We start from the raw sequence: 72,089 nt of genomic DNA, 5'->3' as shown, positions 1-72,089 counted from the left end.
AATGGTCAGGGGTCCCTTTAACTTTACCTTAATCACAACAGCAATAAAAATCAGCAATAAAGAACACGATGGCATGTGAATGATGCAACAGCAAACCAATTCAGCAAACAGTTGTTTGCTGTGTCCAGTTTGGGGCACCACAATTTAAGAAGGATGTTGACAAGCCGGAACATGTGTGGAGGAGGGCAACCAAGATGATCAAGGGTCTGGAAACCAGGATTTGTGAGGAGACTGAGAGGAGATAGCTATCTTCAAATATCTCAAGGGCTGTCACATGGAAGAGGGGAAAAGCTTGTTTTCTCCTGCTCTGGAGGGTAGGACTTGAACTGATAGCTTCAAGTTACAAGGAAGGAGATTCCAACGAAGCATCAGAAAAAGCTTTCTGGTGATAAGAGATGTTTGACAGTGGAACAGTCTCCCTTGGGAGGTTGTGGACTCCTTCCTTGGAAGTTTTTAAGCAGACATTGGATAGCCATCTGTCATGGATGCTTGAGGAGATCCCTGCATTGCAGGGAATTGGACTAGATGACACTCAAGGTCCCTTCCAACTCCACAATTTTATAATTATATGATAATTTAATACATTTCAATGCATATTTGTAACGGTTCAAAAATAGCAGAAATAGCGGCTGAACTATTTCAGCTTGACATAGGTAAAAAAAAGGAGCTCAATCCCTCGTGGGGATTCGAACTGCCGACCTTCCAATTTGCAAGCCCTTCCAACTGCCGACCTTCCAATTTGCAAGAGGATCAGTGGTTTAGACCACAGCACCACCCAAATACCTTCTCTGAAAGGGGCTTTTTTCACCCTGTGCAGCAGCACAATCCCAGGCTGCAAGTTTTTCCATTGTTTTGATTCCCAACTTCTTTCTTGCCCTCAAAAATGTTGATATATTCTAAACTGTTTTCAGAGGGGCAAGGCAACAATTTTCTTAAAAAGAACCAGATTGCCCATGATGTCATTTCTCCACATGGCATATTTAAGATGGCTCCTCTTCATAGTTCCTTTGGAGGGGTGTACTGAGCTCTTTCTCTGCTCATGGGCACAAGGGCTCCAGGTTGAGAGTTTTTCGCCAGTGTCTCACACCTCTGGCAAGGTGCCCAGCTTGAAAAGATATGCCCACACATTTCCCTTAGAAAACACAAAGAGGGCTGTGGACTCTAACTTTATTCAGGTTTAGTAACTGCAAAGCCAGCATAATAGGATATCAACTCACACCTTATTTTTGCTGCAGTTTCACAATGATGCAAGGGCCTAGTCACGTACAATCCTAAGGCATAAATTTACAAAATGCTGAACTGCACTAGTTAGCCATTAGTGCACTGACCACATGCTTGAACTGAAGCACTGAATTAACTGCACAGCAAAATTAGATCCAACTCAGAGACAGTGAGGCCTGACGGGGATCAAAAGGTATCTGTGAAGGAATCCTGGCTTTGTACTGGACTGTAATGGATCACCCAGACTATTAAAGAGTGATGTCACTATGGTTGCAATCTTATACACACTTACTTGACAATAAGTGTGACAGTATTGAGGCATCAGGCATAAGCCTGCATTTTATTAATGTTTGATCAGGGCTTGTATATTAAAGAGGGCTTAGATTTTTAAAAGTTTCATGCCAGGCAAGAAGGCTAGCTGCTTAAGAAAACACTGACAGTGTTTTCTTCCTAGACAAGGGGCCCCTTGATTGATAGCAGAAAACAATTCTCAAAGTCGTAAAAGCTGAAATTACAGACTGAGTAAGGACACTGACCCTACATGTTATAGAAGATAAAAAAGGCAGAGATAAACATAATTAATAGTTGGTAAATAGTAAAATAATGCCAATGTGCCTCCCAGTAAAATGAGCCAGATCTTCTTTCTAAGGTTAAAAGGCCAAGACCAAATGGAGAAGCATCTAGCTGGCAGAAAGAGAGGCTTTTTGGGAAAGTCTTTTTAAAGCATTTTTGGGAAGTCTTTTTAAAGCTGTTTCTTTCTTAAACTGAGAGAGTTTGAGGAAGAGCAAATGAAAACAAAGCAGCTGGCTGAAACAGCTGGCTGAAGGGGGGGGATGTAAACTGAAGAGGCTTCTTTTAAAGCGGTTTTTTACTGTGTTCCTTTTCTTACTGAGTTCCCTTTTCTACTTCTACTTTACAAAGGCCTTATTCCTTTTAAGAGGCTACCTGTGTTGTGTATTAAATATATTGTCTTAAATGTAATTATGCAAAGGATTTAACAAATGCTAGAAGAGTTGTATTTTGTAATTAAGTCAGCCAGCAGCCTAGCCCTCCTGCCAGACAGGAAGACGCCATCCGGGCGGTCCTGATATATGGCTGTCAGACATTTGTTTGGAAACCTTCAAATGAAGGAGATCTTTCAATGTTGATGTGAAACTCAAGATCCTTGACATATGTTTAAGATAAAAATTTAAGATTAACCATTTGTTTTAGAAGGCAATAGGGCAAGGAGGGCAAGAGGTGAGCTGGTAATTAAGATTCCTTGTTGAGACACATGTAAGATATATTACTACTTATTTGTCATTTATAGATGTAACAAAATATAGCTCTTTGTCCTCCATATAAGGACAGGAGGATATGGGTGTATCTTTTTGTGATTGGTTCTAGCAATCAGCCAATAGGAAATCCAACCAGGCTGATTGGACAGAGGCAGCCACAGGAGGAGCAAAGGGGGCTGGATTAAGGGAATATAAGGGCTGGCCATAATGGCAGGAAGCCAGGCCAGAGCTTGGTAACCATATACCACTGTGCCTCTCATTTATTTGTCTGACAAATAAATAATTATTTTAATTTCTCTATTGCTGCGTTGAATATTTCATTCCAGCTAAGCGTTAACCACAAGCAGGGTGCTACATTTTATGGTGCGCCTGTGACTCGGATAAGTGGTCTGCTGGAACGCAGCCCCTTCGCCCTATTGGGCAGGGTACAAGAGAGAGGATCTCTAAACTGCTTACCCAGCGCGCACTGGTAAATTTTTCCAGGGGGAACGCAGAAGTCTCGTCTGTCTGATACCCTGCTCACTGGCGGCGACGGACCGGGGGGAAACGGAACCAACCAAGGGTAAGTGCACAAAGGGATTTTTGGCCCTCCAATTAATTGGGAGGAAGAGAAGTCTTGATCAAACTTCTGCGTCTCAGTAAGTGGGAACTGAGTACGCTAGGTGGTTGGATACATCAGATGGTGATCTGGTGGGGGAAAAGGGAAGAATGGGAGGTAGTGTGTGGTGAAGTATCTAGCGCATTGTATGTGTGAGAAAGTACAGAGCAATCTGTAGCTGACCTGAGTGTGGAGTGGGCAGTACTTCGGTTCCTAGTAAGGCGACTTCACTAGGCAAGGAAACCCACGAAGCGTGTGTGTGAGTGACTGAGTGGATACTTCACAGGGCCATACAATGGGAGTTGGGGGTTCAAAAGGGGAAAATACACCTCTTGAATGTATGTTAAATAATTTTAAGAAAGCCTTCTCAGGGGCGTATGGAGTCAAAATGACGCCAGAGCGCCTGAGAACGTTATGTGAATTAGAGTGGCCGAAGCAAAATACTGAATGGCCATCTCAAGGAACCTTTGATATAAATTTAGTAAGCAAACTTTGGTCTAACATCGCCAAAGAAACTGGAGGGTGCCCAGAACAATTTTCATATATAGATTCCTGGCTGAGCACATTAAATAAAAATCCTCCATGGATAAGGGAATGCAAAGTCCAACGATGCAAATTATTGGCTGTAAAAGCCGAAGCTAGGAAAGGAATCTTGCCAAATAAACTCAAACCCATTTTTGAGGGACCAGAGGAAGAGCTGCTTCCACCTCCACCCTATGCTCCACATCGAAGGGAGCCTAATCCAAACACTCCACCAGTTGTAACCCCAAGGCAAGAAAGTGGAATGAATAATGGGGCTGGAGTCACAGAACTTGATTCCTTGATAGATTATGAAAAATATCTTCAGGAGGCATTGGAGTCCTATAATAAAGCCCAAGCAGAAGTGGTTATTCCATCTGTGAGTCCCAGTAGAACTCCATCTACAGTCTCTTTTAGTGAAACAACTGATTGCCTACCCCAAACTCCTGTACATCCAAATCCTAGAGAATTATTACAGAAGTTACAGGGAGACCTTAATCGGTCAGCAAGCAATACAGCCAGGCGTATAAGGCTGCTAAAAGAACGCCTTGGGACAAATACCATCCCCTATGATTTGAGGCCCCTAGAGCAAAGCGAAGAGAAAGATCACGTAGTAGCCCCTCTCAGAAGAGTATTTGATGCACTTGAGGAGCCTGTGCTGGTTAACGGGCAACTCGGACCACGGCCACCTCGAACTTCGACCCTCCAGTACATTCCATTCACAACTACGGATCTGATGAATTGGAAAACACACACCCCATCTTTCGCAGAAAAACCTCAGGCTATGATGGACTTGGTGACTTCAATAATAAATACTCATAGTCCTACTTGGACAGATTGCCGCCAGCTCCTGAATACTCTGTTCACCACTGAGGAAAGGAGAGACATAATTGAAAAGGCACAGATATATTTGCGTGAGCAGGCCAGAGTGGGAAATATTTTTAATATTGACCGTCATCTCCAAGACAACTTTCCCTTGGAAGATCCTAATTGGGATCCAAACAATGTAATTCACCTGGCCAGACTTACCACCTATCGCCAGACGCTTGTGCAAGGTATCCGCAGGGCATGCCAGAAGCCCACTAATATGTCTAAAGTCTCAGAAGTAGAACAGAAACCAAATGAGAGTCCAGGAGACTTTTTAGAGAGGCTGCAAGAAGCCTATCGTATATGGACTCCTTTTGACCCTGAAGCCCCTGAAAACAGCAGAATGATTACTGCTACATTTGTGGCCCAGTGCGCTTCTGACATTCGTAAGAAAATTCAGAAATCAGAAGGATGGGAAGGGATGCTGATGAGCCAAATTATGGCCATTGCACGCCGAGTTTATCGGAATAGGGATGAGGCTGAGAAACAAGAGAAGAAGAAGTGGCAGAAGGAAAAGATGGTAATGCTAGCCACAGCAGTGAAGCAAGACTACCGCCCCTTAAATGGAGGAAGAGGGCGGGGAAGGAATCCACCACTGGGAAGGAATCAATGTGCGAATTGCAAGAAGGAGGGTCATTGGAAGCGGGAATGTCCTGAACCCCTGAGGTTGGAAGAAGTACGCCCAGGCCCAGGCCCAGGCCCAGGCTCCGGCCCAAGAAACCAGGGACGGGGACGGGGAATGATCCGAGATGGAAGATATCAGAGACCTGGACAAGGACGGAGTAGGGACAATGTCATTGGACTGGCAGAGGAGGATTTTACCCAAGACTAGGAAAGACTGGACTCCATAAAGTTAGGCTTCCAGGAGCCCACGGTCACGATTCAATTAGGAAGCCATTTAATAGACTTTATGATTGATACTGGGGCTGAATACTCAGTACTCCCAGAACTATTGCAGAAAAAGGCATCCAAAAGTGTAGTCATTAAAAGTGCCACTGGTCAGTCAGCTAAGAGGTCTTTCCTCCAACCTTTGGAATGCCAGATTGGGGGACATCATTTAACCCATCAGTTTTTGTATATACCTGAGTGTCCAATACCTCTCTTAGGTAGAGATATGCTGTCCAAATTGCAGGCCCAAATCACCTTCACTCCTCGAGGTCCAGAAATGAAACTGCCATCAAAGGCAGCAGGAATAATTTCCCTCTCAGTACCTAAGGAACAATCATGGCGCCTAATGTCAGCCCTGCAAGTCCAACCCACATTGGATACAGAGTTAAACAAGCTCCTCCGAACTCTACAGGTGCCACCAGGAGTATGGGCCGAAAATAGCCCACCAGGAATGGCCAAGAATATAGCTCCAATTGTAGTAACCTTAAAACCTATGGCTACCCCTGTATCTGTAAAGCAATATCCTTTACCCCGGCGAGCAGCAGAGGGCATCCAGAAACATTTGGACCGCCTATTAAAATATGGTCTGCTTAAGCCCTGCCAATCAGAATGGAACACACCCCTTTTGCCTGTTCGAAAACCTGGGACAGATGAATACAGGCCAGTGCAGGACTTGAGGCACGTAAACCAGGCTATCGAGACCTTGCACCCAAATGTACCAAACCCATACACCCTGCTGAGTTTGATCCCACCAGAAGCAACATTTTTTACTGTATTGGACTTGAAAGATGCATTCTTCTGTTGCCGGCTGGCACCACAGAGCCAACCTATATTTGCCTTCCAGTGGGAAGACCCTTTGACAGGAACAAAAGGCCAGCTAACCTGGACAAGATTGCCCCAGGGATTCAAAAATTCCCCAACTTTATTTGGCACTGCCTTGGCGAAGGATCTAACAAGTTACCCCTCAATACCTGGAGAAAAGGTGGTTCTGCAATATGTAGATGACCTTATACTAGCAGCAAAGGATTTTGAGACCTGTAAAGAAGGTACAGAGGAACTGCTCCACTTGCTCTGGGAAGCTGGCTACCGAGTTTCCCAGAAAAAGGCACAGTTATGTTTAGAAAAGGTCAAATATTTGGGCTTTGACATCTCACACCAACAACGAGCATTGAGGCCAGAGAGGAAAGAAGCTATTTGCCTTATCAAGGAACCTACCACAAGGAAACAACTCAGAGGATTCCTGGGAACAGCAGGGTTTTGTAGACTATGGATACCTGATTTCAGCAGTCTGGCCAAACCCTTACATGAAAGCACTCGAGGTGCAGAAAAGGACCCATTCGTATGGGGACCTGAGCAGCAACAAGCCTTTTTAGTTATCAAACAACGACTTATGGAGGCCCCAGCCCTTGGGCTGCCTAATTTGGAAAAACCCTTTCAGCTGTATGTACATGAACAGAATGGGATTGCAGCGGCAGTCCTGACCCAGAGATTAGGAAGTTGGAACCGTCCAGTAGCTTATTTGTCAAAACAATTGGACTCAGTAGCAAAAGGATGGCCTCCATGCCTAAGGGCAGTAGCGGCCACTGCAAGCCTTGTCAAAGAAGCTGATAAATTTACCTTCGGCCAGACAATGTATGTGAATGTACCTCATGCTGTTCTGACACTCATGGAATATAAGGGTAGTTATTGGCTAACGAACCCAAGGATGGCTAGGTACCAAGGCCTATTGTGTGAAAATCCCAGGATTCATCTACGAGTAGTGAATATGCTCAATCCAGCGACTTTGCTGCCCCTACCAGAGGTAGATGATGAAGAATCACATGATTGTCTCCAAATAATGGATGAAGTTTATTCCAGTAGACCCGATCTGAAAGATGAACCATTGAAAAATCCAGATGTTGTATATTATACTGATGGTAGCAGTTACCTGCATGAAGGTGCCAGACGAGCAGGATATGCTGTGGTCACCAATGAGGAAGTTGTGGAAGCTGAAGCTTTGCCTGCTGGCACCTCAGCACAAAAAGCTGAACTTATAGGTTTAACTAGAGCTCTGCAATTGGCAGCCGGATGTAAGGCAAACATCTATACTGATTCTAAATATGCCTTCTTAACCCTGCATGCACATGGTGCTCTATGGAAAGAAAGAGGTCTAATAGGAGCCCACGGGAAGGCCTTGAAATATGGACCTGAAGTAGAAATCCTGTTAGAAGCAGTATGGGCTCCAGAACAGATTGCTGTAATGCACTGCAAAGGTCATGGACGAGGAAGGGATCCAATAACCAGAGGAAATCATGCTGCTGACAAAGCAGCCCGAGAGGCAGCCCAGAAGCCTGTGGGAGGATTTATAGCAGCCCTCATACCAGAGGTAGTTCCAGAAGAAGTTAAACCTCACTATACCCCAGAAGAGAGGAAGTGGGCTGAACAGGAAGGAGCAGTTGTGAAGGACGGTTGGATGATCCTGCCAGACAATAGGATTTATGTACCTCATCATCTAGCAGGCACAATTGTAAGAAATTATCATGAATCTACTCACCTTGGCGGTACTGCAACCAGAGAGAGTCTCAGTCGGAAGTTGTATATTATTAACCTATCACAATTAGCAACTTGCATTTCACAGAAATGTGTTCTTTGTGCTAAAAACAATCCCAGGCAGGGACCGGTACAACCTCCTGGAATCCAACATGTGGGATATGTCCCCATGGAAAGCCTAATTGTGGACTTCACAGAGCTGGTCCCTTCTAAGGGATTCAAGTATCTCCTTGTGTTTGTAGATACTCTTACCGGATGGGTTGAAGCTTTTCCCACCCGAACTGAAAAGGCACGAGAGGTAACTAAGAGACTCCTCACTGAATTGATCCCGAGGTTTGGATTACCTAGATGCATTGGAAGTGATAATGGGCCAGCGTTCATTGATCAAGTAGTACAAGAAGTATGTCGAGTCCTACAAGTGAAATGGAGACTGCATGCAGCCTATAGGCCTCAGAGTTCAGGGAAAACTGAAAGAATGAATCGGACTCTGAAAACCCAATTGGCAAAATTAACCCAGGAAACGGGATTGGGATGGGTAGATGTGTTACCCATAACACTGTTTCGTGTTCGGTGTGCACCCACAAAAAGACTTAAGTTGTCACCTTTTGAGCTCCTGTATGGGAGACCGCCCTCCTTTGTTCAGGATATTCCAGCTGATCTTAAACAAATAGGAGACCATGTGACACAGGGACAAGTGCAATCTCTCTCCCGTGTTTTTGTTTCTCTTAACAGGTGGGCCCTCGAGCGCACGCCGTGCAGCATTGCCGAGCCGATTCATCAGTTCCAGGCTGGCGATAGCGTATGGGTGAAAGAGTGGAAACGTGATCCACTTGCACCTAAGTGGCGTGGACCTTACACCGTCTTGCTCTCTACTCCAACAGCGGTGAAGGTAGCTGAGGTGACCCCCTGGATTCATCACTCCCGTTTGAAGAAGTCCGAAGGCAGTTGGACGTGCAAAGGTGACCCCTCTAATCCTCTTAAACTGACTCTCTCCAAAAACCCCTGTATCTAGCCCTACCGGGAACGGGCTAGGTCACGGGCAACATTAGACGACCGGCCTGCTGCAGCCACAACCTGGAAGCTGGCTGACCTGCGCACGCCTGAAGCTTGAGGAGCATCTGAACCAGCGATTGTGAAAGGAAAGATTCCCTTATACAATTAATTGACTGCCCACCCCCCTTGTGGAACAATTATCAGAGATATTACTCATTGGGGATCCTTGGGATATATGTTTTGGTCTTGGTGGTTCCCCATTCCTGTCACTGGGGGAATTATATTGGGACTAATATTTATTTGCTATCACTATAAGGTAATCTTTTGTGGAAGGAATGCATATGCTAGACATCAACATGATTCTATTATTAATCCTGATCCCTTGGGAAGGGGAAGGGTCCTTGAATCTGGCCAAATTGACTAAATATGGATTCCGCCATGACCACAATATGTGGGTAGGTTTAGCTGAAATGGTAGCCAATGTTGCAAATAGGACCAATTGCCTTGTTTGCTCTCTTGGGCCAGATGATTCAGAGGGAGGTATGCCCTTATTACCGATACCATTAGATGCCATTGGTATGGTAAGCGAAATACCACACCAAACAGAATTACAGAATTTCCACGGATGGAACTCAACTAAACCATTACGAGTTATACCTGTACAAGGGGAATTCTGTGTACATAAATCATCAGATGCAGCTGATTCTACCATGATAGGCTCTTCTCATTGTCACTATACTTGGGATAATATTAAGAATACCTGGGCACACGATACTACCTATCGAACTCGGAATGCCTTGCCCTGTGCACCTCCTTTTATTCATGCATGGAAAGTGGTATGGAACATAACTGTGACAGAAAAAGGCAATCTAACATACTGCACTGTGAACTCTCTACCTCTTCTGATATTTCGCCTTCTGTACTCCACGTACCAAAAACCTCAGACCCGATGGTTGTGGTGGATATGTGGAGAATGGGCATACAAGAAACTCCCCTCCAAATGGAGTGGGACTTGTTTCCTGGGATGGGTATTACCACCAATGTGGATTATGCCTACTAATTTGGCCAAGCGTACACGAAGAAACGCTGATATTTCTCATATAGCAGGAGGAAGTACCCAAAGTTGGAGCGGTACTGATGATTGGCCACCAGAGCGCATTATAGCCTATTATGATCCTGCCTCCTGGAATCCTGGTGAGCTCATACAAGGGGCACGGGATCCTATTTATAATCTAAACAGAATAATTCGATTGCAAGCAGTAGTGGAACTTGTAACCAATGCAACGGCCCAGAGTTTGAGACTTATTGCAAAACAGTTGGATGAAAGTAGAGCCGCCATTTTGCAGCTGAAAATGGGAATGGATTATGTACTTGCCAAGCAGGGAGGCCTATGTGGAGTCTTGAACTTGACAGGGAATGCCTGTTGCTTTAACATTTCAGATAATGGTGAGGCAATCCGTGTGTTGGCCACAAAGATGGAGAATATAGCACATGTCCCAGTACAAACATGGGAAGGATGGGATATGGGATGGCTCACCAATTGGTTACCTAATGTCACAGGACTCAAAGGGATATTATTGTCTTGCTTGTTTTTCTTGACAGTAGTGGTAATGGTTTTATGTATGATGCCATGTATCATTTCATGTTTTAGAAGTACAATTAGCAAGATGGTTTCAAATGAAACTCTACCTCATATCATGGCCCTATACAGAGCTTTACCTCAGGAATATGATGAAGGTCAAGCTATCAAGGACACTTGGGACGAAGGTCCTTGAGCTTGAAAGGGGGGAATGAGGCATCAGGCATAAGCCTGCATTTTATTAATGTTTGATCAGGGCTTGTATATTAAAGAGGGCTTAGATTTTTAAAAGTTTCATGCCAGGCAAGAAGGCTAGCTGCTTAAGAAAACACTGACAGTGTTTTCTTCCTAGACAAGGGGCCCCTTGATTGATAGCAGAAAACAATTCTCAAAGTCGTAAAAGCTGAAATTACAGACTGAGTAAGGACACTGACCCTACATGTTATAGAAGATAAAAAAGGCAGAGATAAACATAATTAATAGTTGGTAAATAGTAAAATAATGCCAATGTGCCTCCCAGTAAAATGAGCCAGATCTTCTTTCTAAGGTTAAACGGCCAAGACCAAATGGAGAAGCATCTAGCTGGCAGAAAGAGAGGCTTTTTGGGAAAGTCTTTTTAAAGCATTTTTGGGAAGTCTTTTTAAAGCTGTTTCTTTCTTAAACTGAGAGAGTTTGAGGAAGAGCAAATGAAAACAAAGCAGCTGGCTGAAACAGCTGGCTGAAGGGGGGGGGGATGTAAACTGAAGAGGCTTCTTTTAAAGCGGTTTTTTACTGTGTTCCTTTTCTTACTGAGTTCCCTTTTCTACTTCTACTTTACAAAGGCCTTATTCCTTTTAAGAGGCTACCTGTGTTGTGTATTAAATATATTGTCTTAAATGTAATTATGCAAAGGATTTAACAAATGCTAGAAGAGTTGTATTTTGTAATTAAGTCAGCCAGCAGCCTAGCCCTCCTGCCAGACAGGAAGACGCCATCCGGGCGGTCCTGATATATGGCTGTCAGACATTTGTTTGGAAACCTTCAAATGAAGGAGATCTTTCAATGTTGATGTGAAACTCAAGATCCTTGACATATGTTTAAGATAAAAATTTAAGATTAACCATTTGTTTTAGAAGGCAATAGGGCAAGGAGGGCAAGAGGTGAGCTGGTAATTAAGATTCCTTGTTGAGACACATGTAAGATATATTACTACTTATTTGTCATTTATAGATGTAACAAAATATAGCTCTTTGTCCTCCATATAAGGACAGGAGGATATGGGTGTATCTTTTTGTGATTGGTTCTAGCAATCAGCCAATAGGAAATCCAACCAGGCTGATTGGACAGAGGCAGCCACAGGAGGAGCAAAGGGGGCTGGATTAAGGGAATATAAGGGCTGGCCATAATGGCAGGAAGCCAGGCCAGAGCTTGGTAACCATATACCACTGTGCCTCTCATTTATTTGTCTGACAAATAAATAATTATTTTAATTTCTCTATTGCTGCGTTGAATATTTCATTCCAGCTAAGCGTTAACCACAAGCAGGGTGCTACAGTATGTTTTTAATAGAATCTATCTATCAACATATATTTTTAATTCCACTAATGTATAATTTTTTTAAAAAAATGATTTCCACCCTACATTTTTAACTGTTCTAATTTTATTTGTAAGCTGCATTAAGTCCCTGTCAGGGGGGAAATATGAAGTAGAAATAAACCAAAGCAATATCCTGCCCCTGAAACTGCAAAAGGCAAAGGACCCCTGGATGGTTAAGTCCAGTCAAAGGGTTGCAGCACTCATCTCGCTTTCAGGCGGAGGGAGCCAATGTTTGTCCACAGACAGCTTCTGGCGCAACGGGACACTGTGACGGAAACCAGAGTGCACGGAAATGCCGTTTACCTTCCCGCAACAGTGGTTCCTATTTATCTACTTGCACTGGCATGCTTTTGAACTGCTAGGTTGCCAAGAGCTCGGACAGAGCATTGGGAGCTCACCCCGTCACGGGGATTTGAGCCGTCGACCTTCTGATTGGCAAGTCCAAGAGGCTCAGTGGTTTATACCACAGCTCCACCCATGTCCCAAATAAACAAGCACACAATCACTGATAGGTCCACCTGCCATTGTGAGGCTCAAAGCAATGAAGATGATGCCTCCCCAGCTATTGCCATTGGCTGTGGGTTTCTTGTGATGTCACAAAAGCACTTGGCAACCGAGTGGATATACAGGCAGGCCAAGGGGAAAGCCCTTTTCTATTTCCATCAGGACACACCTGGCAATAGATGTGACATTCAGCACTGCCCAGGTTTCTTCCACTTGCAGGAGGCAAAGTGGTGAATGGAAGGAGGCAATCCTCTGGCAGTGGATGCTAGGGAGCGATAATAAGGCAAGTTTGCTTGCTTGAAGGCTGCTGGTATCCATGGTTGGAAGCTGACGGACGTCTCATGATGGACCTAACAGTAGCTTCTGGCACAACAGAACACCATGATGGAAACCAAAGCACATGGAAATGCCGTTGACCTTCCCGCCGCAGCAATATCTATTTACAGTGGTGCCCCACAAGACGAATGCCTCGCAAGACGGAAAACTCGCTAGACGAAAGAGTTTTCCGTTTTGGAGGTGCTTCGCAAAACGAATCTCCTATGGGCTTGCTTCGCAAGACGAAAATGTCTTGCGAGTTCCTGCGGTTTTTCCCCCCTTCCCCCCTTTTTCTAAGCCGCTAAGCCGCTTATCAGCTGATCCGATAAGCCGATAAGCCGCTAAAAGCCGCTAAAAGCGCTAATCCGCAGAACGGATTCTTTTCGTCTTGCGAGGCACCACTGTATCTACTTGCACTGGTATACTTTTGAACTGCTAGGTTGACAGGAGCTGGGACAGAGCAATGGGAGCTCACTCTGTTGCAGGGATTCGAATCACCAACCCTCCGATCGACAAGCCCAAGAGGCTCAGTGTTTTAGACCACAGCGCCACCCATGTCCCTCCCTGCAACTGTAATGAAGAGTGAATGGCAAAAAGGGATCTTGCTTAAGTTTAAACAGCAAAACAAACAAAAAAACAAAAAAAAACCTTCTGGCTCAAATGGTTCAAATGGCTCATCAATGACTTCATAATCAGTTCTCAGAAAAATATTGCTTGTGTGATTATATAACCTCAATGATCATCATCTTGAATGCACTGTATTATAATAATTGAACTTTATTGCATGGTAAAATAGTGGATTATCAAAGCTTCTTGGTGGTTTTCAAAATTGAGCCCATTTTAAAAATCTACAGGTGATATAAACCCAAAGTCCAACATCAACACAAGTAGCTATAAATAGTGGCAAAGGTGGTTTTAAAAAGGAAGTTTCATCCATGCATGCTGAGAAACTAGAAACTTTCTTTGACCAGAAACACCTGTTGCCGTTCTACCCATAATTCTCTACCCATATTCTACCACTTGTTGGATACATATCCAGGTTACATTTAACAATTCAAATAATATTTTTAAACTTCATATTCGTATGGACTATTTAGGTAGAATTCAGGCAGTTTCTTGTGCATAAATATTTGCAAATTGTCCATTGAAAAGGCACATTTTTCAAAAGTGGTGTGAGGCTAATTGATGGCATTTTACATGACAGACATTCCTGCTTCTCGTTGGGATTCGGAACACACACACACACACACACACACACACACACACACACACACACCCAGTGGGGCAGTCTCCAAATCATCACACTGTTTTCTTTTTCTTTTTCTAAATTTATTTTTATTAAAGATTTTCTTGGTTTACAAAAGTACATGTCTTGTCTCTTTTTCCAGGTTCACAGCAACCTTTCCCTGCCCCTGCCTTTGGAACCTTGAGAAACTGCCAATGAAAACAATACGATAACAGACTAGTGCAAATACTATATATTAAAATTTCTGCAAACTCATTATGCAGGTTGCACAACTGGAGCACAACAAGCCTCTGAAATGCTGGATGGAGAGAGTCTGTGTTAACCAGATGATTCATCACCAAGAACAGTTTTGCAGAAAGATACTAGACATACTGTGCTAGTCCTGTAGAAAGTATAGGTGCATTTCCACCACGCAGTTTAAATTCGTTATGTGTTTCACCATAACTTTGCATAATTCAAACACTTGACTCTTTTGCTTTTATTTGTTATGAAGAATTTAAAACTTTATGTAAACTTCCAGAAATCTTATGAAGATGTATAATCTACCCTTCCTGCACACAAGTACCATGATAAGCCTATCTGAACCCCTCTGAGGGGTCACTCATGTCCAATTTGGTTGCATACAGCCAATGTACAGTGCAGGGTTATTTGAAAGCCCTTTTGCGAACCGTCCCATCTTGCTCTTTGAACCTCCAGTTTTCAGAGGTTCAAAGTCAGGCTGTTGTACTAGGCTTTCAAACTGCCCTGTACTGTTCTTCAAACCTCTGAAAACCGGAATTTCAAAGAGCGGGGCAGGTTGTTTCAAAGCAGACGTTAAAGAGCAACATGGGGTTGTTTGCAAAAAGGCTTTCAAGCAGCCATTTGCTTCTTTTTGAAGTCCCAAAAGCCAGGGTTTCAGAGCTCAGCATTACCCATTGCCACTATGAAGTCAGGTGGTTGCTGCTCACCTGGCAAATTTGGTCCTCCGGGGTGGAGAGAAATAAGGCTCCATCTTACTGGCCAGAAGAGGTTCCCTACCCCTGATACACAGTGTTAGGCTTCAGGAAGGTTAGGGGTCAGCAAACTTTTTCAGCAGGGGGCCTGTCCACAGTCCCTCAGACATTTTTTTTCATGGGGGCAGACTATATTTGGAAAAAAATATATGAATGAATTCTTATGCCCCACAAATAACCCAGAGATGAATTTTAAACTAAAGGACACATTCTACTCATGTAAAAACACGCTGATTCCCGGACCATCCACGGGCCGGATTTAGAAGGTGATTGGGCTGGATCCAGCCCCCAGGCCTTAGTTTGCCTACACATGGGAAGGTAAAGATTTAGCTGAAGCTAGAAAGGGACATCTGAGTCCCCTAAGGTCCCTCGCAAAGGACTCTGCAAAGTGGGTCCTTCTATCCAGACCAGGCAAATTGGGTTGCAGACCTGACAAGTCACTAATTTTTAGCACACACAAGAGTTGTCATGAGGATCAGCAAATAAGGATTGTGAAGCCTTCCATAAATGGAAAGGAACTAAAGAAACAAGAGTTGATTGTTAATTGGGCACCTACACCCAGTTGCAGTCCACTATGCCAGCATTTTCCTCCCTCTCTTCATATCTTTTATTAGCATTTTTACAGTTATACGTTCTTCACACCCTGGAAATATTTTAAGAAGTGCAATGAATAACCAAGGATTTAACACTCCCCCCCCCTTTTCCCATGAAGATTTTTAAAAAGCTCATTAGCACTTCATCTCTGTCTTTGCAAAGAAGGTTTAAATGGCAGAAGAGAATGCATTAGCTATTTGCAAGCACTCTAGGCATTTTAGGCTGAGTTTGTCTTGCAAATAAACAAATAACACTCTAGTGAAAAGTCTCCCCGCCCCCCTCAATTTCAGCAGCCTTTGGGTTGGGGGAGAGAACATGAGACCATTACTGACAATGTTAATCTTCTTAAAAATGGCAACTGTAATTTGCAGCACAGTCCCACCCTCCCGTAGCAAATGCTTTGGCAGTTGGGGAGGAAATATCACAACGCCTCTAGTGCTGGTGATTGCCATCTCTAACTCCAGAGCAGTCTGCAGAAATATCTGCCTGGGGCTTCTCACTTTCTCTTTGCAAAGAGTAGAGAAGATAACATTGCAGATTGCCTCCTTTAAAGGTCTGTCCAGTCACTTTAAAGGAGAAGGAGGTAGTCAAGAGTGTAATACGCAGCACAATCTTCGTGCGCAATGCCAGATACAGGATTTTGGGGGGTTTGTGTGAAGGGCTTCCACAAAATGGCAGCGGTAGCTCCCTGGGTAGCAGCAGCTGCTACAGATGGCCTGAGGGCTTGGTGATGGTGGCAGAGGGAAAGGGGGAACAGACCAGAATACAATGGAAACAATGTCTAACATCGTCACCATCATTTAATTTGTTGTTGTTGTTTAGTCGTTTAGTCACGTCCAACTCTTCGTGACCCCATGGACCAGAGCACGCCAGGCACTCCTGGAAAGCTGTCTGTGGACAAACGCCAGCTCCCTTGGCCTGAAAGTGAAATGAGCGCTGCAACGCGATAGCTGCCTTTGACTGGACTTAACCATCCAGGGATCCTTTACCTTTACCTAATATTTACCTGCCCTGTGCTTTGTTGTTGTTGTTGTTTAGTCGTTTAGTCATGACCAACTCTTCGTGACCCCATGGACCAGAGCACGCCAGGCACTCCTGTCTTCCACTGCCTCCCACAGTTTGGTCAAACTCATGCTGGTAGCTTCGAGAACACTGTCCAACCATCTCTTCCTCTGTCGTCCCCTTCTCCTTGTGCCCTTTATCTTTCCCAACATCAGGGTCTTTTCCAGGGAGTCTTCTCTTCTCATGAGGTGGCCAAAGTCTTGGAGCCTCAGCTTCACGATTTGTCCTTCCAGTGAGCTCATTTAATTTAGGAACCATATTTTACATATGTTGCAAAGACATACCATGTTACAGACATACCAAGAAAGCAGCTAAAATAGTTTTTAGAACAATACAAAACTACTGAAGATAGGTTTAAACATTCAGCTGGGGAAATTTGTCAAAACCAAAATGACTTCAGTACTTTATGAACAGTATGTCCTGGTTGTATCTCAGCAGGAGTGCTTCTCTACAAAACCAGGAGACTCAAAAACAGTGCTCAAGTGTGCAGAACCAAAGGTGAACTTTTCTGGAAGCTTTCCTGATGCCATCTCGGTAGTCAAGATACAATTACCGTAATTTGTACTTGTTGCAGCAATAAGCTCATATATGGTTATATTCACTTGCTCTGATAGAAACCAATTGGCTTGCTTTGAGGTTATCCTTATCTTTGGATTTGGGGCGCTGGGCTCTGAGCCCAGAAAAGGGAACTATCAGTAAGATTTGGGTATTTTCCACCTATGCCCTCATCAAGGTAGGTTGAGCGATGGGAACTCCTAGGCAGCATGATGCTTTGGGTATTAAGAATAGGGACAAGCCATCTGGTGGATGCGGTGTCCGTCCTGCGTCTTTGTAAGAGAAGGCTAGGAGACCTGGCACGCTGGACCTCTCTTAAGAGAGCACTAGAACTGATCCCTCTGCCGTCTTTGGCATCCTTCTTTGGTGGAGTGATCCTTCTTTGGTAGGTAAAAAAGGTAAAGGACCTGTGGATGGTTAAGGCGACTATGGGGTTGTGGTGCTCATCTCACTTTCAGACCAAGGGAGCCGACGTTTGTCCACAGACTGCTTTCCGGGTCATGTGGCTAGCATGACTAAACTGCTTCTGGCACAACGGAACACCGTGTTGGAAACCAGAGTGCACAGAAATGCCGTTTAGTTTCCTGCTGCAGTGGTACCTACTTATCTACTTGCACTGGTGTGCTTTCGGGCTGCTAGGTTGGCAGGAGCTAGGACAGAGCTCACCCCATCACAGGGATTTGAACCTTCTGATCGGCAAGCCCAAGAGGCTCAGTGGTTAGACCACGGTGCCACCTGCATCCTAACCACTCCCACTACCCCACTGTTGGGTCTATGGTTCAGAACACCAAGTTACTGTGAAGTGGGCATTTGATATTTATGGGAACTTTAAGGAGAAATTATCCTGCAGAACACAGTGACCTACTAGGTATTTAGAGGACGTTCTCTGGTATGCACCAATTTTTATCTCTCCCTCCTTCCAATCTGGTTCATACTTCCTGATCTGTCCACACTTCCTGATCTGAAAAAACACACGTCCCCATGATACCTCAAGTTATCTTCCCCTGAAGTGTGGGTGCCCAGCAAGAATGCAGGCCACTGGTGAGATTGTTTATAGAATGAAAGAAATGACACTCACAAACACCCCTTGACCACCTCCAAAACAAGGTGAGTGCAAAGCAAACACTTGAGATGTACTTTCCCCTTCGATAATTTTTGAACACCCTTTCTTTACTAATTAACTGGTGGAGAATGGATGGGAGGAAAGGGGGAGAAATTTTTGCCACAACAGCACTAGTTATAACCAGTTTGTCCACATTTGTTAATCAGCTGGCTTCACACTTCCATGCAATGAATACACCAAGTGATTATTTTGAAGACAGGGACGCAAAGTCTGATGCCATTCTCACAGTGCATCTGATAATAAGGGGCCTTTTCCACCTCTTCTAGTAGCACAGGCAAAGCACAAACAACACAAAGAATCCTAGAAACTGGAGATGATTACAGGTGCTGAGAATTGCAGTTCTGTGAAGGGTAAACTACTGTTACCAGGATTGTTGTTTTTGGTCGAAGGGGGGTTGCACTTTAAGTGTGCTTTAAATGTGGTGTCTGTATGCAGCCACTTTCTACTTTCAGATCCCTTAATTGTGGTGTCCCTTAGTTATGTACCGTAATTGCATTTCAAATTTGTGTTAATTTTGCAACAGAAGATGACTGTGATGGCAGCCCGTGTGTCAAATATTTGTCTGCTGGGAACTCAGGGCACACCGTGGTGGGATCTAGTCCACATTAGCCCAGTAATTACTAACTTGTCCCAATGATTTCAATGGGACTTAAGTTCATTTAACTTCTGTCTGGATCTATTAAACACACAAAGGCCCCGAGCTAGAAAAAGTCACAAAACTGTGTGATGTCTTTAAAAACTAACCTACTTAACATCAGCATTTGTTGCTTTGCCCCACAGCTGCTTCTGGCACTGCCCACCAGGGGCATGTGACCCCCTGAAGGTTGCCTAGAGAGAAATCTTAATATATTGCCCCCCATTTTTCCATTTTAGAATATTCAACAATAAATATAAATCGGACACAAATCCAGAAATATTTTCTGCGACTTCCCTCCCTCCTCTTCTGCGGTTTCTTATCTTTCTTTCAAATTCTTACTTCATGCCTTAATTTATCATTTTTACCCATTTATCCTTTTAAATTCCCTTAGAATCCATACTGCTCGTTATACAGTGGTGCCCCGCAAGACGAAATTAATTCGTTCCGCAATTTTTGCCGTCTAGCGAATTTTTCTTCTTGCGAAGCACGGTTTAAACGGTTTAACAAAGTCGCAAGACGTTTTCGTCTTGCGAAGCAAGCCCATAGGGGAATTCGTCTTGCGAGGCAAATCGCGAATGAAAAAACCTTTCGTCTAGCGAGTTTTTTGTATTGCGAGGCATTCGTCTTGCGGGGCACCACTGTACTGATACTGTTTATATCAACCCTGCTAATGCTTTTAATAGTTTACAGTTTGTTTTCATATATTCAATAAATTCCTCCCATTCTGCTACAAAGAGTTTATCAACCTGATCTCTTAATCTTCCAGTAAGTTTCACCATCTCTGCGTATTCCATCAATTTTAGTTGCCAATCGTCACTTTTTGAGGTTACTTCCTCTTTCAAATTTTGTGCATATATCATTCAGGCAGCCATGGTAGCATACATAAATAGTTTCTTTCTTATCTTTTGGCACCTCCAAGTATACCTAAAAGGAAAGCTTCCGGTTTTCTAACAAAAGTTATTTTAAACATTTTTTTCAATTCATTATAAATCATTTCCCAGAAGGCTTTTGCAACTTTACAGGACCACCACATGTGAAAAAAGTGCCCTCTTCCTCTTTACACTTCCAACATATATTGTCTGCTCCTTCAAAGTCTGTCATCCCAGGTCTGTACCCAACTCTTGACACTCAGGCATTGATGCTTAGTGTGTGTCCAGATGAGGGTGGGGACTTTCAGATGGAGGGCCAGATTCCTTTCTAGGCAGGACTTCCGGGTGCTGTGCAATGATGGCAGACAGCAGGTTCTGCTCTACTAGAGTGACCTCCTTGCTGTGAGAGCATGGGGGAAATGCAGGGTCAACACACATCCCCTTTAGGATTTTTACAGGCAAACTAGAGCCATCAGCAGTTATACAGCGGAAGGTACTTTCCTGGCTCCCACCCCAGAAAAGGGTCTTACTCAGGAAAAAGAGAAGAACCTTCATTAGAGGCGAATACAATTTAGGTGTAGCAGCGGGCAAAAGCCAGGTCAGTCCCACAGCTTCTACAAACAGGATGGAGGAGTCAATCGAGTTAGGTGCAAGGCCAGGATTCCCAGGCTGAGAGAAAGATGGCGAAAACAGGATTTTTATTGAGACAGTGTGACTTTTGCAGCTGCTGCTAAAGTTGCAAAACAATGAAGCAGGGACGCAGCAATGGAGAACTTCTGAAACAACAGTGGGACACTAGGTCCGCCCAAGTCATGTTGGAAAACAGCAACAACTGGCAAAAGATAGACATTATATACTACAAGGACAGGAAGAAACATTGCGGACAGAATAATTTCCACACAAAGGAAGGAGAAAATTTGAATGCTTCACCTGTTGGTGTATAAATCATTTAATGTGTTAATACAAGTAGAAGTCATTAAAACTGCAGTTGCGATATAAGGGGTTGGTATTTTGACTGGAGTGTAATTGAAATTTATATGATTTTGGAAGGCAAAAATAAAGTAAAACATCAAACCATTAATTCTAGCACACGGGGGGGGGGGGTTGGCCACCTAAATTGTATAATTTGGCACCTTAATGATTGGTATTATTAATTGTATTATAATTTGGCAGTGTTATAATAAGGCTATTATTGGATTGCTGTAATTGAAAATTAATAAAAACCATTATTATTTAAAAAAGAATTTCCAAGTTGAATTTGAGGGTGTGAAGTTGAAAACTGTACAGGAGCAGTGAAGTTGTCCCAACGAGTTCTCCCACCCACCCGGCAAACTTTATAGTCAAGACTATATGTCTTACTTATGAGAATTAGCCTTGTGAGAAGGTCTAGCCAGCAGGTAAGTGCTCTGCTGGGACAGATTTCTTCTTCCCATGGGCAGAGGCATTGCTTGGGCCTGGGATAAAATATTGTACCCACCTCCTCCTCTGAATCCTGTTTGGCCAAGGTGCATAGCTGTCAACTTACAGATTTGAAAATAAGGGACCAGCAGCCTCGAAAATAAGGGATCAGCAGCCAAAATAAGGGATTTTCCCAGCACAGGTATGTTCAACTTCTGAGCCCCTCCAAGCCAAAGGCAGAAAGCCTAGCCAGCAGCCAAATGAAGCCTCAAGCGGTGGTTCCCACAGCGCAGCAACCCGGCAAAGGGGATGCAGCAAGGAAAACCACCATCACCTCTCCGCTGGGAAGCGCTGAGCAAAGGCGAGTTCGCAGGCAACGTGGCCGATTTGATCAGCACATGGCATGCAAGCTCCACCCCCAGTCGTTCTTAGACTCCTTATTGGGTGAGCAACGCAGCCAAGCAACACAGTTGGAACCTCTCTCCTCCCTGGCCGGCAGGCAGGGAGGGAGAGGAGCTGCTTCCTTTGAAACCTGGGAAATTTAAGGGACATCATCAATAAGGGACAGCAGTGGGACACAGCGCTGGGATAAGGGACTTTCCCGTCAAATAAGGGATGGTTGACAGCTATGCCAACGTGTCTCCCCAGCCTCCAACCGCACTACCTTCCTCACAGAGAGTGAAGAAGCAGCTGGGTCTCTTGCTTCAGCATTACTGTGTGATAGGGAAGAGCTTTCCTCAGACCGGTTTCATTCTGCTGCCTCAGCCTCCCCTCCCCATTCTTGCCTGTGTTTATTTACTCCAAAAGCAACCGACTTCCACTAATTTAAAACAGAGAATGTTAGTTCCCTTTAAAACAATATGCTAGGGACAAATGTCCTGAAATACGCTACCAGCAGTTCAAAGCACACCTCAGGAACGGCAGGAAATTAAATTCCAGGCTGAGTGTTGCTTTTTCCTCTCGTGTTCACACACAGACATTGACAGAGTTGTGTGCTAAAGGAAAGATGTGTCCATTTACCCCTAAAGGGATTTACAGAGCAATTGGGAAGGGGGAGAGTTGTGGCCCTTTGGATATTACTGGGCTCCATCTCTCTTCATCCCTAACAAACGGCCATGATGGCTGAGCCCGAGGAGAATTGATGTGTAATAATATCTAGTAGGCCACAGCTACCCCTTTCCTGAGGGAGCTGAATTCTAAAGAACTGCACAAACAACACACTCTAAGGCATTTTTAACAAGGCAACTGGAAGCAGCAAGAGAAAGGGGGAGAATTTACTGGGGAGACTGACCTGAAAAGAGAAAGGAAAAAATGTCTGTTACTTTCAGCAAGATGCTGACAACACAGAGCGTTGCTTTATGTGCTGGGCTTTTGCCAGATGGCGCACCATCACCCTCACTTCCAAGCCCTCTTGCGAAACAAAGACATGTTGAGATTATATATATATATATATATATATATATATGCTTTCGTAGATTTTCACGGGTACAGGAATGCAGGTTTTGGTGTCCTCGGGTGTCTTCCCGTGTAAGAGTTGGGGTGTCTAGGCGACGTTTCGACGAGGTCTCACTCGTCATCTTCAGGCTGGTGCTTTCGGCTTCTTGTTACTGGAACAGAGCAGGATCTCAGTGTTTGAGTTCCTATAAATACTGTTGAGGGGGTGTGGTGTATAGCCTCCAATGTTCTGGGCAGAGAGGAAGTTCCCAGGCTAATGTGCCTTTTCTTCTTTTGTTCCTTAATTACTTGAGGGATATCTTGAGTGATTTCTCCATCGAGATAGAGAAACACCCTCACAACATGAACAAGCGTGACGACACATCCCGCCTGCCAGACATCTGGAAATTAGCCCTCCCCACAAAAACCGACACCAGATCCAGAGGCACACAGAACGCCATCACCAATCAACCACACCAGACCCAAACCCAGACCCTCTCCACAGATAAATTACAGACACCATCCAGTAGCCAAACCATGGTGGCACCTCCGGATGCTGCACCCCCCTGCAATCCCTACACAGATCTGGCTGGCACAAGACACAAAACCACAGCTCGCCCCTATACACGAAGCCAAGCCAGAGCACAACTAAGTGCAGTACAGCCATCTTCTCAGAAAAACTCTTCACAAAGCTCAAGATGTCAAGACACGAAGGCTTTAGCAACTAATCCACACCTAATGACCCACCTAAGTGGTACTCAGAATATCACCCAAGAAATCACTCAAGATATCCCTCAAGTAATTAAGGAACAAAAGAAGAAAAGGCACATTAGCCTGGGAACTTCCTCTCTGCCCAGAACATTGGAGGCTATACACCACACCCCCTCAACAGTATTTATAGGAACTCAAACACTGAGATCCTGCTCTGTTCCAGTAACAAGAAGCCGAAAGCACCAGCCTGAAGATGACGAGTGAGACCTCGTCGAAACGTCGCCTAGACACCCCAACTTTTACACGGGAAGACACCCGAGGACACCAAAACCTGCATATATATATATATATATATATATATATATATATATATATATTTAAAGATTTCACTCAAATAGAGTTTGCTGCCTTTTAGGAGTGTGCCACAAAACTAGGTCAGCACCACCCAAAGCCGTGAAGCGTGGCTTTTTAAAAACACAGAGTTTTAGCTTGAAGATGACAGATGTTCATTGCAAGAGCCATGCTGTCATGATAAACCAAAATCATTTCTAAAGAAGCATTAAAACCCAGTTTCCTGACTTCTGTAACCCTAAAAAATGGCCTCTCTGGCAAGGCAGGGCCCCCCCTCCCCCCCGAATGCTTATAAACAGCAGATGGAGCAGTTAACCTACATCAAGGGCTGGGGAGACAAATTCAATTTAGTTCTTATTTAAAAGCAAACTTGCCTAATTCCCACCATTCAAGGCAAGATCTGACCCACAACACAGCTGCCCTTTGAAATTCTCACTTCTCCCAATGCTGCCTTGTGTGGGTGTGATAGATCTGGCAATGGGGCTCATGGTAGAATATCGCCTCCTTCCATTCACCAGTTTGCCTCCTCCAAGTGGAAGAAACCTGGGCAGGGCTGAATGTCACATCCATTGCCAGGTGTGTCCTGCTGGAAATAGACAAGGGCTTTTCCCTTGGCCTGCCTTTATATCCACTCAGTTGCCAAGGGCTTTTGTGACATCACAAGAAACCCACAGCCAATGGCAACAGCTGGGGAAGCATCATCTTCATTGCTTTGAGCCTCACAATGGCGGGTGGACCTATCAGTGACTGTTTGCTTGTTTATTCAGGACACAGGTGACGCTGTGGTCTAAACCACTGAGCCTCTTGGACTTGTCAATCAGAAAGTCAGTAGTTTGAATCCCTGTGACAGGGTGAGCTCCCATTGCTCTGTCCCAGCTCCTGCCAACCTAGCAGTTGGAAAGCACACCAGTGCAAGTAGATAAATAGCTTCTGCTGTGGCAGGAAGGGGAACAACTTTTCCATGTGCTCTGGTTTCCATCATGGTGTCCTGCTGCGCTAAAAGCGGTTTAGCCATGCTGGCCACATGACCCAGAAAGCTGTCTGTGGACAAACGCTGGCTTCCTCGGCCTGAAAAGCGAGACACAACCCCATAACCACCTTTGACTGGACTTAACCATCCAGGGGTCTTTTACCTTTTTTTACCTTTGTGTCCCCCAGACACAGCACATGATTGTTGGCGTGAGGTTTTCTCCACCCCAGGGTACTTTATGAGCCTCTTGACAAGAAGAAGATGTTTGTTGTCAGTGCTTGAGAAGGACGCAAGGGCTTTGAAGGTTTTTGGACAGTTGTCTTGTGTCACCAACCATAGAATGAAGAAAAGGGCTTCTTAGACTGGGGAAGAATCAAACCATGAATGATGAGTATTTTTAAGAAGTATTTGTTTATACTTTTCAAGTTTATACTTTTCATTAGTTTTACAATCAATGTAACATTTCAAAATCTGACTTCTTTCCCCCTCTTTCTTCGGTTCCTTAAACTTATTTTTTAATATCTTCTGCATATCAAAATTCATTTAATTTGCTCATTTAATTATCTACTTTAAATATATACTATTATGAAACTGCAGGTTATTACAATAATCCTGCTAATGTTTTTATCTGTTTGCAATTTATCTGTAAATATTCAATAAACCACTTCCATTCTTTTATAAAAAGTTTGTTATCTTGATTTCTTATTCTTCCGGTAAGTCTCGCCATTTCTGCATATTCTGTAAGTTTTTGTATCCATTCTTCCTTTGCTGGGACTTCTGCTTCTTTCCACTTTGGGGCAAGTAATACTCTTGCTGCTGTTGTAGCATACTTAAATAAGTTTCTATACAGTTTAGGTAGTTCTGTCCCTATAATTTCCAAAAGAAAAGCTTCTGGGTTGTTGTTTTTTTTACAAAGGTTATTTTGAACATCTTTTTCAATTCATTGTATATCATTTCCCAGTAAGCTTTAACAAGACCACCAAAACAATGAATGATGGTAAAAGAAAAATCTGCTGTCCTCAGAGAGGCTCGCTTGGTGCCTTCCTTACATATGTTTAAGTCAGTGCTGTGCGGTGAACTTTTTTCATAGGGAAATTGTTAAGTTGTGGGTGAACATATCTGACGTCACAGTGATTCTTCAGACAGCTCTTGTTTATTCAGAGGCCAGAACAGAACTGAACTGAAGGGTTCAGCCAGCCTACTTATATAGAGCTCCACTACAACGCAACTGTAACAACTTTCTGTAACTATCCAATTACTGAACGTCACTTTCAATCCCTTATTTGCATATGTGGACCTGAGTAAAAACTATCTACAGTATCCCCCTGCTGGCCCAGGGTGAGAACTTCAGTACATAACAGAAACAGTTAGGGCCAGAGGCACCAGTTTGCAAGGGCCATGGCGGCAGGGTGTGTGTGTGTGTGTGTGTGTGTGTGAGAGAGAGAGAGAGAGAGAGAGAGAGAGAGAGAGAGATCGTGCTTGTGAGCACCGTGTCTTCTTCCCTAAGCTGGGGAGAAGCTTCCTGGGCTTGGGGAAGGAGGCACCAGGTCTCTGTCAGAATGGTGGAACCCTTCTTCCTCCTTTCTAAAGCTAGGCGGGTTTGGGGAAGGTGGCAGGAAGGCTACTGGAGCCATCAGAGCATCATTCCTCTTCCTAAGTCGGGGAGAAGCTTCTTGGGGTTTGAGAAGGAGATGCCAGAGGAACATTTAAGGGACTAGCCCAGTCCCCCTGGTCCAATGACCACATGGTACTGCTTTAAGTGCCAGGCTGTTGGCAGATTAAAGTATTTATGGTGTTTGAAAGAGGGATGGGCGGGTTTTTTTGTTTGCTGTTGTTACATTATTCTCTTTTCTTGCTTTTATGCTGTAAATGGCCCTGCAATCAGGGGCGAACTTTGGTGCCCTGAGCGAGGACAAAATTTAGCCCCCCCCCAATAGTTTTTATTTTCTCAATAATTCCTTTTCTTACAGTTGCTTTTTAAATGGATCTTCTCAGTCGGTACCCATAGAGATAGAAATAGAATAGGTTGTTGTTATTCCCTCAGCTTTGCACCCTGTGCAGGAGAACTGCCCACAACGCCATAATTCCGGAACTGCTGTAATCCTTGGATGAAGAGCAGCATATAAATTTATATAGGGACGTGGGTGGCGCTGTGGTCTAAACCACTGAGCCTCTTCGGCTTGCCGTTCAGAAGGTTGGCGGTTTGAATCCCTGCAACGGGGTGAGCTCCCGTTGCTCTGTCCCAGCTCCTGCCAACCTAGCAGTTCGAAAGCACACCAGTGCAAGTAGATAAATAGGTACTGCTGCAGTGGGAAGGTAATCGGCATTTTCGTGCGCTCTGGTTTCCATCACGGTGGCCCGTTGCACTCAGTGGGGTTTAGTCATGCTGGCCACATGACCTGGAAAGCTGTCTGTGGGAAAACGCCGGCTCCCTCAGCCTGAAAGCAAGATGAGTGCTACAACCCCATAGTCGCCTTTGATTGGACTTAACCGTCCAGGGGTCCTTTACCTTTACATTTTTAAAAAAATTAATATAATATAATATAATTTGTATAATTAAATAATTATATTTGTTGTTGTTTAGTTGTTTAGTCATTTAGTCATGTCCGACTCTTCGTGACCCCATGGACCAGAGCATGCCAGGCACTCCTGTCTTCCACTGCCTCCCGCAGTTTGGTCAAACTCATGCTGGTAGCTTCGAGAACACTGTCCAACCATCTCTTCCTCTGTCGTCTCCTTCTGCTTGTGCCCTTTATCTTTCCCAACATCAGGGTCTTTTCCAGGGAGTCTTCTCTTCTCATGAGGCGGCCAAAGTATTGGAGCCTCAGCTTCAGGATCTGTCCTTCCAGTGAGCACTCAGGGCTGATTTCCTCCAGAATGGAAAACTCCATGGACAAAGACAACCGACATATAATTATATAATTAAACAAATATTAAATAAATAAATATATTAGTGTAAAGTGCATTAGATATTTTATATGCAAAAGTGCAGATAAAAATGTATTTAGAGAAATTTACTCAAAAACGCCGATGAACTTTCACAAGGTTTATTATTATTATTATTATTTGCACTCAGTGTTGCAAAATGGGGAGAAACGCCCATTTCAAAGGATGTTTGTGTATCATTTTGAAAAGTGTGACTTTGATATGTTCACATTTGAATGCCAGCCTATTCCTATCCATAGCGCAGCCGAGCGCTTTGAACAGTGCAAACTCAGATGCTAAACCGGGTCATCGTTAATTTTGGCAACATCGCCATTCTGAAGAGAATCTGAATGAAAGGGGAGAGATTATTTTACAGAGTTCTCTAGGGTGGCAGCAGCATGAGACCAGAGCTGTTCAAAGGAATGACATGGCGCTGTGAAGAAAGAGAGAGAAGGAGACATCTTTGCCAGTCATTTGCCTGAGCCGACTACAGAACAGGGATTTAACAATCTGATGGCATCTTGGCCGAATCACAGTTTGAGCCAAGTTCCTGAGCTGAAATCACCACTCTGATTTGAATTGACTACACCTGGCTCTGTCTTCCACAGCACCTTTGCTGAGATAGCTTCCTCGCAGGACCATCACTCCTCTCCATATCTGAAGATTGCTGAGGAGCAAATCTCATGTGCTGGTCCAACTGCATCCTGCCAAAAGCAACACTCACAGCTTGGAGGCCAGCCCAGAAATGAGGCGGGTAGGACATTTGGCAGCAACTGTGCCCAGGAGAACGAGGAGTAGATCTCAAAGTCATCCGTTATCAATGATGAATTGAAAACTTTTGGGGCAGAACTTCCTCAGAGTTGAGGGGTACCACTGCTTATGTCTGACGAAGCAACTAAGTGAGTTTTGGGAAGGTGGCAGCCAGTTGTTGTTTGTTTCCAAATACGTAATTTGTACTTGGGTAATAAGTATACAGTGGTACCTCGGGTTACATACGCTTCAGGTTACATACGCTTCAGGTTACAGACTCCGCCAAACCAGAAATAGTACCTCAGGTTAAAAACTTTGCTTCAGGATGAGAACAGAAATCGTGCTCCGGCGGCGTGGCGGCAGCAGGAGGCCCCATTAGCTAAAGTGGTACCTCGGGTTAAGAACAGTTTCAGGTTAAGAACAGACCTCCAGAATGAATTAAATACTTAACCCGAGGTACCACTGTACTCATTTGGTAGCATTTTGTGTGTGAGTGGGAAGGCACTTGCTCAGAGAGAGATGTTTGTTTGTGTATGTGTGTTTGTGTGTGGGTCCCAGGTTTCTCAGATGGGGGCATTACCTAGAAAGGCAACCAGAAATAAGGCAACATCTACACACCTGAACACAACCCTTAGTTCTAACACTTCGCTATAACAATGGCAGCGTGTGTCTTTGGGATGAAATGTAATAACAAAACAGGCTATCCTTAAGCATATACAGAGTGTTTTTCCTCACGCAAGTGGAGTCAGGCTCCATACACCTGTGGTTAGGGAGATGGATTTCCAGGTCAGAGTGTATCCTTTCAACGCAGGCTGCAGCTCTAGCAGACTCTGTCTCTCTTTTTTAAGACCTTGATAACAGAGAATTACTATTTATTTATTTATTTAAAACATTTCTTGCCCACACTTCACTGCACAGTAATTCCGGAACATTTTTTTAAAAAAACATACACCTTTAGGAGCCAGGCAAAAACGTTCCTTTTTAACCAGGCCTTTGGTTGATTTGATTTACACCCTATGCCCTTTTTAATATGTGTGGGTTTCTTTGGGGGGGGGGTGTTATTGAGTTGTCGTTTTAATTTTTATTATGTATTTTGTGGTTTTATATCTTGATTTTATTTTGTGAACTGCCCTGGGTATAGGGCAGTATATAAATTCAATTAATAATAATAATAATAATAATAATAATAATAATAATAATCTTTATTCTGATCCACTAAATGTATTTATTTATTAAATTTAAAAGGTCTGAAAGGTAGGGAGTTGACAGCAGCATTCCTTCAACACAGTATCGACCACAATCACGTTCTATGTAATCTTTAGAGGAATTGAGCCAAAAGTTATATTTTTTTCTGATTAAAATGTTGAGATATTCACTCTCTCTCTCTCCCGCACACACTGGGAAAAGACTACATTGCAGCATTTTCTCCAATTTTTTTCCATTGCTATGTGTGTACATGGGGTGTGTACATGTACATGGGGGCACGTATTGTTTTCTTTCCCACAGTGGCCTGGAACTATACTGTGGTACCTCGGGTTACATACGCTTCAGGTTACATACGCTTCCGGTTACAGGCTCTGCTAACCCAGAAATATTACCTTGGGTTAAGAACTTTGCTTCAGGATGAGAACAGAAATTGTGCTCTGGCGATGCGTCGGCAGCAGGAGGCCCCATTAGCTAAAGTGGTACTTCAGGTTAGGAACAGTTTCTTTTTAAAAAAAAACTTAATTTTTTATTAGTATGTTTGTTTGATGAAAACTAATAAAACAGGTTAAGAACAGTTTCAGGTTAAGAACGGACCTCTGGAATAAATTAAGTACGTAACCAGAGGTACCACTGTATAAGATCGAGGGCAGCATGGAGGATGCAAAATGGCGGCCAGTTTTCTGCTCCAGCTCCTACTGGTGCCACTTGTAGTGGCAGCAATAACAAACAAACAAACAAACAACCCATTCCAAAACCTTTCTGAAACAAGAAAGCTGCTCTACTGGAACTAAAACTTTGGGGGGAAACACTTCTCTCCATGGAAAAACTCTGTGAGTTTTAGTTCCCACCAATCTGTGCGTTCGCAGATGAAGCGGAGGATTTTGCGAGACCATTCTGTGCACAACTCTACACTTCAGCCATGAAATTGCCTGTGTGAGCTCTGTCAGGCTCAAGGAGCAGGGCTGCTGCAGTTGCATTTGGAGAGGCGAAGAAAACAAAACATATAAAATGCAGTTTTGAAGGATGCGAGCCCAACTGCACGACAGAGATGACCGCCTTTGCCCGAGTGTTGAATTTCTTTTTTTTTAATAAGACCAAACCCAGCCCATCCCAAAGATGTGAATTCCACATTTATTCAGTAGGTGGCAGTTAAAAGCTTAGATGAGATTTGCAGGCGCCATTTAGGTACTAATAGCAGCTGATGCAGCAGCCGGAGCCAGAGCTGCTCTGTCACAGAGAGGAGAGGGAGTAACCGGAGGGACACAAGCATTAACCACGGCCCAGAGACCCGGAGAGGAAGAGAGGGAGCTGGCATCTCAGTGACTAAAGCACAAGAAACGCCAGGAGCACCAAAGAACAGCCACCAATTGGACATAAAGCGGAAGAGGGAAGGAGGAGGGATACAGATTGGGAGAACTAAAAAACAGCCACCTCCCAGCCTTGGCAGAACGGCTCTACCTCAGCTACTATGACAGGCAAAAACTGAAGCATATTTATCAGACTTCTTCTTCTCAGGTAAGTCTCCTCATTTTTTATTTTTTAATAAACTCTCTCTAGAATGTTGCATAATGATCAGGATGCACATTACAAGACTGGCTGCAGGCTACAATTTTCACCCAAATGAAATGTGAGGAATGTTTTGACCCATCTGCCTGCTGGAAAACGGGTGTAAGTAATACAAGATTATTATGTTCTTTAAAAAAAAACACCCAAAGGGGAAACTTAGTGGATGGAAACATTTTGGAATGCAAAAGGGAGGAATACTAGTGAGGGAGAACTTCATAGCTCCGCATCTTTCAAAATATGCAGGTGATACATTTCGGGGTTAGATTCTCGTGGACCTTTCCTGTTTCTGAAAAAAGAGAGATAGCGCCCTGGCAAATGGATCTGAATATTTTCAAAGCCAAAGAGTAAGGCAGTGCAGGTTGGTAAGTTTTAAACAAATAGTCCCTGAGATGTTTTGAACAGAGATGGGTTGCTTCTCCTGCTTTGAACAGCTTGATCAATCGTTAGCCCCTAAAGAAATCAAAACAAAGAACTGTTTAAGAAAATCAGTTATTTTATCTAGACTTCCTTCATTATCTTAAAGCAAAATACGTTAAGGAGTGAAGATTCACAAAGTGTTTTCTTTGTACTTTTGCATGCCTATGTAGTTGTTTTTAATAGGAATGAACATGCTTATGCAAATACGCATTTATGCTTGTTTCCCATATAACCATATAATTTGCAAGGTTGATTTTTTTGGAATTAAGCTTGCTTTATTTTATTTTATTTTTAAAGAATAGAATCATGGACTTGTAGGGTTTGAAGGAACCCTATGGGTCATCTAGTCTAACCCCCTGCAACGCAGGCTCCTCTGAATTCAAAAGAGACTTATTCCCAAGTTTGCACGGAATTGCAGCCAGAATTTAGTTATGTGCGTGGAGTGTGGATTCCTGGTGTTGTACAGGAGCCATGTTTATAGCCCTATAAAACATATGAAAAACATATGTTCCCACTGGAAGTATTGCAGATCTAGAAAGCGCTTCACTATTATCCAGCTGAATTTAGCACATGCTGGCACCTTTTCTTGTAACATTTAGCCCCACACAAGTTGTGAGTAATTATTAAATAGATTTGCCCGGAAAGCTGCGCTTGTTGTGGTTCAAGAAACTGCAGCTGTAAGGCAAGTAAGGGAGAAATGGCAGAATGGTGCATGGTTCATAGATTCCATAGATTTGGAGCCTTGGAAGGGACCCAGAGGGTCATCCAATCCAATCCCCTGCAATGCAGGGATCGTTTTACCCAACGTGGGGCTCAAATCCATGATCTGGAGATCAAGAGCTGCATGCTCTACAAACTGAGCCACGGATGGTGTAGAGAAAGTGGTCAGAAATACTCCCCACCCCCTTTCATAATACCAGAAAGCTACGGTCATTCAATGAAGATAACTTCTGGAAGCTTAATGACCGATAAAAGGAAGTATTTATTTCCACAGTGCATCGTTAACCTATGAAATTACTTCCCACTGACTTGGACAGCTTTAAAAAGGGGTTAGTCAATTTAATAGAAGTTAAGGCGAGTCTTAATGTCTCTAAATGGATACTAGTCTAAATTCCAGCTACGGAATCCCAGCTATTTCCCCCATGTCCTGCTTAGTTGGCTTCCTGTGGGAATCTCCTTGACCATTGGGAAACAGGAATTAGATGGGCTGATCTAGTGGGAATCCTCTTAGGTTCTTATGCTCATTTAAGAAAAGAAATCTTTCCCAGATTTATTTTTTTAAAAAAAATCCAGCCGAACTGAAACACCATTATCTGTGGACATTTAATCAGTTGGATTTCATCACCTGACACCGTAGATTTAGTCTGCAGAACTCCTCTAATTCCCATGACAGCCGTTGCTACTTCTTAATTGAAGGTGGAGTCAATATTTAGTTTTCAAATGAAGTCAGAAAAAAGAACAGGGAAAATTGGTTCACTCAATCGCTGGCAGATTAGTTAGAAAAACTTCCGAAATACAAGAGCATTTCAGCAATGGAATAGACTTGGGGTGGTTGTGACATCTTCTTTCATGGAAACTTTCACAAAAGCAATGTAAGTAAGGTGGGTCAGGCCAGCTGTGCTCAGAATATGACATTAGTGCCTTTCCTGTGTTGTGTATATCTAGCATTTGGCATTGAGATGTATTTAAAAATGGGAGAACTCTCTCTTCTAGTTTGTGGAAGGATCTTCTTGCAGGGTACTAGGCTGGAGAAGCCATGGGAGATCCATCCAACTTTGTGATTCTGTACACGTGAGGATGAAAGATCTTGGCGCATGTTTGGCCTTAGCAACATTTGAGTTCTTTCTGTGCATCACGTGCTCAGATACGTCATATTTTGTTGTTGGCATCTGCCTCAGGAGACAATGGAGGAGTGTACCTTTGTGGGTGAAGTCAAGCCATTGGAGAGTTACAGCGCCTGCTGTGGCTGTAGAGACCGATAAGGTGTTAAAGGTTTCACAACTGCATTTATTGACAGAAGGTATTTAGCTCAGGGGTAAAGTGCTGTGGGTTAAACCACAGGGCCTAGGACTTGCCGATCAGAAAGTCGGCGGTTCGAATCCCCGTGATGGGGTGAGTTCCCATTGCTCGGTCCCTGCTCCTGCCATCCTAGCAGTTCGAAAGCATGTCAAAGTGCAAGTAGATAAATAGGTACCACTCTGGCAGGAAGGTAAACAGCATTTCCATGTGCTGCTCTGGTTCGCCAGAAGCGACTTAGTCATCCTGGCCACCTGACCCGGAAGCTGTACGCCGGCTCCCTCAGCCAGTAAAGTGAGATGAGCGCCGCAAACCCAGAGTCGGCCACGACTGGACCTAATGGTCAGGGGTCCCTTTACCTTTACCTTAAAGCACCTGATCTGCATGGGGAACACCCCAGGCTCATTCCCTGGAACCCCCAGTTTAAATTATCAGGTAATAGGGGATGTGAAAGTCCTCTGTTGATGTTAGGATACTGTCAGCAGGTCCCGGCTGGTTGCCCAGGAAAGTATAAAGACAAGGGAAAGTTTCTTACCGTCCATTTTTATTTCAAACTTTACAGAGAAAGGCTATAGAACCCAGCCTCTTGGATAATGGCATTGTCCCGAGTTAATCTCCACCCCCTGTCTCTCTCACTTCCTCATTCGTTGTCATCATCTCCTCTACGGGTGCTGCTATGAGCCCTCAGTCTATAAGCTCTTTGCTCTCCTACTTTTAAGACTCGCCAGGTTCTGGGAGATGTTGGGTCTAGAATGCTTTCTAGTGACAACATGTCAGCCAGCTGCTGCTCTGGTTCTGCCTCCTCTTCTCCCATTATTTCCCAACTTTTCGCCCCATCTGCCTCTGATCTGTGACCTCCCTCAAATCTCTGTTGTAAATCTATACAGTGGTATCTCGGGTTAAGTACTTAATTCGTTCCCTCCCGCTGCCACCGCACTGCCGGAGCACGATTTCGGTTCTCATCCTGAAGCAAAGTTCTTAACCTGAACCACTATTTCTGGGTTAGCAGAGTCTGTAACCTGAAGCGTATGTAACCTGAAGTACCACTGTATTGTCTTCCTCTTCCTCCTCCCTGGAAGGGTCAGGATGGGGAGGCGGTCTCCGCCACTCCTCCTCCTCTGCTCAGTCCCTGGCAGTTGAAGACTCTGGAGCCCACTGCATAAATGGGCAAACAATATGACCTGCTCTTAAACAGTTTCCTAGCTTCCTATTGCACCCCCCTCTCCAGCACTGGTAGGTCATAAGGTATGGAACCTGCTTTCCACTGGAAGTCCATTTATTTTATTCTATTCCCTAAAGCATTTTTTCCCCTCCTGGTTCAGGCAGGTGTGTTGCAGAAATATCATTTATGACATGTAATTTCCATTTCTGGAATTCTATTTGTTTTTGTTTAAACCATGCCTCAGAGAACACTCTATTTTTTTTCTGTGTGTTGCAAAAGAAAATAAAACCATGTATATTTCTTGTACAATTCTTTATTGCACGGGTAGTGCTTGGACAACAGTTCAAAATGCAAACCCACTATGGCCATTGAATTCAATGCAGAATTTCTTGATGGCATGAAAAATATGTGGGGCAGTTTGATAGGCAGTGCAAGATGCTGTGGTCTTGTTCCAGTGGTGAAATGAGTTGCAGTCACACTTATAGTGTCTACTTGGATGCCCAAACAATTTCCCTAGCTTCCAAAATACACATTTCAGCTAAAGATGCCCATTATAAAATCTATGGCAGTCAACTGAGTCACCAAGGCAATTTAAAATAATTTGGAAAAACAATTAGATACTTTCTAGCACCACAGTATAGTTTCCTCTGGTGCAAGGCTGACTGGAATTATTTTATTCTGATGGCTAGAAACAGTGAACGTTTCATCGAAATTGAGCCCTCCAACATATAATAATAAATTTAACCTGGAAACAAGAATGTCATAATTTAAACGAGGATACTGTTTTTCATTTACTTGCTGATACGCATCAGCCAGGAGCCAAGGAATATAAAGAGTTAGTGAAATGTGAGGGAAAAGGAAGCCAGATTCCATCTTCTACATTCCTTAACTGAGATGCTGTCAGCACATTCTGGAAACCCCGGTAATCCAATCGACGTTGCATTAAAGCAGCAGGGAGAGAGATTTTGTGTCAGAATGACTAGTGAATACTACAGTGCTAGCATCCTTCCCTCTTTTTAAGATGGATGTTCCATAAAGCAGCAGCATGGGTGAAAGCACATCAATTTCCAGGTTGCATAAGGTTCTTTCCACTAATGCTCAGCGGCTCTGACTGAAAATCAATGCTAGGCAGTAATGAGACTCGCCGAATCGCATGATTGATTGTTTCTTTACTTTCCCCCTTTTGAATTGAACTTAAATCGTCACTGGAAAATGATGATAATTTCAGGGATTAAACCTCATAGCATCAGCCCTCTTCTGAATTCTTCAGGTGACTCCATTGCTATTAACAGGCACTAGCCAGGACATTAACTTTCACAAGTTATCATAAAAAGGACAAAAGACTCCCAAGATTAACTTTGAACATTAGGGTGGCTATATTATAATTGCAATTTGTAAAATAATTTTTTATAAATTGACTTTTATAAATACCTGACTTTTAGAAGACATCTGAAGGCAGCCCTGTTTAGGGAAGTTTTTAATGTTCAATGTTTTATCATGTTTTTAATATTCTGATGGGAGCCGCCCAGAGTGGCTGGGAAGACCCATAATAAATACATAATAAATGATGATGGCCTATTTGAACCCATAAACCAAAATACTCGTGTCCATGTGTTTATTATCAATTTGGGAACTGCAGGTCATGGGGCCTTGGCACACAATAGATCTTGCCGTTTGTGGAGAGGAGATTCCTGAAGGTGGTCCTGGGGGAACACCTGTTGAGATCCTGCAAAATTCCTTCTTGTGCTCTCTACTAATTCAATTGATTGATGAGTATTTATAAACCACTCAGTATTTTGTTGTTGTTTAGTCGTTTAGTCGTGTCTGACTCTTCGTGACTCCATGGACCAGATCATGCCAGGCACTCCTGTCTTCCACTGCCTTCTGCAGTTTGGTCAAACTCATGCTGGTAGCTTCGAGAACACTGTCCAACCATCTTGTCCTCTGTCGTCCCCTTCTCCTTGTGCCCTCCATCTTTCCCAACATCAGGGTCTTTTCCAGGGAGTCTTCTCTTCTCATGAGGTGGCCAAAGTCTTGGAGCCTCAGCTTCAGAATCTGTCCTTCCAGTGAGCACTCAGGGCTGATTTCCTTCAGAATGGAGAGGTTTGATCTTTTTGCAGTCCATGGGATTCTCAAGAGTCTCCTCCAGCACCATAATTCAAAAACCCAGTCAGATGGGCGGGGTAAAAATAATACATGATGTTGATGATGATGGCCTATTTGAACCCATAAACCAAAATACTCGTGTCCGTGTGTTTATTATCCATTTGGGAGTTGCGGGTCATGGGGTCTTGGGACACAATAGATCTTGCCTTTTGTGGAGAGGAGATTCCTCAAGGTGGTCCTGGGGGAACACATGCTTGAGATCCTGCAAAATTCCTTCTTGTCCTCTCTACTAGTTTGATTGATTGATGAGTATTTATAAACCACTCAGTATTTAGGACTATGATAAAGCAGCATCTAAATGAACCACTAAGGGGAGGGGATTGCCTGGAGGTTTGGAGTTGGTTGTCAGCAACATGCAGGTGACATGTAGATCCATAATCTCCCTTTCTTCTCAGCCCATAGAGGCTGTGGAATTTCTCAACCGTTCTCTGAAATCATTGAAGGGCTGGATGGGGGTGAACATGCAGAAACCTAAGTGTCCTTGATTATGAAGACAGCTGGTCCAGTGATAGAATATCTGCTTGTTCTGGAAAAGATTCCACTCTTCTTGAAATATGAAGTTTACATTTTGGGAGTGTACTGAACTGGCACTGTTCCTAGATGGTCGAGACAAGTGGTGGCTGAGATTACGAGAACTTTTGCTCAGCTTAGGCCGGTGTGGCAAATGGGCCCATTTCTAGAGAGGGCAGACTTGGCTACAGTGAACACATGCCTTGGTTACATCTAGACTAGATTCCTGTAGTGTGCTGTATGTTGACACAAATTCTACATATATATTAAAGGTACAAGAGCCCTGAATGCTTTTTGCATCTGACTGTCCTAGTTCAGTCTGGCACTGAAAGTAAAGACTTTAATACTCTGTACCAGTCAAAGCGAGAATTCTAAGGCTGGGTGCCACCACCAAAAAGGCCCAGTCTGTCGGGCTTCAGGGAACTGGCTTCCTTCCCAGTAGCAGTAAATAAGAAGAGATCAAATGAAAGGAATGTCTTACCAGTTAGATTCTTTCATAATCATAGGGAGAGAGAGAAAAAGAACACGTCTACTAGAAATGGTGCTGTTCCCAGTTAAGGCTCACTCACCCATTTCATCCCTGTTAATCTTCATCACTCCTACATTTTGTAATCTGAGCTTGTACCCTTTGCGCTTTCTGTTCTAACACTTTCTGAGCTCTCTGTGTCTTTGGGGAAGGGGGGTGAATGCTGTCCAGAGACTGTGAATCTGTTAACCCTCTCTCTCCCAGTGCATCTTCTCCTAGCTGTTCCCCATCCAGTATTTCCCAGCTTCTGCCTTCTGAACTATGCTCCTCTGCAAACCATTGTTCCAAATCTATACCGTCCTCCTGCTCTTGGTAAGATTCAGGATCAGGATCAGGATCGGGGTAGGGGTTGGGGGGTGGCTCCCACCATTCCTCCTTAGTGCACCTCTCCTCAGCATGGTCTCTGACTCTGTCTGACATAATCACCTGTTTCTTTTCTGTTGGTGGATGAAATATACTCAGAGTCAAGAGTGGATTTCATGCTCTTTATTCAGCTCATAGAGGTGAGGAGGAATGTCTGCTTTATATACATTATAATGCCTGCTTTATATACATTATAATGTCTGCTTTATATACATTATAATGTCTGCTTTATATACATTATAATGTCTGCTTTATATACATTATTTACACAATGGGCCCCATGCGATTGGCTAATTCTGGGATTCTCCTGTAGGCCAATCAGGTTGTGGATTCACTTCCACCTGGAGCTGGATTGGATGGCTCCTGTGGACCAATCAGACTGCTGCATTCTGAATCCTATTGTTCTAGGACCAATCAGACTGCTGCATTTTGGATCCTTTTCAACTCAGTACATAACAGTGGAGGTATCCAGAGATTTGTCTCTGAGGAGAATCTTAATTTCTTGGTTGATCATGGTGTGACAAATTGGTATGATAGACCAACTTTGTGAAGGGCTGTCTAGTCTTCAAGTGTGCGAGGAAACTAAAGAAAATTAATATAAACCATGTGATATCTGCAGATGCCCCACCCACATTTAATGGATGCATCTAAACTCTGAACATGGTTCAAGAGGAGCTCCATAGACTTGGCCAGTTCCCAAAATGTACTTCATGACAACTGGTACTGAATTTGTAGTATTTTGGTTTTGATCTGTTGACCACGGTATTAAAATGATTGACAAGTGCAGCAAGCATTTTTCTCTGGATGTGGCTTCCTTGCAATGGCATTTTCAGCTTGCTTCAGGAAGAGAAAAGGGCCTCTAGTTTGTAACTAGACTATATTTTATTGCAAATGCAACATCTAAATTATACAGAAATTTACTCGATACATTTTAAGCATCAAATGCATTTTCCCTGTATGCCCCCACAGAATTTTTAGAAGATGGTTTGGCTGGATGTTGTCAGCTACTGGTATGAATACTTCCTCCTCTGTGATTAAACTTAGCTCAGCTGGAAATATGGAACACCAGAACTGATTGTTCTCTTGCTACTTAGGCCTTCAAAATAGCAGTATTAATGACTGCTCATTGAAAACATGCCAGCTGCTTTGCTTAATCAGAAATGAAACCCTGTGATCAATGAATGATGGACTGGTTGGGCTATTCCTCTCTGCCATTTGTGTGTGAAGACACAATGTAGAGTTGTTTGGCTCCTGAGAATGCTGCTGTCAGTACTTACTGGCACAAAAGTGATATATTTCACAGCATCTAATAAGTGGCCCTAAACAGATAATTAGATTCTTTGTATATCTTAGCGCCCCCACCCAACAGATGCCTGTCCAGATCCTCTTCAGAAGCCCCCAATGGCCAAAGTAGATGTGAAATTAATGGTGTGAATGCATTCAACACTGATTTAAGGTATGTGTGAGATTCTTTAAAACTCACCAGTTGGACAAGGGTATAACCTTGCCTCTCCCAGGCCTAGACCCTGCCCAGTGGTGGACTCCAGAAAGTTCTCCTGGCCACGGTCCCCTCCTCATTCATGCCAACGGAGCCTGAAAGCACAGAAGTATCCCCAAACCCAGAGGGGTGCTTCATGTCCAGACACCCAACTCAGGAGCTGGCAGATCTTAGAGCCCCCTGCCAATTATCATGTGAGGTTCCGGGATATGATGAATGTTGTAGGGTGACCCTTAACCTTGGTCATCCCCTACCAACCATTAATCTGCATATGCCGACAAGTTCTGGCATTTGTAATCAATAAAGTTGTGGCCCAGTTTAATCCCAATATTGCTACTCTGTGACTTATTCTAGGATTGTCTGTGCTTCTTTGCACCTGGGTGCGCAAAACAAAAACCACAGAACTATATTCATGTGCTTAACATCACATCTAGCTTGACCCTGTGGCAGGAGATCCCACAAGGTCTCTAAGTGCTTAGTTGCACTGTCAAACCATCCCCTTATACTTCAATGTTCCTTGTTATCTTAAATCTCTATCCCTCCTGTTTAAATGTCCTTGACCTATTCTTCAAGGACACTACGAACTGTTCAGAAGCAGAACAGACAGTCAGAACAGGCAACCACTGAGTGCCGGAACATGCAGTAAGCTAAAACAATCTGATTTAGGCCCCACTGCAAGGGAGAAGAAAATAAAGGCAGGAATTGGTTCTGAACTGGTATGGGAGGACTATTAAAAAAATTAGCAGCCCTAGCAAGCTGGCACTACTGTATAATTTTACTTTATAATACTTTCTCTTATGAAACCTTGACTTTTTATGAAAATACATTTATGTCCTGATCTCATAACCAGCCGCGAGTGATCATCATAGCATCTGAAGATTGTGGTTGAGGTTGAATCCTGACGAGACAGAAGGATGGTTTTTGGGAGACAGGGAGCGGGCAGGTGTGGAGGACTCCCTGGTCCTGAATGGGATAACTGTGCCCCTGAAGGACCAGGTGCGCAGCCTGGGAGTCAATTTGGACTCACAGCTGTCCATGGAAGTGCAGGTCAATTCTGTGTCCAGGGCAGCTGTTTATCAGCTCCATCTGGTACACAGGCTGAGACCCTACCTGCCCATATAACACCTGTCCTGAAAGACCTACATTGGCTCCCAGTATGTTTCTGAGCACAAGTCAAAGTGTTGGTGCTGACCTTTAAATCCCTAAACGGCCTTGGCCCAGTATACCTGGAGGAGCATCTTCACCACATTGTTCTGTCCGGACACTGAGGTCCAGCTCTGAGGGCCTTCTGGCGGTTCCCTCCCTGCGAAAAGTAAGGTTACAGGGAACCAGGCAGAGGGCCTTCTCTGCAGTGGCGCCTGCCCTGTGGCTTGCCCTCCCATCAGATGTCAGGGAAATAAACAACTATCTGACTTTTAGAAGACATCTGAAGGCAACCCTGTACAGTGGAACCTCGGGTTACATACGCTTCAGGTTACAGACTCCGCTAACCCAAAAATATTACCTCGGGTTAAGAACTTTGCTTCAGGATGGGAACAGAAATCGTACTCTGGCGGCACAGCAGCAGCAGGAGGCCCCATTAGCTAAAGCGGTGCTTCAGGTTAAGAACAGTTTCAGGTTAAGAACAGACCTCCAGAACGAATTAAGTTCTTAACCCGAGGTACCACTGTATTGGGAATTTTTAATGTCTAATGTTTACAATTTTTTATGTGCTGTAAGCCACCCAGAGTAGCTGGGGTATTCCAGCCAGATGGGTGGGGAATAAATATATTATTATTATTATTATTATTATTATTATTATTATTATTATTATTATCATTGTTATTACTATTATTATCATCATCATACAGTGGTCCAAAGCCATGTTTCTAATTAACATACCACTTTGGGCACAATTGCCTGCATCTGTCTTGCACTCTGGTGTCTCAGGGTTTCTGAATGAGGTCTCGTGGGTTTGGTTCTTTATTTTAAAATGATACATGAAACACTAACATCTCTTAACGTGCAGCATTTCTGCAGGGACTCTTAAGTGCATTTCCAGACAATTCTAATTTTGAACAGAAGCTTAATGGTGCCCACCCCTAAAAGCAGGAAGCTACTGTTTAGACACACCTTTAGGAAAGCAAACTATTAACGATGACCTTCTTCTTTATGGCACTTGAGGGTAGTCTGTAATGAGTTTCCATCAACCTATTGAGATTACTTAGCAAGGCTCCTAAAATTCAAAAGCAAAGACTGGCCTGATTATCGTGCCACTACAATAATGGCACCACTGATTCACTAAGAAGAGGGAATGTGTGTTCTCTTAAGCAACAGTGTGCAAAATCCATTAGGAGCTGTCCATAGAAATATCAAATAAACTTACTATTTAGCACCACTTCAATGATTGCGGAAGCAGAAGAATCCTGTTGTTTTAAGAACCTTTATCTGAGTATGTGATGCAACAGATGTTTCTATTCTCCGTGCTACAAGGCATGAGATCATCACTTCTGCCGTATTATAATCACTCGTATTCTCTAGTGTCAATTGTCCATCAGTTCAGGGTACTTAGAAAACTTGGAGAAGATTGGTAAACGCTGATGTTCATTAAATTGCTTACGAAATCATATCTACCAGCAGACAACTAGCCAGTGGCGTAGCGTGGGGGGTGCAAGGGGTGCCAGCCGCACCGGGCGCAACATTTTTGGGGGCGCACTCGGAGCTCTCTGCCCCTACCTAGTCCTGGTGGCTCACTCTCTCTCTCTCACAGTGCTGGCTGCGAAGGAAAGGACGAGGCTGCGCGCTCCCCAGCCCAGGCGCCGCCTTCTGCGCGCACACTCGCTTGCAGCTAGAAGCCCTGCAGAAAAGGCCGTCGGGTGCAGGAGCGGCGCCTACGTCGCGCTTCCCGGAGGGGGCGCGTCGCCCGGCATTGGCGCGCGTTTGGGCGGGCTGCGGAGGGGCGCCTCGCCCGGCTGCGTGCGCCCCAGGAGGCCGGCGAGGGCGGGAAAGCGGGCGGCTCGCTCCTCCCGTGCGCCCGAAGGGGCTTTTTTGGCGGTTCCCCCGCTGCTACGAAGTCCTAAGCAACGAGAAGGAAAGCGCCTCCTGAGCATAGCACTGGAGGGTGAGTCTCAACTTTTCTGGACGAGCACTCAATGTGTTGCAGATATTAAGCATAAGAAACGCTCCTCATTGTCCACACCCATAAAAATATTCATTTATTTTTTTATAAATATTTTATTAAATTTTCAAATACATAATACAAGATCCCTACACCAAAAAGCCAGAACCAAAATACCAAAGAGCCATATAGAAAGAAAGAAAGAAAAAAGAAAAAAGAAAAAAGAAAAAAGAGAAAAATATAACCAACCATTCAGTACAACTTTTCTTATATAACTGATTGGACTTCCTCACATCTCCTTACCCTGCATTATTTATAATAAGAATGTCAGCAAATTATTACCTTGTTTCATACCTTATTTTGTACTTTCCAAATATTATACTTCTAAATTTAAAACAATTTTTATCAATTGCTCATACCTTAAAATTAAACGTAGTGTTGCCTTAAATTTCGACCTTTTCTTACTTATAACTTAATTTTCTATTTTACAAAGTCTATTTGCTGGAACCAGTGGCGTAGCATGGGGGGTGCAGGGGGGGCCGGCCGCACTGGGCGCAACATCTGGGGTTAGGGCAAATCCATGGGTTGGGGGCGCAAATCCACAGGTTAGGGGGCGCAAATCCATGGGTTAGGGGGCGCAAATTACTTGCCTTGCCCCGGGTGCTGACAACCCACGCTACGCCACTGCAACTAGCAAAAAAAAAGCCTCTCTGAAGAAACTAGTTCTAGGATCTTATCGAGGATGCCGCAGTGTTGGACAGAAAGGGAGTACCAATTTTTGTTTGCTCAGGGAAAAAACCTCAAATGGAGACTTTTCATTACATCAGTCATCTTGTGCTTTACAGCTAAATTCGGTGTGACTTGGCTTGGTCTGCAGTCCTGTACTTAAAATGCTTCACAAAATTCTTTGTGAATTATTAATCATCCCGATTGAAATTCTGCATGAACACTCAGAGCCCATCCTCCAGATGAAAAGGCCCGCAAGGCAGAATATCCCACACTTACAGAATATATACACTTACTTAGAAAAAAACTATGCTCTGCTTATTATTTTCCAACCCTCACCCTCTATATTTTATCCTTGGTGTGGGCAACTATTTGAAGTCCACCCATAGGTGACTGTACCCTTGATACATGTCCTTTATTCTTGGCTTCTGAAAACCTAGGAGAGTGTGCAAATTCTCTTGAGTGGGGATGGGGAAGTTCAGATCTGGAGACTGAAGGCAGCCTGGCTCCAGTCCACATGTCCCCAGGCCACAGCCCTTGATGGCTGTACTTCCTGTCATCCCAGTGTTTTTGCCTGGCTGGAATGTGTCCTTGATAATGGATCTTATTTTCCCAGATAGACAAATGTGTGCCTGGGGGGGGGGGGGCGCGTAGAAACCTCTGTGTTAAGTCGTGGGTGAACCTATCAGATGACACAGCGATTCTTCAAACAGCTCTTGTTTATTCACAGGCCAGAACAGAACTGAACTGAAGGGTTCAGCCAGCCTGCTTATATAGAGCTCCACTAGAACGCAACAGTAACTATTTTCTGTAACTATCCAATCACTGAATGTCACTTTCAATCCCTTATTTGCATATGTGGACCTGAGTGAAAACTATCTACAGTATCCCCCTGCTGGCCCAGGGTGAGAACTTCAGTACATAACACTCTGCCTTTTGTATGGCTAGAATGTAGCCTACTGTACAGTAGGGGAGCAGGTGGTGCTTTGTTCTAAACTACTGAGCCTCTTGGGCTTGCTGATAAGAAGGTCGGCAGTTCAAATCCCCACAACGGGTGAGCTCCTGTTGCTCTGTCCCAGCTCCTGCCAGCCTAGCAGTTCGAAAGCACACCAGCGCAAGTAGATAAATAGGTACCGCTGTGGGGTAGGGATAATACTTATCTAGGGATGTGGGTGGTGTTGTGGTCTAAACCACTGAGCCTCTTGGGCTTGCCGATTAGCAGGTTGGTGGTTCAAATCCCTGCGACGAGGGAACCTCCCGTTACTCTGTCCCAGCTCCTGGCAACCTAGCAGCTTGGAAACATGCCAGTGCACGTAGATAAATAGGTACCACTGTGGCGGGAAGGTAAACAGCATTTCTGTGCGCTCTGGTTTCCATCACGGTGTCCCATTGTGCCAGGAGTGGTTTAGTCCTGCTGGCCATATGACCTGGAAAGCTGTCTGTGGACAAACGCTGGCTCCCTCGGCCTGAAAGCGAGATGAGCGTCGCAACCCCATAGTTGCCTTTGACCGGACGTAATTATCCAGGGGTCCTTTACCTTTTTTACTACTATACAAAGGTAAGGGTTGCATCCATTGCTTGGGCAACCTTTGCCTCTGGCCCTGCACAACCCCCCGCATCCCCCTGCAAGGGAATGTGGGTCTTGGACTGGGAAAGCTTCTAAACCCCTGCCCTACAGAGAACATTTGGGGCTTTTTGGGGAGTCCAAAATAAAAGGCATAACTTTTTAGTCCTAGTTCCCTGGTCCTTGCATTTCTTCCCGCACTATTTTTACAGTCAATCGGCCTTTTTCTTCTTCCTAATAAGTGTAATCAGAAGATTCCATGGCAGTGTATAAAAGTGTGAAAAACAGGCCCGACACCATATAAATAAATGATGGGTGATAGCCATACTCAGATCCATGGGAAAGTATTGACGTCAGTAATGACCCTGCTCTTAGTATGACTGAATTGGATATTGCCTTGTTATCTCTACTAGCCATAAAAGAAGAGATAAACTGATCCTACAGAGTATCCCAAGTGTTTTCATAGGTTGATCATGCTCCCAAAATCTGATGCTCTGCAGTTACCTCTTGCATGGAAAAAAGAGTATAAGTCAGTGAGAGGAATGCAATGATTTCTTTTAAATCAGCCAGCTCAGGGGCTGTAATTAAACATTTCGTTAGAGAGATTCTTTAATCATTACTTATGCTCACTTACGATAATTTTATATTATAGTGATTTTTTAAAAAAAATAAAATAGAAACCTAGCTAATAAATTAGGACTTTCTCTATCAGAGCCAGTTAATGTGAAAAGAGTTCCTAAGTAGCAGAGGCTATATATACACCATGAGTCTTAATCCACATTACACGTCAAGACAAGAGTATATATTAGATTAAACTAAAAGTGACTCTTTCATGGAACAAATTCAAAACCTTAGGAATGCACATGCTTACTAGTAACTAGGAGATTCATTGAGAGACATGCATAGCTGTCAACGTTTCCGCTTTTTTAAGGGAAATTCCCCGATTCCAAATAGGATTCCTTGCAAGAAAAGGGAAAAGTTGACAGCTATGGACATGGAACGTAACAATATAGCTCAAAGGCATTATCTTTCTGCTTTTTCACAAGGAAATTGGTATTAACTTGAAATAACCCCCCCCCCCCCAAATATTTCTTCATGCAACATCCAGCTAATTTATGGAGCTGGTGCTCAGACTGAAATTCCCAGGTGTCAGAAAAGGTTATTTATGTATGTAACAACTGTGGCCCGTGTTTTGTTAGCCCCAAAATGAAAAATGAATGGGGTCCCAACCAAAGAAGAATGACAAATTAAGTTGACAGAATATGCACAGCTTGCAGTCTTAACATAGAAAATAAGAGAACAAGAAGAACATACATTTAGAGAAGATTGGAAAACGTTTATTAAATATATGGGAAATAATTGTGTACAGCTGAAAATGCTGGCAGCATTAAGGTAAATTCAACTGTGTAAATAAGTTCTGATGGTTGTAATACTGGAATACTGAATGGTATAGTTTTTGTAAAATATGCAGAGATTGATGATATGTAAAATGAACCAGGGAAAGAGAAGAAGGGAAGTCACTGATATTTTAAGGATGTAAAAATGAGTCCTTTAAATTGTAAAACAGAAAATTTAATAAAAGAATTATACACACGAATTTATAGAGTTGCTGCAGTATGTCCTGATGCTGATAACTAGCTGATAAATTTCATAAAGGATTAGACAGAGTTGAAGACAGTTAAGTCTAATTAGCCATAAGAGCAAAAGATAAAAATAGAAATAGCACTATCATAATGTTAACACTAGATCCTTGGGCACAGGGAATGGCTGTTTCAATTCTGCCGATCCTGGCATATTGCTGACCAGTGGCCACTAACAAGAAGCAGCAAATCTTCAATCCAGTCATACTGAGGCAAAGAGGAGGTCAGTGCAGCAAGCTTATCCCACCCAGGTTTGAACTCCATTGTAAAATGCTCTGCCAATTTCAATTCAACACATCTTCTGTTAACCACTCTTAAGGAAGCTTCTTGGTGCAGTAGTAATTGATAGGGGCAAAATTCTGAACAAGGTGGACCTTCCGTATGATGGCACCGGGGGATTTTATGTTCTTCTTACGGCTTTCACCCAATTAAAGAAATCTTAGTTGTTTAATCACGTTCAACTAAAGATTAGGAAGAACATTCTGAAGATACAAGCTGATTGACAGTGGAACAGATTGTCTCATGTGGTAGTGGAATTCGCTGGAGGTTTTTTTACAGCGACCACCTGTCAAGGATGTTGTAGTTGAGTATTTCCTGCATCAGCAGGGGGTTGAACACGGGTGGCGCTGTGGTCTAAACCACGGAGCTTCTTCGGCTTGCCGATGAGAAGGTTGGCGGTTTGAATCCGCACGACGGGTGAGCTCCTGTTGCTCTGGCCCAGCTCCTGCTAACCTAACAGCTTCCGGGTCATGTGGTCAGCACGACTAAGCCGCTTCTGGTGAACCAGAGCAGCGCACAGAAACGCCATTTACCTCCCCACCTGTACCTATTTATCTACTTGTTCTTTTACGTGCTTTCGAACTGCTAGGTTGGCAGGAGCAGGGACCGAGCAACGGGAGCTCACCCTGTCACGGCGATTCGAACCGCCAACCTTCTGACCAGCAAGTCCTAGGCTCAGTGGTTTAACCCACAGCGCCACCCGCATCCCTTGTATTTGCATCTATTTGGATGCAAAAAAAGAGTATACTATGAGTGCAATTCAACTTCGCTATTACAAATGTTTCATCTCCACAAGTATTGTAGCTTGCCAGATAGATGTATGCTCTGCTTTCCAGACAAGCTGTTTCAGGGAGTTATATTGATTTCCAAAGTAGGGTTGTCATACGTCCAGAATTTCCCAGACATATCTGGAATACTGCAGTTAGAAGCAGTGTCCAGTTGGAAATCACGGGGGGGTTGGAGGGGGAGGGGGAGTCTGGGAAAATTTAGATGTATGGCAGCCCATGTTGGCAGTATCGTTTTTGGTGATTTTCCTCAACAACTTTGCCAGAAAAAGCTTAACAACCTTTCTGTTCAGACTTTCATTGTGTGAAAAATGGCAACCCTACCCCAGAGCCAATCTTGGGGGAGCATCGGGGGGAACCATATTGTGACCCTCTGTCTTTGTGCAGGGCTTCTGCTGACGGACTTCACTAGGTGAACCCCATCCTCTGTTTTTAGATGATGCATGTACAGTATGTCACTGTTTCCCAACATTGGGTCTTCATCTGTTTTTGGATTACAACTCCCATCATCCCTAGCTAGCAAGACCAGTGGTCAAGGATGATGGGAATTGTGATCCAAAAACAGCTGGAGACCCAGGGTTGGGAAACACTGATGTATGTCAGCAGTAGCACTATAAATGGGGTGTTAGAGAGAAGGTACAATGTCTCTCCAAAAATGGCACATGCTGCCTGTGGTTTGTATTAATAGTTAAATTTTAAAAAATAAAAATGCCCCTCCCATATAATTTTTTTTTTTTAGGTAAATGCATTTTTAATGAATTCATGTAATCAATTAATTGACAAATCTTGCAGCCTCACTTCCCTTATTTAACTTTTTCCCCCAGGCAAAAATATCAGTTATTAAGATGGCTGCCAGAATCAATTTTCTGTTCCAACACTTGCCAATTAAAATAAATGGTCAACAATTAAAGAAATGACAGCATGTTGCTCTTAAGTTTATTCAGAATAATAAAAAGCTAAGGCTCAAAGCAAAATTCTTACATGAGAGTAAACCGGGGGTGAAGGAGGGATTTCAAAGGTCAGGTGAAAACATTCCTCTTCAACCAGGCCTTTGGCTGATTAATATTCTACAGCCTTTTGAATGTGTCTGTGGGAAGGGGGGGGGGTATTGTTTTGTTTTGTTTTTGTTCTATTTATTTGTGTTTTTACCTTACATTTTCATCATGTCGGCTGCCCTGAGATCTTTGGATGAAGGGTGGCATATAAATTTAATTACATTACATTTAATTAATTTATTAATAGCAATAGTAATTATCCTGTTGACTTGGAAGACATCATTGCATAATTGGACCCCCCTCCCTTTTTAGGGCAAGGGCAGATCGACCAGCAAAAATGCTCAACACAGAGAACCATAGCTGTCAACGTTTCCCTTTTTTAAAGGGAAATTCCCTTATCCCGAATAGGATTCCTCGCAAGAAAAGGGAAAAGCTGACAGCTATGCAGAGAATCTTTAGTTACATGACCGACCTGGACAACAGACCTGGTCTGCATGCTCATTTCCATTTTTAAAAAATTACTTCACCACAACACCGTCATCCCCTTGGCTCTGTGCTATTCGTACCCAGCTTTGGCAAGCTCTGAAGATATTGTCCCATCTGCCTTGTCCTTTTAGTTGTAATCACGATTGCGACATTATTCGTCGTCATGTCTGTTCTTTACTGTTCTGCCTAAGCCATAGCCCTAGTTAGCAGCTGTCTCATAGATTTAGTCAGTGTTATCCTCTGGGGGGGGGGGGGGATTCCTTCTAACTGCCTCCGCTCTTGTTTCTTCCTGTAGGCTGGATTGTGACACGAACTAGACGCCTACTTTCTCTTTGCCATCTAGAGCCTTTTCTTATCCTTTCTCTTAGCATTTTCTCAGCCCACTTGTCTTTAACATTATACTCTGGGGAGTTCACACTTCGATTGGATATGAGAAGCGGTAATGCCATCCCTGTTTCTCCATATTGTGCTGAGATATAGTCCCATTCTAATGGCTCAACGAGGCAGAATCTTGGCATTTACGATACATATTGATCAGGCCCAGAACGCTTCCAGCTTTTCTGCATTAGGCTAGAGACAGAGGGAAATATCTTAATTTGGAAATTGGGGTGAAAGAGTTTTTCTCCTTTCGTTACTTAGTTCCTCCGTGGCTTCCCTCTGATTTTACTTTCTAAAATTAATTACAGTGGTACCTCGGGTTAAGTACTTAATTCATTCCAGAAGTCTGTTCTTAACTTGAGGTACCACTTTAGCTAATGGGGCCTCCGCTGCCGCCACAAGATTTCTGTTCTCATCCTGAAGCAAAGTTCTTAAAAAAAAAAGTATTCAAAATTATAATAAGACATATTATCCAAAAACATATCATCCTTGCCCCCCCCATTTTTCCTCCCTCCCTTCCTCCCACACAAAACCCACCCCCCACCCCAACTTCCCTCAGTTCCATTCTTTGGTTTCTCTAAGAATGCTGTTTTCTGCATGTTACAAAGTTGTATAGATCCTCAAACTATTTAGCTGATTATTATCAATAAAAGGTTTGTGAATGTTTATTCAAAACCTGCCAAGGAGTCCAGCTGAAGCAAAGTTCTTAACCTGGGGTACTATTTCTGGGTTAGCGGAGTCTGTAACCTGAAGTGTAGGTAACCTGAGGTACCACTGTACAGGGTTGGAGCATGTGCAACCTGCAAGCACTTCCTGCTCCTTCATTTTATTTGCATGTTCTCTGCCCCACTCTTTCTGTACTCATCTGCAAGTGTGTGTGGATAAAATGTTGCACGCACACAAAAGGCGTGCCCATATATAATAATGATAATAATAATAATAAATTTTTATTTATACCCCGCCCTCCCTGGCCAAAGCTGGGCTCAGGGTGGCTAACACCAGTAAAATTACAATAAAAACATAATGGGGGGGGGGGAGAAAAGAAAGAAAGAAACCCAATTTAAAATATGGGTTAAAATACAATTTAAAATGTAGCCTCATTTTAATAGTAGCCCATAGATCAAAACCATAAGGGGAGGGAAACATAAGGGTCAGACTGAGTCCAAACCAAAGGCCAGGCAGAACAGCTCTGTCTTGCAGGCCCTGTGGAAAGACGTCAAGTCCCGCAGGGCTCTGGTCTCTTGTGACAGAGCGTTCCACAAAGTTGGGGCCAGTACTGAAAAGGCCCTGGCCCTAGTTGAGACCAATCTAACTGCCTTGCAACTTGGGATCTCCAAAGTGTTGTCATTTGTGGACCTTAAGGTCCTCCATGGGGCATACCAGGAAAGGCAGTTCCGTAGGTACATGGGTCCTGGGCCGTATCTCATTTTGCGTGGTGATGATTTACTGAGGCATACTTGTGTTCTTGTGCATTGGCTTAACACTACAAAATAATATTGATACAACTGTAAATGCAACCCTATCAAATGTGCTTCTTGGTTGTGGATGCACAGAGGCTTTTTTGCAGTGCTTTTTTGAGAGGGTGGGGGCAGAAGATTAGCAGGAGAAGGCACCCAATCCACTTCAGCACTCAAAAACCCATATTTACAGGCCTAGGAATGGACACAAATGACGTCCATCAGCAGAAACCCTGTGCAAATACAACAGGGCTCTCTGCTCCCCTTGTCTCCATGATCCCGTCCCCAAAACTGGCTTGGGTGTGTGTGTCAGGAGAACCCAGAATACCACACAGGGGTACGATAGGGACAATCATTTCAATGGGAATCATGGCATTGAATTCTCCCTTACACATAGAAAAGTGGTCTAGTGTTGACTGTCATCTTAGCAGGAGCTGGCTGGCTTCTCTTGGAGAACCTTCTACAGTGGTACTTCAGGTTACAGACGCTTCAGGTTACAGACTCCGCTAACCCAGAAATAGTACCTCGGGTTAAGAACTTTGCTTCAGGATGAGAACAGAAATCGTGTGGCGGTGGTGCGGCAGCATTGGGAGGCCCCATTAGCTAAAGTAGTGCTCCAGATTAAGAACAGTTTCAGGTTAAGAATGGACCTCTGGAACGAATAAAGTACTTAACCCGAGGTACCACTGTATATGTGCCGTATTTTTCACTCTATAAGACGCACCAGACCACAAGACGCACCTAGTTTTTGGAGGAGGAAAACAAGAAAAAAATATATTCTGAATCTCAGAAGCCAGAACAGCAAGAGGGATCATTTTGTAGTGAAAGCAGCAATCCCTCTTGCTGTTCTGGCTTCTGGGATACCTGCGCAGCCTGCATTTGCTCCATAAGACGCACACACATTTCCCCTTACTTTTTAGGAGGGAAAAAGTGAGTCTTATAGAGCTCAAAATACGGTAATTTGAAGTCTCACCCTTATTTATGAGCCACCCCTGTGCTTCAGCATTTCAGCAAACACAAAGATGTGTGGTTGGTGTAAACAGATAGAAGTTGGTGGGGTGGCGTTGTTCAGCACTGAGTGCTGCTGCCTGCTACCAACATGGGGAGGCAATGGGGAGCTTAGTGCCATGTCTCTACCTACCCCACACCTGATGTCACAAATGATGCCAGACATGAGGCAGGTGGGTGTGGTTTGGGGGAAACTGCTTGGCAGGCCAAATTTGGGGCAGAGTTTCCCCATTTCCATTTGAAAAGGTAGAGTGAGTGTTATCCTTCAGTGTTTGGAATGTCTCTGCTCCTCTCTGTGGGAATTTACCAATAGTGAACACTTCCTCTTTGCATGAGTCTCAAAGTCATAGAAAGACGGTAAGTTATATAAATTTATGGATCTGCTTTGTACTGAAAGATGGGCATCTAAAATTGAGAAGAATGAGCCTCATCCTTCACACTGTGCGATAACATAGCTCATTTCCCCCATTTCTAGTGTCCTGAATTTATTTTGAACTATCCGCCCCACAAATTGTTAATAGATGATTCCTATTTCTTCCCACATGCAGGTTTCTTTTCCTCGTTGAGCAGCGCAAAGCTTGAAAAACCATGCCTGAACAAAGCAATGATTACAGGGTGGTGGTGTTTGGAGCAGGAGGAGTTGGCAAGAGTTCATTGGTCCTGAGATTTGTTAAAGGCACCTTCAGAGACAGTTACATCCCTACAATTGAAGACACCTACAGGCAGGTGATCAGCTGCGATAAGAGCATATGCACTTTGCAGATCACTGACACAACAGGGAGCCATCAGTTTCCTGCCATGCAGCGTTTGTCTATTTCCAAAGGACATGCTTTCATTTTGGTCTACTCAGTCACCAGCCGGCAGTCCTTGGAGGAACTCAAGCCTATCTACGAACAGATCTGCCAAATCAAAGGGGATATAGACAGCATCCCAATCATGCTGGTGGGGAACAAGAACGACGAGGACCACAACCGAGAGGTACAGACCAACGATGGAGAAGCCCTGGCCAAAAAGTGGAAGTGTGCCTTCATGGAGACCTCTGCCAAGATGAACCACAACGTGAAGGAGTTGTTCCAGGAGCTGCTGAACTTGGAGAAACGCAGGACTGTGAGCTTACAGATTGACGGCAAAAAAAGCAAGCAACAGAAAAGGAAAGAGAAGCTGAAAGGCAAATGTGTCATTATGTGAAAATAGCATTATCCCGGAGCTGCCACCTAGACTCCTTCTTCTGACTGTACCATGTTTCAGACCTGTAGACAATGGAAAACAAACAAACATGTGAGACTGTTTTATTAATAGCTGTTTTGAAAATACACCAGAAGTAAACAGTTGTGTGGAGTGAAAGCGCTACCAACCTCTCAACCCTTTTATAAATTAGACATTGAACAGCAGCGGCAGCAAAGCAGATACCAGAAGAAGAGCGATATCTCTTTTCGAGAGAATAGAAAATGAAATATCCACAACTAAGTACTCCCGCCGGTATCGTTGCCACTATGTAAAGATGAGGAGTTGTTAGTTTAAAATTTTATGCTAATGCTATACGTAGAATTAATGAAAGATGTATTTATCTACAAAAATATATATTTGGAAGTAGAACTAAATTTAGGGTTAAGTTAACATAGCTTTCCTGGATTGCAAGTTTATTCTTACACTGAATTCTTACACTCTATTCTTCTTCACATCCTTTATGATACTGATGAACACTGAACTAAGATGTCCCCCCCCCCTCACCTTTGTAATTTTCATAATGCCCTGATGAAATATCAAGGCCTCAGTCACATCAGGCAGCACCAAATATTATTCTCTCCCATGGGATGGATAGTCTGACCACCTCCCCTTTGCGAATAGATCTAACATTGCCGATTAGCTGTTCTGAGTAGCACGACAATTATCTGGTATGAGGATGCGAGGGGAGAGGAAATGTTTTTGACCCAGGGGTGAAATCTATAACACTCAACTTGCCAGATATTTCTTTATTTTTATCTTATAATACTGAAGTAGACCCATTACATTTGACTCTCCAAAGGATTCATAGTTGATATGGGTACCAGCTGAATTAGTCGCATGCACCTGTAAACACCCCCCCCCCCATTTTTTATTCTCACCAAACATTAGATTAGCTAGGTGTTTTCTGTAAAGACAGAAAAAAATGATCTCAGTACTCATCCCTGCTCCTTTAAGCTGGAGGGCTGGGGACAGTCCCTGAGGGGTGGGGATATATGATAAGACAAAGGTTTCCAAATCCAGCCTTCCCACATGTCAGTTGTGGCATCAGGGAGTAGCACAGGGTTACCTGCATCTCATATGCTGACAGGTGAGGGTTCAGGATGGGCAAATGATAGACATAGTATGGTTTGCGACTCTTGAATGGGCAGGGCAAAACCTCTGTGCCAAATGACATTTTCATTACAGTACAGTGGTACCTCGGGTTACAAACACTGCGGGTTGCAGACTCCACTAATCTGGAAGTAGTACCTCAGGTTAAGAACTTTACCTCAGAATGAGAACAGAAATCGCATGCTGGCGGCAGCAGGAGGCCCCATTAGCTAAAGGGGTACCTCAGGTTAAGAACGGTTTCAGGTTATGAACAGACCTCCGGAACGAATTAAGTTCGTAACCAGAGGTACCACTGTACATGCGTCAAAGCAAGATGTTGCTGCTGTTGTTTTTTAAACTAAAAGCTGCATCGTGAAGAGAATGAGCTACTTTGAAGCAGAACATATTAACATTTTGGCAAGTGTATCAAAAGCTGGAAAATGCAATTAAGTGTCTATAAAAATAGCACGCACGTTACATTTCAAATGTCACCCAAAAGCTACTTAAAGGCATCCTTCGCATTGGAATACGCATTGTTCACAAATACTTTAATGCTGTGAACCCTTTAATCCTTGCACCCCGTTGCCGGAATACAAAGAGAATTGCAGACAAGCAGATGCCTGCAATATGAGACCACAGTTTATGCCCGTTTACCTTCCATGGTCCAAGGAAAAATAGATGGAAGAGACTTAACAAGGCCTGATGCACCAAGGGTGAATACAGAATCCCTTTATGGACATTTGACCCTTATGGAACAAATGTGCATTTAGAGGGTGTGGCATTCCATCAGCAGGCCCCACTCCTGACTGCCACACATCCATTTGAACTAGAGCTGCGCCCCCAAAATTAGAAATTTATTTTTGATCATTTGTTGGGTGGCAATGGAATCATTTTTAAACAAAAAAAGACCCTGCCACTCACAGAAGTTTCTGTCTGCAGTTTCCCAGAATGCCTTGGGAACAAGGCCATGTCACAACCTGTCGCTCCCAGGGCATTTCTCCACAATATCTTGCCAGGAAGGTAAGGGACAGCTATCTCTCAAAAGGTTTGGAGGAAATCCTCTTTTTTCCACTTCCCCCCCAGGATAGTGGCAGAAAATCAGCCCCTGTTTTAACGGCAGGAATATTTTCAGGAATCTGGGAGAAATGTCAGCTCAGTCTTAATCTGAACATCCGTCGAGATTATACACATATAGGTGTGCAGCCTCTTTGCTGATGTTCACATAAACACAAAGTACATCGTGTATTTGCTCTAGATTAAATGTCTACGGAGATTAATTTTAAGTTCTGAAGAGTTATGCAAATGGTTTTGACACCCATTCACTGGGATCTGAAGCATTTGTTTTCAGTTTTCAGTCTATTGAAATGGCTTCCTTCACATGTAGAATAGATGGGTTGAATCCAACAAGTTTCCTTCTCCAGAGGAAGCAAACCACTGGATCCATTGGGGTGTCTTCACCCAAAGAATGTACCCAAAAGCAAATTTCATTCCCCTTTCCCCTTTCCCCTTTCTCCCCACCTCTTGATTTCACAGGATTGGGATTGCTCCTAGAAGCAGGCATTTCAAAACCATTTCTAATTGCGTGCAAGACGTTTGTCTCATTTTCTGCTGAGTGAGTCTTCTTTCTAGCTGTCGGAAAATCCAACAGCATTGAGCCAGGCAATAATTCAATACGTAACTACATAATTGGTCTGTTCTGCCTGCAAGCCAGCGCTTTGGCAAAGGTTTTTATCTTTTCCATTTGGGATTTGATTAAGGAAAGTGACAAACCAAAAGAAAGACGTATTATGTGAGACATCATGTAGCTGGATGTTAAAAAATAACAGGCTATATACAGCCTTTGAAGTGAATGGGCATCTTGAATAGGAATCTCAGGACTAACTTATGAAAAGCATCAAAACTCCAGGGGGATTGACTTGTGGCTGGCTGTGGCCATCCACTCAGAGCTGATATGTTTCTTAACTGAGGTCCATGGAAGCCAAATAGTCCAGCTCCAACACATTTGAGGCCTTTCCTTGCTGGCATTTACTTTCTCCATCCCAAGCAATAGAAAATCTTGAAAATCTCCACAGAGAGGCAGCTAGCTAGTTGGATAAAGTATTCCATCTTTGGAAACAGCATGGGCTCCAAAGTCTCCCATGGTAAATCAATGCCCCTCTTTGGAATTTAGAGGCTGCCTTTAGCGTGAATTGCTCTCCTGGTCCTCTTCTAGGTTTCAGCTCCTTTCCCAGGGTTTCTGTTTTATTTCTTTGCTATTTCTTTATTTATTCTACCCATTTAAATTGCCTAAGAAAGCTGGAGGTACCAACAGACCCTCCAAGTGTCCCTGTTTTCCAGGGACAGTCCCAGTTTCTGATTTGACCCCAGAATGTTCCACTTTTCCTTAGGACATCCTTATTTTCACGGGAGAAATACTAGAGGGTATGGTAGGACATCCTTATTTTTGTTGGAGAAATGTTGGAGGGTATGGAGTTATATGAACCCTGAGCCAAGGAGATAAGTATCTGAAGGCAGCCATGTGTAAGGAAGTTTTTAAATGTTTTATTATATTTTTATATATGTTGGAAGTTGCCCAGAGTGGCCGGGGCAACCCAGACATATGGCTGGGGTATAAATTATTATTATTATTATTATTATTATTATTATTATTATTATTATTATTTGCATTTTCTTGGGAGTTTTGTTCTTAGCTGGTTGGGTTTCATATAGAGACTGTTGTGCATATTGCTATTATTATTATTATTATTAATTGAATAGGACGTCCCTATTTTATCATCCGATAAATGTTGGAGGGTATGCAGTAACAAAACAATGCAAATGAAACAACAGTCCAACCAACTAAGAAAAAAAACCCCCAAGAAAGTGGGAATATATGCACAACATCTAATGGCAATGAATGCACCTGAATACTAAGGGAGCACACAGCGTACAGCCTGCCATTTCATCTACTGCAGCAACAGAAGTATCTTTTGAACTTCTGATAATTTATTGTAGGGCAATTGTGTTTTTCTCCTATATCTTGAACCAAATGAACATACACTTTCCTGCTTTTAAATTGACTGGAGGCAGGTGGTTTTGGACAGGAACTGAAGATAGGGGTTTGGACAGTGATCCTTGGCATGAGAACCAGGGCATTAGAAACATGCCCGTGTTTGCAGTATCAAAAGGTTGGAGAGTATATAACAAAGAGCAAGCCTGCAGGATACCGTTGTCCCAGAACAGCCAGTAATATATACCTTTTGCAAATGCACAGAATCACCAAAGAGAAAGCTGTTACAAAGCCTTCTTAACTTCATTGCAGCTTAAATTATATAATGTGAAGGAAGGTTTGCCTAATCCCTAAATGCAGCCAGTGATTGCAGTCCTAATCCATTTGCACCCATGAAACCTAAAGAATCAAATTTAGACATCTTACTCGCCTAGTAAAAAGCTATTTTAGACACATAAGGCTCTGGCAAACAATTCACTGTTACATGTACGGATAATATCTTTTTGTTCCTTGTTGACCCCACACTCCAAACAATATAATAAGCCATGACTATGTTTTATCGCCTTGCATTTATCTGTGCAGGGCTAGTATAGAAGCAATATTTATTCCTGGACCAGTAATTCTAAGGTGGATATATTTTATATTGTACCCTTCCGTTGTCCTTGTAATTTATAATAGATTTTACATACATGTGAGTTTATCAAAATATTTGTTTTGCTATAACTGGTATAAGGTGGGGTGGGCTTTTTTTTTGATAGATGGAAGAAACTCTTAGTGGGGGAAATTAGTTGTACAGCTTTATTCCAGTTTGTGGTTTATTTCCAAGTGTGATGCTAATAGACATGAGATATTTGAAAATGTACACACACACACACACACACACACAATGACATGTTTAAAACTTTCAAGGAATTTCAGCATCATGAAAACATAATATGGACACGTATGCTATTCACAAAGCATGGATTTTATATAAGTGCATAAGCTAAGCTATATAGTTATCATTCAGATGTATTTATTGTTGCAGTTTCATTATATCTAATATTTTATTCAGCCACAGTTAACATGTAATTTGTGCCTACAAGTTTCTATGTTTCCCGTGATATTCTGTATATAAGGTATACAAAATAAACGTTTTAAGTTACAAATATTAGCCTTTGTCTTTTGAATTGTTTGAACAGTTGGAGTAGTTGGGGACATGGGCATCAAAATAATCAGCAGCTCCTACCAGTACTGCCCCTTTGTTGAGAGCATCAACAGAGGCCAATCCCCAGGTATCCTAATATCTGAAGTGGCAGAGTTGATGGCTGGGATAAGGACTTCCTTGACAGGTCCTCTAACCTTCACCAGGCTGGCGGTGGTACGGCCTGGCCACTGCCCATGTCCTCGATCCTCGCAATATTCCTGGATGTGACCATTGTTTGGTCCGATTTGCTTGAGAGGCAGAAATGGCATAAGAGTCCATACCCAGCAGGCATTAATCGGGCCAGAAAGAAAGCAGTGCATGAATGGCAGGTTGATTTAGCACCCCGGCATTACATTTGACCAGGTGAAAAGAAAGAGGTAAAGGACCCTGGATGGTTAAGTCCAGTCAAAGGCGACTATGGGGTGTGGCGCTCATCTCTGCTTTCAGGCAAAGGGAGCCAGTGTTTGTCCACAGACAGCCTTCCAGGTCATGTGGCCAGCAGGACTAAACCGCTTCTGGCACAACAGGACACCGTGATGGAAACTAGAGTGCACGGAAACACCGTTTACCTTCCCACCACAGTGGTACCTATTTATCTACTTGCACTGGCATACTTCCGAACTGCTAGGTTGGCAGGAGCTGGGACAGAGCTACGGGAGCTCACCCCATTGTGTGGACTCGAACTGCCGACCTTCTAATCAGCAAGCCCTAGAGGCTTCGTGGTTTAGACCACAGCTCCACCCACTCCCTGTTTAACCAGGAGACCTTGTATCATAACAATGGGGTGTCCTACCTGAGTTAGGCAACCAGATTTGGCTAGACAATCTAGTTGAGGGTATAAAGGGATGGTTGCAGGTGTGAAGGGGTTGGCGGTGAGCCTTGACTGTTTTGATTGGGGGTTAGGCATTCGGTAAGCCTAAGTCTTGGCTGGAGGGAAGGTTGTAGCCTCTGCCTGCCCCTCCTTGGTTAATGGTATCCTGTTAAAGGGATATGTGAGTTCTTTCCATTCGACATTCGGCGAGGGCCATAGCACTCATCAAAGTGGACCCCTTGGGGTTACCCTTACTTGATGTAGGCCATAGGGCTCCCCGCAAAATGTGCTTTACCCTTAGGTACACTCCCAGCAGATGGGCTGAATAAAGGGCTTCACTCAATGCCTATGCCCAACCTTTCACATCTGTAACAATGACCGCTCCCCACATTAAATGGGGGGCACCCTTTGCCTGGTCGCGCGCAGCCCCCTGGACCCTATGCGGCACCATTAGCACAGGCTTGGCTTTGCCTTCCCCAGGTGGGATACCTGGAGGTCTCCGCCTATCTCAGTCAGTTGCTCATTCCCGCCTGGAGAGGCGTTGCCAAGGTGATCAGGCCAGGTAGGGGGAGGGACAACCCTACCCACACAATAGGGGGAGGATCTTACCTGGGAATCCAGAGCTTCTCCCACCCTACCCACCCTCAGTTAAGACTTCTTTTGCAGGTTAACCTTTTCTCCACAGGTACGCGGGTGCTGCTATGTCAAGGTCGCTGTTGAAGGGCCGGGAAGGAATTCTCCTGCATTGGCAGGTTTGCCTTTCCCATAGCTAAACGTCACAACTTTGGCAGTATCAGGCCTTGGGCGGAATCCTTTAGTCTATCTTCCCTAAATGGGGGAGGGTGTGCAGCGGTGACCCACACCCCCCTTCTCTTTGCAGCGGTGATACCAGGGCTCCCCGTTAAAGGGGTTGTTTTGAGGGGAGGCTTTGGCCATACTCCTAGAGGTTGTCATTGCTCCCTCCTGTGATGGCGGAGTAACGGGGGCGGGCTCTCTCTGCTTGAACATATGTTCTCCAGAGCCAGCCCACCTCCCTCCAGCCTCTAGATAACCCTGATGCTCCCCAGATACCCGGCAGGGGACTGGGAGGGATAAACGCCCAATGCCTGAGCCAAGGTCTACCCACATCTGAAACATAATAAAGCTGTGGCCAATTTTAATCCCATAGCATGTTGTCTTGAGTCGTTGTTCCTCACGGGGGCCACACGGGGTTTGGGGGACTCCGCCTGCCCACGGAAATCAAGTTGTGGCCTATTTGAACCCAAATCTATATGCTGCTATCTTGCACGGTTATTTGCTACATAGGGAGCAATGGGGTCACGGGGCCTTGGCACGCCATAGTGCCTCTATAAGGCATACTCTTCCTATGGCTGCTCACCAGGCCCCTGGCTTGATGAGTTGAAAATGCCAACCCAAAAATATTTCATCCACCTGTGTTTTGAATTCTCAGTAAAGTTGCTTCTGCTGTTTTAAGTTTTATTTATATTTGAGCACTGAATTATTTTAGCTTAATGTGTCGCATCCATTATTGACATTCTGTGGAAGAATATTTTATTCAAGAGGAGCTGCCATTAATGGAAGAAGGGGCACACCATCTTCCAAGCTGCTCCAGAGATTTCCTCAAGCATTTGCCGCCGATTTTCAGGGGTGCAGGGATGTTTGTGTGTGGATTAGCAAAAATTGCCTCCCTTTTCTTTCATCAGTGGAGGCCTCCACTAGACTGAATACAATGAAAAAACACTGGAAGCAGCATTATTAGAAGAAGAAACAAGCAACAAAGGAGAAATAGATAAATCAATAAGATCAGTGGGCTTGTTTTGTTTTTTTAATGAAGCCACTAAAAACCAATGACCTTCCTAAAAAAAGGTCTCTCCATACTGGCAGAAAACCACTAGGGAAGTGAATAGCTTGGCTTTCCTTCTGAATAAAGAACAGCTGGGAAAAGCATTAGACTAGATCATTGCCCTATCGCTAGGAGCAATCCATACCAAAACAGATTTTCTTGGCCTGACTCACCCCTGGCTAGGGATGTGAAGATCTGTCCATTTCAGTTTCTTTCCACTTCTCATTTCCACATCACCTTGCTTTAAAAAAAAATAAGAAATAAGCGCTCACGAAAATTCGTCACAATCTTAGTGCAAATTTCTCCTAATGCAGACACTTTGTATGCAATTTTGTCTCACACACATTCCCCCCCAAAGCAATTTCCCCTCATATACATCATGCTTGTATGTTATTTTCATGAATATATTATTTTTAATGCTCACCATATTCTAATATATGTGTCTTTGTACCCATTACTATGCTGAAAAAATGGCTTGGGAGTGGAGAGGTTAGCCATCTGCTAAGGCCAAGGTTACATATTAAGGGTTGGTGGATGGGCACTGCCAATCTGTGTCTCCCTGATCAAATGTTGTTGAAAGAATCGTTCCACAGAGCGTGTGGCAGCAACTGTACATGTGCTAGGAGATACAAGGAAGTGAGGAAAAACAAAACTGAATTTAAGTCTCCTTTTGTATTTTTGTATGTCTCCTAATAATGTGTATTTTGTGCCTTAAAAAGTACAAATCAGAAGCAACCTAGGCACAGTCTGACGTGGCAACAACATCCTGTCTGGCAAGAGGTCTATGAATGAAGCATCTCTTATAAATGGGTTGTGCTGTAGCTTAATCACTCAGACGAGCTTGATCAATTAGTAATTCTGATGATTTGTCCCACTCAACTTTGACATGATAGCAAAGAGAAACAAATGCTGCTATGGTTAACTTGCAAAACAGATAGCTGAACGTTTCCTTATTGGTGCTGTTCATGTATGTGAATTTCTGCACTATTGGCATGACATCGTCATCAAAATGCCAACCCATGGTGTTTTGATGGGTAATCCGTATTGCCATACCTGTCCTTCCATTTGTTCCTCACCTCAGCATAAACCAGCCATTTTGCTTCTTGCAGACTAGAAGGTACAAGGCTGGCTTTTGTTTCAGCTGGAACGCACTAGAACTCACTTCTGGCACATTTCAGGTGGGTGCCATTGCCATTATAAGAGAACAAAGGAAGTATTCATAGTGAGTTCCGGCACCTCTTTTTCAATAATAATAATAATAATAATAATAATAATAATAATAATAATAATAATTTATTTGTATGCCGCCCATCTGACTGAGTTTCCCCAGCCACTCAGGGTGGCTCCCAACAGAACATTAAAACAGAATAAAACATCAAACATTAAAAACTTCCCTAAACGGGTTTGCCTTCAGATGCCTTCTAAGAGTCAGATAGTTCTTTATTTCCTTGGCATCTGATGGGAGGGCGTTCCACAGGGTGGGCACCACTACTGAGAAGGCCCTCTGCCTGGTTCCCTGTAACCTCACTTCTTGCAGTGAAGCAACCACCAGAAGGCCCTCGGCACTCAAATGTACAAGAGTGTAAGTTTCCAGTTGCCACATGTTTTAAGCTGTCTTCTCTTGTATATCATTTACGACAAAGGTATGCTTCAATTATGCATTCTCAAAGTATTTTTAGTTTTAATTTTCCTTATTCTACTTGTTAATCGGGTGCAACTCTGTTCCAGTAGATTCTGATAGCTCGATGACTAAGGTATTTAGCAACGAAACATTGTATTACCAGAATGATGTCCAAGCACTGAACCACTAGTATATGACAAATGAACTCTTTATTTACTGTGTTTGCTATTGTTTAAGATTTTGGAAAGAAACTACTTTTGCCATTTTTGTGGATGTTTATTGTTGCCTACAGATAGTTGCAATGCTGATATTATCTTGTGTCGATTTCAGTAGTCATTGTATCGCTACCCACTGTTTTACTGACGTGCTGAAAGCTGACATTTCAACAACCCAGTTCAGAGGAGCTATTTTCTCAACATATGTAAAAGATTACCTTTGAGACTGTGGCCCTGCAGATGCGGTTGGACTACAACTCCCATTATCACTGACCATGGGCCAACCTGGCCGAAGAGGATGGGAGTTAGATTCCAGCAACATCTGGAGGGTCAGAGGTTTCCCATCTCTGCTGTAGAACGTAACCATTTGATTAAGATAAACGAGACTCTTCAAGGCAATGGACTACAGTCTACTACAGCATTCTGCAGGACAGAGAATGATGCATGGGATTGTCCTATAAGAGCTGTTTGACCTGGAACAGACTCCCTTGGAGGTGGTGGACTCTTCTTCATGGGAGGTTTCTAAGCAGAGGTTGGATGGTCATCTGTCATGGATGCTTTAGCTGAGATGCCTTCATTGGAGGGGGCTGGACTAGACAATTCTCAGGATCCCTTCCAACTCTACAATTCCAGGTAGGGATAATATTTATCTGGGGATGTGGGTGGTGCAGTGGTCAAAGCCACTGAGCAGCCTCTTGACCTTGCTGATTAGAAGGTTGGTGGCTCAAATACGCACAACGGGGTGAGCTCCCGTCACTCTGTCCCAGCTCCTGCCAACCCAGCAGTTTGAAAGCACGCCAGTGCAAATAGATAAATAGGTACCGCTGTGGAGGGAAGGTAAATGGTATTTCCGTGCTGGTTTCCGCCAGTGTTCCGCTGTGCCAGAAGTGGTTTAGTCCTGCTGGCCATATGACCTGGAAAGCTGTCTGTGGACAAACGCCAGCTCCCTCGGCCTGAAAGTGAAATGAGCGCTTCAACCCGATAGCTGCCTTTGACTGGACTTAACCATCCAGGGATCCTTTACCTTTACCTAATATTTACCTGCCCTGTGCTTTGTTGTTGTTGTTGTTTAGTCATTTAGTCGTGACCAACTCTTCATGACCCCATGGACCAGAGCACGCCAGGCACTTCTGTCTTCCACTGCCTCCCGCAGTTTAGTCAAACTCATGCTGGTAGTTTCGAGAACACTGTCCAGCCATCTCATCCTCTGTCGTCCCCTTCTCCTTGTGCCCTCCATCTTTCCCAACATCAGGGTCTTTTTCAGGGAGTCTTCTCTTCTCATGAGGTGGCCAAAGTATTGGAGCCTCAGCTTCAGGACCTGTCCTTCCAGTGAGCACTCAGGGCTGATTTCCTTCAGAATGGATAGGTTTGATCTTGCAGTCCGTGGGACTCTCAAGAGTCTCCTCCAGCACCAGAATTCAAAAGCATCAATTCTTCGGCGATCAGCCTTCTTTATGGTCCAGCTCTCACTTCCATACATCACTACTGGGAAAACTATAGCTTTAACTATACAGACCTTTGTTGGCAAGGTGATGTCTCTGCTTTTTAAGATGCTGCCTAGGTTTGTCATTGCTTTTCTCCCAAGAAGCAGGCGTCTTTTAATTTCATGGCTGCTGTCACCATCTGCAGTGATCATGGAGCCCAAGAAAGTAAAATCTCTCACTGCCTCCAATTCTTAACCTTCTATTTGCCAGGAGGTGATGGGACCAGTGGCCATGATCTTCATTTTTTTGATGTGCTACTGAAACCTAATTGTGGAGCTCAGCAGCCTCTCTCTGAAAGAAAAGCATGCATTGTGTGAGTTAATTGTGAATGCAGCCCAGACCACCAGATATGAGGGGATGGCCTGCCCACTTCCTAAGTTTCTTGTCCATACAGTAAGACCAATGTGTGCTTGATCAGGAGGCATGTAATACAGTATTCGATCATTTGATATATAAATAGTTTCTTCCATGATTTAGCTCAATCATAGACATTTAAAGCTGCAAAGTAGCCTTTGCCAGAATGTAACAGGTGGTGTTTTACAACTGAACAACAAGTGCTGTTAGCAGCTTAATCTCAGAAGCACCGTGTTTAAGGGAGCATCCCTACCTACACCAAACATTTATCCTAAAACATATTATTTAAGTGTGGGATGGAATAGCACAGCGGTAGACTGCAATTGTCTTTCATTGCTGCCAGAGATTTTTTTTTTTTGCCAATGCCATAAAATTATAAGAGTGGTTAACTTTAACATGTTTCATCTTACTTGTACTAAGTAAACAAAGCTAAAAACACGGAAACTGCCAAGCTCGCCAAATATTTATTTGCAATCGGCATCCAATTGCATTCTAATGAGTTATTGCAGCTTGACCATCTCAGCCTGGCAATGTCTCTTTGAAAACCTAAAGTAGGGTCTGGTTGTATTTGTTGCGACAGTTTTTCACACACAAACAGCTTTGTTGCGGTCCATAGACCCAAAATACACAGTACAGCAATAGTATACATCAACAGTTATTCAGGTGTAGGATCGCTAAGAGAAAATTATATGAAAATGATATATCGATGGTATCTAATACTGAGTAAATTGGCAAAAATGTATAAATCTAAATCAAATAAGTGTTGAAAATGGAAATACAAAGGAGGTTCGTTTTTATCATATGTGGTAGTCTTGTAGTAAGGTTATAGATTACTGGGAAATGATATATAATGAATGGAAAAGGATGTTTAAAATAACCTTTGTAAAAAAACAAACCCAGAAGCTTTTCTTTTGGGAATTATAGGGACAGAACTACCTATCCCGTATAGAAACTTATTTGTGTATGCTACTACAGTGGCAAGAATGTTTCTTGCCCAAAAATGGAAAGAAGAAGAAGTCCCAGTGAAAGAAGAATGGATACAAAAACTTATGGAATATTAAGAAATGGCGAAACTTACTGGAAGAATAAGAAAACAAAACAGCAAACTTTTTATAAAAGAATGGAAATGGTTTATTGAATATTTAAAGATAAATTGTAAACAGATAAGAATATTGGCAGGTTTACTGTAATAACTTGCGGTTTTATAAGAGTATATATTTAAAGTAGATGAATAAATGAGCAAATTAAGTTAATTTGGATATGCAGAAGGTATTAAAAATAAATTTAAGGAACCACAGAAAGAGGGGGAAGGAAGTCAAGTTTTGAAATGTTAAAATGATTGTAAAATTAGTGAAATGTAGAAATCTGAAAAGTGTAAATAATATTTTTTTAAAAAAAAATAAGGTGTAAGATCGGCCTTCCTACAGAGGAGGTTTGGCCTGTACATACTGATTTCTGATTTTTACTGCCTCTGAGAGGAATTTTGCTACGGCCAGTGTAACAATATCAATCTCATCCTCAATCTTATCCTCAAGAAGAACCTTGACATCAAAAGAATCGGCAATTCCAGGTTATTCTGTTAATATTGGATTGATTAGATGCTGCCTAACCTGTTTATACAGACTACAGTGTAATAAAATGTGTTTCATACATTCAGCATCCTGGGAACATGGACACAGCCTTGCTTGGTATGGGACACCAGCCAATCTTCCGCTCAGATGGGAAGACCTGCTACAAAACAATATTTGACAAGGTCTTCTCTAAGAATGCTGAAATCACTGGAATTCTGCTGATGTGTGCAATGATGTCATAAAGCTGTCTATTGGTCCTGAGTGTTCTTGATTGCCGAGGTTCAACGTGGCTTCCTCATAAATCACATTTTTCTTCCCAGGGAAACCATCAGGAAGGCCTCCAACACTTCACCATACAGAGTTTGGTGCATAGCTGTCAACTTACATATATGAAAATAAGGGACCAGCAGCCTCGAAAATAAGGGATCAGCAGCCAAAATAAGGGATTTCCCCAGCACAGGTATGTTCAACTTCTGAGCCCCTCCGAGCTAAAGGCAGAAAGCCCAGCCAGCAGCCAAATGAAGCGTCAAGCGGTGGTTCCCACAGCGCAGCAACCCGGCAAAGGGGATGCAGCAAGGAAAACCACCGTCACCTCTCCGCTGGGAAGCGCTGAGCAAAGGCGAGTCCCCAGGCAACGTGGCCGATTTGATCAGCACAAGGCATGCAAGCTCCACCCCCAGTCATTCTTAGACTCCTTATTGGGTGAGCAACGCAGCCAAGCAACACAGTTGGAGCCTCTCTCCTCCCTGGCCGGCAGGCAGGGAGGGAGAGGAGCTGCTTCCTTTGAAACCCAGGAAATTTAAGGGACATCATCAATAAGGGACAGCAGCGGGACACGGCGCTGGGATAAGGGAGTTTCCCGCCAAATAAGGGACGGTTGACAGCTATGGTTTGGTGCTCTTCAGAGAATGATAGTGAAATCATGCTTTCATTAGCAAGATCCTCTATGGAAGAGATTAAAATACTAACTTGGTAAGCCTGAGGTTTTGTAGGCAACTGAGAGACTTCTCTGAACAACATGAAGAGACCAATCCATTATAGGCCTGCAATATGGTGGTGCAATCTTGAATGGTTTCCTTCTGTTTGGCACAGGACTATGTTGTGATGTGGAGTCAGGGCCTGCAGCAGCCTTGTGTTACATTAGCCACTTTCTAGTGCTCAGAGACGTGGGTGGCACTGCGGTCTAAACTGCTGAGTTTCTTGGGCTTGCCGATCAGAAGGTTGGTGGTTCGAATCCCTGCAACGGAGTGAGCTCGCATTGCTCTGTCCCAGCTCCTGCCAACCTAGCAGTTCAAAAGCATGCCAGTTGGCAAGTAGATAAATAGGTACCGCTGTGGCAGGAAGGTAAATGGTAAGGTAAGCCAGAAGCGGCTTAGTCATGCTGGCCACATGACCTGGAAGCTGTACGCCGGTTCCCTCGGCCAATAAAGCGAGATGAGCGCTGCAACTCCAGTGTCGGCCACGACTGGACCCAATGGTCAGGGGTCTCTTTACCTTTAGCACAGGGAAGCTGGTTCTTTTTAGAAGGGCTTGTGGAATGTGCTCTTGTTTCTTCTGGCAATCCCTAAAAAGAAAAAGAAAAACGAAAAACAGGAGCCCATTCTTTCTGAGGTGTTTTCAAAATCAGGATGACACTTCCCAAAGGTTGCAGAAACTGAGTTGTTCTGAAATACTGCAAGATTAGAAATGATGAATTTTCACCTTGGCTGAGCATGTCTTATGAACTAGCAATTTCTGGATTACAAATATCTCATCAGCAGCTTTAGCCGCATAAAGGGGGGGGGGAGGCAATTTATTACTTTTCTGTGTAATAAGCATTTGAGGTAGCTTTACCTGCAATAAAGAATGAGATGACTGTGCCAATATTATGCTTCAATTTATACAAGGTCCTGCCATCCAGTATGATTAACAGTCTTGCAACAGAGAGTGGATGGAATAATCAGCTAATTGAAAAGAGTGGTAAGTTCTGTTACAAAACTTCGGTTCCATCCATTATGCTAAGTTTGCGCATGAACTTTGAGAGTGTTAATTATTAGTATTAAAAGAATAGTAAGTGCTTATTGTAGAAACTTCTTTTCAGGGTTTCTGTACCCTAAATTTAATCCGATATATACTTACCTGGTAGTAAGTCCTACTGAACCTACTTCTGAATAGAAATAACATGCGTACGGTTGTGCTGTTGATTTCTGCTCAGTATACATTTATTTATAATGCATGCAATTATAGGGGTAATTACACCTATAGTTGCAAAAATGCAACAAGCAATGGCAATGAGGGGCAATCATACTTTGATGATCAATTGCCAATGCTTTGTGAATGTGTTCACCAAGGAGAAAAATGCACACAGATTAACAACCATATTATCAAAAACCTTCGGTTTCTGTTCCCAGAAATAAAACTGGTGGGGGCCACTGATGTTCCTAATTTCCTGGTTTGGTATATGAATTTCACCCAGCTGATATTGCTAAATCATAGCATGAACCAGGAGCCATGTTCCCTTTAAATTCTTCTCAGACCTGGATTGTTAAATGAGATTCTGCACATAGCACAATATAGCTTTCAGCAGACCAGCTGACAAAGCCAAGTGCTATGGAGCACGCAGAGAAGTGTATTCAGGTTAATCCATTTTCTTTATTGTTAAGTGTGTCATAGATTGCTGGGTACTAGACTGCCCACATAAACAGCCTTTTGTTTGAGTATCTCCTCTGTTTGGATCAATAGTCTTGACTGTTTCTTGCAGACATTTAATGTGGCTTTTGCCCTTTCTCCAGACTTAAGCTCTTATCTCTCCCTGGGTGGGTTGGTTTGGAGTAAGGATATTGAATTTCCAAGTATCTCTCTGTTGTGGTTGATGCAATGGGGTAGGTGCAGGGCAGTTAAAACCAAGGTGCTGTGGGTTAAACCACAGAGCCTAGGGCTTGCCGATCAGAAGGTTGCCAGTTCGAATCCCCATGACGGGGTGAGCTCCCGTTGCTCAGTCCCTGCTCCTGCCAACCTAGCAGTTCGAAAGCACGTCAAAGTGCAAGTAGATAAATAGGTACCACTCCAGTGGGAAGGTAAACGGTGTTTCCGTGCACTGCTCTGGTTCGCCAGAAGCAGCTTAGTCATCCTGTATGCCAGCTCCCTCGGCCAATAAAGTGAGATGAGCGCCGCAACCCCAGAGTCGGTCACGACTGGACCTAATGGTCAGGGGTCCCTTTACCTTTATATAATTCTCAAAGGTCAATACTGTAAGACACATCCTGGACAAGAAGCACAAGAAGAAAGGTAGGACACCACAGAGAGATCCATAATAGCAAGTGGCTCCAACATGCTTAGGAATGGAAATTATTTTTGCAGGGTCATAGCACCCCTTCAAGGTTCACTCCTTGCTTAAAGGAGCAGCCACCATGCCCCTCACTTGGTATTCATTTTCTTGGACAGTGGTACCTTGGTTTACAACCATAATCCATTCTGGAGGTCTGTTTGTAAATCAAAACAGGTTGTAACCCAAGGCGTGCTTTCGCTAATGGGGCCTCTAAAAAAAATTGTTCGTAATCCAAAATAATAATAATAATGGGTTGCAATAAAAAGAAATGTTTGCAAACCAGGACATGCACTTCCGGGTTTGATGTGCTTGTAATCCAAAATGTATGCAAACCAAGTCATATGCAAACCAAGGTACCACTGTGTTGTATCACCTTACAGGTAGAGTGTTGAGATGGCATGGAAATGCAAAGCGTTCCTGGTGTGGAAAGGGATGGTTTTGTAGAAAATGCAAGTTTGGAGGTTACTGAATCTGGAAGTCCTAGTTCTGGGTTTCTGCCTCAAAGAGCTCCAGTGTGATAGATAGGTTCAATCTATATGACTCACATTCAAAAAAACCAGATGGTAAAGGGCTTATTCCTCCTACACTCAAATTATGCCATTAAAAGCCATGGCCTGTAGTACTGTAATTTCTATAGAGATTTATACTTGTATATGAAGTTCATTTCACTGTGGCAGGTAATTGGCTGTTTCCCATGAGCCTCCATTTTGCATCTCGCTTTCCCCCACCCCAGCCCCTGTTCTGTACCTGGCTTCAGTTGGAGGGTCTCAGCAATCTAGAAAAAAACCCAAAACAAAGCAGATCTTATAAGCCTGAAGTCTCTTTGCCCTGATCTCCTTTTGGTAACCTCTGAAAACAACACCAAACAAATCATAAAAATAAGCCCTTCATATTTAAAACAGCAAACAAAACTTGAACAAATTTATATGTTCAATCATTTAAATGGGTGCAAGCTTGCATTTGCTTCTGGCAGACCAGTTTTGGAGGAGCTGGATGAGTGAAATAATGATGAGTGGCAGGCCCCTGTTTTCCTAAGTTTGTTTTTGTTTTGCCTGCCGTCTGGAATAAGTTCTGCTTTAATGCCCCCATCTGGTTTCTGTGCCTTCTTGAAAACCTTCTTCACACATTTGCAGAAATCTTCTCTGACTGAGTTAAGAAATGGCTCCTTTCTTATTTTGTTCAAAATGGAACTATGAATGGGCATGCACCTGGTGTGTGTGTGTGTGTGTGTGTGTGTGTGTAACAATTTCATATGGAATAACTATGAGCATCTTATTTCTTGCTCCCTCTTTCAACGAAACAAGTTAAGACAAAGGCTTGGAAGGTGATCTTAGTGTGCGATGAACTCAGGCATAACAGCACAGTGTGCCACCTCTGACACAATCACAACCACTGTTTCCATGTGAAGATTCCAGTCCCAACCTCCACAAAACTCACATAAACAAAACTTATGTCTAAATAAATTCAGGTTAGAAAACAGCCCCCCAATACAATGCTAGAAATGGTGTTAAGAATAAGAAGCTGTACTCTATAGGCTGCCCCTGTGTCTATTGTACAGAAGAAAGCCATCTTCTTTCTTGAAGGAGTCCTCTGTCTGAAATGTTGTCTGGTCCAGAAAGCCAAGAGAGATTCCAGTGTAGTTAAACAAGCAGAATCAGGAAAGCTGTTAGTGGTAAGAAGGTTTATTTCAGAAAATGGAGGTGTTTCCCAAATGAGGAGAGTCACTAGGTTAATGGCACAACACAGATCCCCACCCTTGAGTTACAGGGTTGGCAAGGGAGTCAAACGAGTGTTAAAGGAGGAAAAGGAGACCACAGAGACACTGTGAATTCTTTGGATCTTTGTTTTGGAAGATGTAGGACAGATCCATGTGCCTGTAACTTTCTCAGGAACTGAGGCAAATACTGCGGACAACAGCAAAGTTCTAGGCCTTGCTGACAAATTAAAAAAAGAACAAATCATTGAGTTCAAATGGCGTCTGCCCAAGAGTCCTTAAAGAACTTAGATGTGGAGATGCTCATCTTCCAACAAAATTGCCAGAAGCTCGGTGGTTTGAATCCCTGCG

At 43.5% G+C, this 72,089-nt stretch overlaps 1 protein-coding gene across 1 annotated transcript; it reads left to right on the top strand.

The window, feature by feature from the left end:
• Positions 1-30,865: 30,865 nt before the first annotated feature.
• DIRAS2 (DIRAS family GTPase 2) lies at positions 30,866-58,780 on the top strand. Its single transcript, XM_083465054.1, has 2 exons — positions 30,866-31,203; positions 52,876-58,780. Exon 2 carries the CDS (start codon positions 52,916-52,918, stop codon positions 53,513-53,515), a length of 600 nt encoding a protein of 199 aa, XP_083321180.1. The 5' UTR covers positions 30,866-31,203; positions 52,876-52,915; the 3' UTR covers positions 53,516-58,780.
• Positions 58,781-72,089: the final 13,309 nt, after the last annotated feature.

Source organism: Podarcis liolepis (assembly GCF_965112155.1).
Source record: "Podarcis liolepis genome assembly, chromosome: 11".
NCBI classification, from domain to species: domain Eukaryota; kingdom Metazoa; phylum Chordata; class Lepidosauria; order Squamata; family Lacertidae; genus Podarcis; species Podarcis liolepis.
This window is presented reverse-complemented; position numbering and strand designations above follow the sequence as displayed.

What these genes read in the sequence shown, in the direction of transcription:
- DIRAS2 (XM_083465054.1), top strand. Translation starts at nt 52,916, where the DNA reads ATGCCTGAACAAAGCAATGATTACAGGGTGGTGGTGTTTGGAGCAGGA.